Here is a 61,206-nt window from a genome sequence, read left to right as displayed (position 1 = left end):
GGCTGAGAGCTTCCATGCCACGCCGCATTGAGGCAGTAATTGCTGCAAAAGGGGCCCAAACCAAGTACTGAGTACATATGCATGCTTATACTTTTCAGAGGTCCGATATTGTTCTATGGACAATTCTTGTTTTATTGATTGCATGTAATATTCTAATTTTCTGAGATTGTGGATTTGGGGTTTTCATGAGCTGTAAGCCATAATCATCACAATTATGACAAATCACGGCTTGAACTATCTTGCTTTGCATGTAATGAGTTTATCTCATATATTAGTTTCACCTTTTAAGTTGCATTACTGAAATAAATGAACTTTTGCACAATATTCTAATTTTTCACCTGTATATTATCAATCTTTAGTCTTGTCTTAAAATGCTGCTGCAAAACTTTATCCCGTCTTCCTGACATCTTTTGGAATATGTAATATTCTCACAAATCTTGTATTTATTCAGCATAATTTATCAATTTTTGCATCTGTATTGCCCCCAACACAATCCAAAAGATATGATGGAGTGTGCAGCTAGAGAAGCACTGTTGGGGAGATTTCTGTCTTCCTCCCAAAATTTCTACTTTGTCATTAGTTAGTTTTACATCTTGTTTTATACAACTTTCCATCTTCTTTTATCTCCTCTTTTAACTTTACAAGTTTTTTATCCATTCTTTTTTTCAAAAGCAGACAATTTAGCATAAAGTGATTCAGCTATCTTTTTACCCAGTTGCATAAACATTTTCAGAAGCAAATCTGCCCATGCCCTTAATAGAATAGAATAACAGAGTTGGAAGGGACCTTGGAGGTCTTCTAGTCCAACCCCATGCCTAGGCAGGAAACCCTACACCACTTCAGACAAATGGTTATCCAACATCTTTTTAAAAACTTCCAGTGTTGGAGTATTCAGAACTTCTGGAGGCAAGTTGTTCCACTGATTAATTGTTCTAACTGTCAGGAAATTTCTCCTTAGCTCCTTAATTTCTCCTAAATTGCTTCTCTCCTTGATAAGTTTCCACCCATTGCTTCTTATCCTGCCCTCAGGTGCTTTGGAGAATAGCTTGACTCCCTCTTCTTTGTGGCAGCCCCTGAGATATTGGAACACTGCTATCATGTCTCCCCTAGTCCTTCTTTCATTAGACTAGACATACCCAGTTCCTGCAGCCATTCTTCATATGTTTTAGCCTCCAGTCCCCTAATCATTCTTGTTGCTCTTCTCTGCACTCTTTCTAGAACCTCAACATCTTTTTTACATCATGGCGACCAAAACTGAATACTGTATTCCAAGTGTGGCCTTATCAAGGCATAATTCATCTCAAATGGCACTCTATATATACAATCGGTGTCATAATTAGTATCTCTAGTTACAGTCAACATCACAGTCTGGCTCATATTTATCTTTCATTTGTAAAATCCAATTGTCTGCACACTTTAGAGAAAACATCAGTGTCAATTTGTTTGCCTGTTTTAATTCCAATGTGTTCAAAAGCACGTTTGTTTTGTGCTAAGGCACAAAAAATGCAGAAATTACATAAATCGGGAGAGTTTCTTTAAGTCCAGAGAGTATCTGATAGATTTATTTTTCTGGGAGCAGAGGCCCATCTTTTGAGAGGAGAATTTGACCTCAGAAAGGGCAAAAAGGAGTCATGTCTGGAGAGACTGCCAAATTCAAAGCCCTCATAGAATGGAATGGAATGGGGAATGAAGAATGGGGAATAGAATTTGTCTCCAGTGCATAAGTTCTCAATGTAAAGTAACATAAGATACCAATAGAAAAAAGATATTAGAGAAGGATAATAGTAATACAGCCATACTACATGAGTAAATATTCTTTTATATGACAGTGCTGTGGTAATTGGGTATTATGAATACTTTGAATACTATGAGTATGAATACTATGATTCAGAATGGCAAAAATTAATTCATTAGCTGGCAAGGCTTAGTTGCTTCCCAGTAGGATTGGTATGACAAAAACAAATTGGGAGGGAAGGGAAGGGAAGGGTGGAACGATGGTCTATCTCAGGGGTGTCCAACCTTGGCAACTTTAAGACTTGTGGACTTCAACTCCCAGAATTCCTCAGCCAGCTTTGCTGGCTGAGGAATTCTGGGAGTTGAAGTCCACAAGTCTTAAAGTTGCCAAGGTTGGACACCCCTGGTCTATCTGATAATGGAAGAAATGGCAGTTTTTCCTTGGATTCCCTTCCTCCTGCATCTGATAATTCTGGAAGATCTCAAAGAAGAAGCCAGTAGGTGATTTTTTGTGGCCTAACAAGCAGATACAAATAGAACCATTGATTCCGACTGCCCTCTTTTATTCCTAGTGCAAGTACACAAAACACTGGCTAAGCTGAACTCAGCATGTTCCATTCAGAACTTGAATGATAAAGAACTTTAATCCAGTGCATTACTTTCATAAAAAGTGATAAATACCCCTCAGGGTCATAAAAATGTAGCACAGAATAAAATTACAATAAAGAGGATCAATAGTTCTGCCTTTACTTTTCAGTAACTAGGTTAACTAGAGAACCAGAGCTCAAAAACATTACAACTTTTTTGTCACATCATCAGGAAAACTTATAACTAGGCTTAAAACCAATCAGTTTTGTAGCAAATATCAAAACACAGATTCCTATATTACTATTCCACACTGGAAATTTGTAAAGAAAATCATTTTGCCATTTTGGGGGAACAAAAGTCAGAATGACATTTGTACCGTGGATAGAGCTGTTTGTGGATCTTTGGTGAGATGTTGAACAGAACTCTATCACAACCCAGCTTTCATTTCTTGGTGAGTCTCCCTTCATTTGAAGTAATTAAGATTATTCAACATCATCAATATTGAAGTAAATTTCAGATGCCTTCAGTACCAACTTGACCGTTGCCCAGGTAGCAAAATATCTTGGATTAGACCTGCAGATCATTAGCCTTAAACTGCTTGGGAAGAGAAGAAACAGAGAACTCGTGAGGAATTATCTAGTTGGAATCTCATCATTTAATTGCAATTATAGTCATGGTTTCTATTCAGGATTTTTTTGAAAAAAAGATCTTGTACCGAAATAGCTTAATATGGGTTATCTAGATCAGTGGTTCTTAACCCTTTTGAAAGAATTGCCCCCTTGAGCCATTGAGGAAGTTATCATCACCCCCCTCCCCCAACATAACCTCTCAATCACAACACAAGGAAATAATTCTTCAATTTATGCAAACACGTTTTTTGTTTTCTTTAAAATTGTCATCAGGACATATTGATGCAAATTATTTATGTTCAGTCTTTTTCCCATATCTCAACGGTGTGAAAAATTTTGATGCCACCCATCACTTTACTCCCAAACTTCGTGATACATGTATTTCATTATTATCTTATTTATTCAAGACACTTAAATGCAATGGCCACTGAAAACAAAATTCAATTGCAAGAAAATGAAATGCCCGAAAAAAACAGTAACATTTAATGATTTAATTCCAAGTGAATTTTAAGACGCAAAAAGAAATATAAAAAGGGCATAAGAACAGACCGCAATGCAGGAACTAAGAATTTCAAGATGAAAACTCTGAAACTAAATTAAGATTCGAGGAAAATAAAAAATAAAAAAGATTTAAAAAAACTAGCAATTCTATTATCGACAGTATGTGGTTCCTTGTTTGTTATCAAATTTTTACAGAAGGAAAGCAACAAAAATCAGAGCGACAAATTTAATGGATAGAGTGATAGAGGCTGCTGCGCAACACGCATGAAGATGAGCGATGCCTATTCACATATGTACGGCGTTCTGTACTGAAGCTAGCTGGAGGAACATTTTAAAACACAGTTCAATCCACTAATAAAAATGAATCTGGTGTTTTTGTACGACAGATATACAGTGGTTCACTGTACGAAAAAGTCTCAAAAGTGTCCCCAAAACTTCTTGTTCCACTGCCCCCATATTGTCCCCCTTCCATTCCTTCGCTCTCACGTCACCCCTTTTTGTTCCATCACCCCCCTGAAAAACGAAATCGCCCCCTGGTTGGCAATATCGCCCAGGTTAAGAACCACTGATCTAGATGTGAGCTCAGGCAGTACGCTTAAGCCAAAAATGAACCAAAACAAAGACTTAAAATGGAGGCTTGCAAATCGAAGAAAGCAGACTTTATATTTGATCAAAGTTAAAGCTGGGCAAGAAATTCCTAACACATCAAAAGAGACATGGGAGGAAAATTCTACATTTATTTATTTATTATTACTATTCCCTTCAAGTATCTTATATTTATTTGGAAAATAAAGTTTTGCCTTCTTGGTTACTTGGAAATATGCACTGTCAGGGTTCCAGCGATTGCCCTAATTAAACCATGAGCCAAGCTTTAAAAGAATCCAAAAGATTTATTAGGAGCAACATGTCAGCATTGACCCATATGAAGCCAACTCTGACACACTTGATTTATGGTCACCTGTGACCCTGTTTTCCCCCACCCCCTTGGGTGTGTCATAAATCAGATTCTTCAACGAAGCACGTTCATGGGCTAAGTGTCATCAATCAACTTCTCCAGTGAAGATTTTTGTGGGCAGAAGATCTGGTAGCCTAGCTACAATCTTTGTAAGAAAGCATGGAATGTACTTCTGGTTTTAATTTCCATACTGCTCCTTCAGGCTCCCCCCCCCCACACACAACTGCTTATGGCAACTCGAAAAAAAGCTTTACAAATTGACATGCACCTTATAGAAGCTTTGAAATTTAGAATGTGCCTTGATGCCTTGAACAACTAGATAGGCAACTAAAAGTGCAGTAGATAAGACCTCTCTGGGCATGATCACATAGAATACGTATTTCACTTTTGAGACTTTTGCCTGTAATCCAGCTGTCTGGATTAGTCCCTGCAATTTTCTTGGTGAGATTTTTCAGAAGAGGTTTGCTATTGCCTCCTTCCTAGGGTTGAGAAAGTGACTGGCTCAGAGTTATCCAGTTGGCTTTGTGCAAAAGATGGGACTAGAATTCATGCTATCCTGATTTCTAGCCTGATGCCTGAACCACTTCACCAAACTGGCTCTTGTGACTAGCTCAAGGCACTGATATGAGGGTTATGCCTCTCAATGAGTACGCTACCCAAGCCATCTCAAGAAATGGCTATAGTTCAGCCCAGTATCCACAGGGCAATGGCAGAATGTGTGGCTAGAGATGCCTTTTTATTTTTCTGATCTTCCGTCTTCCTCCCTTGCCACCAGATCAGCACTGTTTTCATTGCATATCGTACAATTGGATGTGCACCCAAAAGGTAATAGTTTTATAATATAATTGCACTATTTGCACAATTAAAGTCACTGAGTTGGCGGAAACTGCCTCTGAGGCTGGGATAGATGTTTTAGACTTAAAATGCCCTTTTACATCTATTTCTTGGCAGCCAATGAAAAAAAGCAAATTGACAGAAGGAAACAAAGCTAGTTTTAACATGACTATCACCAGTCTGGGTTTTATGAAAGAGCTTTATGGTTTTTACATTCATTATGGTTTCATTGAATTTTATTACTGTGAACCTGATACAGTTGCTTTGAGTTTGACAATATATGGGAGAAAGGAAAGAAGGTGGGACGGGGTTAAAGGTCTTATATTGAGTTACAATTGGGATTGTCAAAATTTCCCTTACTTTCTGTAAGTCCCATGTTCCAGGATTTAGGAATAAAGTCTTTGTAGTATGAAATTGTGTGCAATTATACTGCAGATTCACCAACTGCAGGATCTGGAAGTCATAGATAGCAAATTAATAAGAATACAGTAAAGTATTCTTATTAATATGCTATCTATGACTTCCAGATCCTGCAGACAGAAATGAAGTTGTTATCACTATGTTTTCCTATTGCCAATATCTGAAGTAAGAAGCTCAGTGTAATGATGCATTGCTCACTTCCTCTTTTGCTACAGGCAGCATCAGGCATTTAGCTACTTTGTTCAGCTCTGATTTTGAAAGTAGACATGCCCTTTTGCCAAGAAATGACATAATGATAAATTTTGAATATATTTGTACATTATTTGCAGTCACAAAAATATCACAGAGCAGAGAAACTATTTCCCTGCAGATGTGCTCACTTGTAAGCTTATTTACAAGTCACAGGTTTGATACATCCATTTATAGAATAGAATAGAATAGAATAGAATAGAATAGAATAGAATAGAATAGAATTCTTTATTGGCCAAATGTGATTGGACACACAAGGAATTTGTCTTGGTGCATATGCTCTCAGTGTACATAAAAGAAAAGATACATTCATCAAGAGTCAAGAATCATAAGGTACAATACTTAATGATAATCATAGGGTACAATAAGCAATCAAATCATACCAGGAAACAGTCAATATAAATTATAAGGATACAAGCAACAAAGTTATAGTCATACAGTCACAAGTGGGAGGGGATGGGTGATAAGGAGCGATGAGAAGATTAACAGTAATAGTTGTGCAAGCAACTACAAGCAACTCAATCTGCCTGCCTGCTTTGCCTGATTTTGAGTAAAAGTTGTTCTTTTTTTAGTAAAAAAATCAATATTTACATAAATATTTGCAATGTTTACATACAAGCCACGCCCAGTCAGTCACATGACCACCAAGCCATACCCACAAATTAGGCCACACCCACAGAGCCCGGTTGTTAAGAAATTGGAATCCCATCCCTGACTATCCCTATTGGCAAAAACAGTCAAGTAGATTGAGTTTATTTAACCTAGACTCATGAAGAGATAATATCCAATTTGGAATCCATAAACTGTGCAAAATAAAAATGGTTAATGTACAAGTAAGAAGCATGATTTGTGTATTCTATAGGTAATTCATATCGTAGGAACTTTTGTTTAAAAAGGCCTTACTTGTTGTCCATCTTGATAGTTGTCTATACTTAATGTCTGCATTGCCATCATGGTTACTGAGATGCTTTGAAGTCAAATCATGTCTTAGTTCAATTTTTTTGCTGCAAAGAAACCAGCCAGTCACATGACCACCAAGCCACGCCCAGTCAGCAAGCCACACCTACCCAGACACATGACCACCAAGCCACACCAACAAATTAGGCCACGCCCACAGAACCGGTTGTTAAGAAATTTGAATCCCACTCCTGAAATACTTAGGGATCATTCATACTCTGGCCAGTGTATCTTTTCACTTTTACCATTGGGCAGAAGGCACAGAAATATAGCCAGCCAGACAAACAGGTTTAAAAACAGCTTCTACCCATGGACTGTCAGACTCCTAAACACAATATAGCACCACAAACAGATTAATATGACAGATTTCACTGGTGGCAGTGTAGTGGTAATATGTATATACCATGATATTTTATTTATTTATTTATTTTTATTTGTCAATTGCTTACAAGATAATAGGTATAAGTAAAAACATAGTTATGAATACATGGATACATATAAGAAAAATAAAAAATATATATAAAAGAAACAGTAGGACAGGGATGGTAGGCACGTTGGTGCGCTTATGCACGCCCCTTACAGACCTCTTAGGAAAGGGGTGAGGTCAATAGTACACAGTCTAAGGTTAAAGTTTTTGGGGTTTGGGGGAAAAAAAACACAGAGTCAGGTAGAGTATTCCAGACACTGATCACTCTGTTGCTAAAATCGTATTTCCTGCAAGCAAGTTTGGTGCGATTAACCTTGAGTTTGTATCTATTGTTTGCTCTAGTGTTGTTATAGTTGAAGCTGAAGTATTCATTGACAGGTAGGACATTGCAATGTATGATTCTATACTTAGATCGGACCGAAGGTGGCATAGTTCTAGGTTTTCTAGGTCTAGAATTTCGAGTCTGGTGGCATAAGGTATTCTGCAACGAGTAAAGGAGTGGAGAACTCTTCTTGTGAAATATTTCTGGACTTTCTCAACTGTGTTAATATCAGATATGTAACGTGGGTTCCAGACTGATGAGTTGTATTCGAGTATAGGTCTAGCAAATGTTTTGTACGCTCTAGTTATTAGTGTAATATTATCAGAGAAAAAGCTATGTAAGATTAGGTTAACAATTCTTAATGCCTTTTTGGCTATGTAGTTACAGTGGGCTCTAGCACTTAGGTCATTTGAGATGAGAATTCCAAGGTCCTTGACAGATTTTGGATCATCAACAAGGTCTTGACTATTCAGCCTGTATTTTATTTTCTGATTTTTTTTGCCAATACGTAGGACAGAGCATTTATTTGTTGAGATTTGAAGTTGCCATTTGTTAGACCATTCTGATACATAGTCGAGGTCTTTTTGAAGGGTAGCAGTATTGTCTGTGGCATTGAATAGCTTTACATCATCAGCGAAGAGAACGCAGTTGCTCTTGATATCACAGAGGTCATTTATGTAGAGTATGAAAAGAGTTGGTCCTAGAACGCTGTCTTGGGGGGACATCACTGTTGACAGGTACAGAATTTGATAGGACCCTCCCAATTTTGACCATTTGTTGTCTGTTTGACAGGAAAGCTTCTATCCAACAATGCAGGTGTCCAGAGATACTATAAGATTTTAGTTTTAGGAGTAGTTTGTCATGTACCACTGAATCAAAGGCTTTACAGAAGTCTATGTAGATTGCGTCTATTGCTTTGCCCTGATTGAATTGTGTAGTCCATATGTTTTTGCAGTGTAAGAGTTGCAGATTACATGATAGTTTTTTTCCTAAAACCAAATTGTTTATTAGAGAGTAGGTTGTTTGTTTCTAAGTGGACGATGATGGATTGGTTAATAATTGATTCCATGTCTTTACAGGTGATGCAGCATAAAGAGATTGGTCTGTAATTTTCAACTAGGCTGGGGTCTCCCTTTTTGAAGATGGGGATGACCGTGGCTTGTGACCATAGTTTTGGCAAAGAGCTGGTCCTGAAAGATTTTTCAAAGATTATGCTTAGAGGTTCGGCTATGGCAATGGGTAGCTTTTTTAAGAAGTAGGCACATATTCCGTCCGGTCCAATAGATATAGATGGTTTTAGATTGCGCAGTGCTTTTTCAACAATGTCTTCTGTAAAATCGACATGTATTAGATCATTGTAGTTGTCTGTGGTTCGACTAGGAAATACTGTGCATGATCCACTCCTATTTACAAATACTGAGCCAAAGAATGTGTTAAAGGTTGGCTTTAATAGTGTCGTCGTTGCAGTCTTTACCATTAGGTCCTTTCAGGGGTGGGATGGACCTTGAGTCTTTTAGTTTGTTGTTTATAAAATTGTAGAAAGCGCGGGTGGAATATAAGATCATGCACCAGAGTAATATACATGTTGCACAGAATATGACGTCCATATGGAAACGTATGACTAGTTTTTTCCTCCTAACTACTTGTACAAGAATTATTATTCATGTTGTCTTGTATTCTTGTATGGACTGCATCAGTCGAGGCTAAATCAATTTCATGGTATACATGATGTACAATGACAATAAAGGCTTTGATCTTGAACTTTGAATTTATGCACCAGAAACAAATTCCTTGGCCAATAAAGAATTATATTCTGTTCTGTTCTGTTCTGCTCTGTTCTACCCCTACCCCTACCTCTTATCTTATCCTATCCTAGATTGGAATGTTGGGGGGGGGGGGGAGTATCCTTTGATATTGTTGCCAAGAAAATCTACATGGAATTAGATTCAATTTGAAGGAGAGGATAGCTTCACTGACACAACCAGAATAATAGAGTTGCAAGGGGACCTTGGAGGTTTTCGAGTCCAATCCCCTGCTCAGGCAAAAAAAAAAAAAAAACATTTCAGATAGATGGTTGTCTAATCTTAAAATCCTCCAGTGTTGGAGCATCGACCTCTTCCAGAGGAAAATCGTTCCACTGATTAATTGTTCTCCTTAATTTCTCCTTAATTCTAGGTTGCTTCTCTCCTTGATTAGTTTTCATCCATTGCTTCTTGTTTTGCCTTCAGGTGCTTTCGAGAGTAGGTTCACTCCCTCTTCTTGTGGCAGCCCCTTAGAAATTAGAACATTGCTATCATGTCACCCCACTAGTTCTTCTTTTCATTCCTGCAACTGTTCTTCATATGTTTTAGCCTCCATACTCCTATTTTTGTGGCTCTTCTCTGCACTTTTTCTACAGCAAGGGTGTCAAACTCGATTTCATTGAGGGCTGCATCAGGGTTAGGTTTGACCTCGGGGGTCTAGGGTGGGTGTGGCCAGCTCGACATCACTCATGTCAGGGGCACTGTGATGGTCTGAGCACTCTGCCAGTGAAAAAAGGCTCCCAAGCTCTGTTTCAGCTGTGATGGCCTCCTGAAATCCTCTGCCAGCAAAAACAGAGGTTGGGGGGGGGGGCTGCACACAGCCCTCCCGAGCTTCATTTACCCTGGCAGAGGCACCACGGCCCGGTCCTTCGCTGTTCCCAGGCATCCCTGCAGACCAGATGTAAGCACCCTGTGGCCCGGATCCGGGTCCCGGGCCTTGTGTTTCACACCTCTATTCTAGAGTCTCAACATCTTTTTATATTGTGGTGACCAAAACTAGATACAATATTCCAAATCTGGTCTTACCAAGGCATTATAAAATGGTACTAACACTTCACATGATCTTTTTTTAATATTTATTTTATTTTTATTACAAACATCTTTTCTTCCATTTGACTACATGTTGTCTGAGTACAAATGTCTTGTGCAATACAATTAGTAGTTACAATCTTATTCATTACATTGGTATTGTTCTTTATTCTTATCTTAATATATGCTTGATATCTCTGTCCCTTCAATCTTTTTCTGGACGTATTTACTTATTTTAAATTATCTACTATATTTCAACATTCTTAATTAATCCATTAATTATGTCTAATTTTCATATCTTTTCTCTAACAATTGATAAAATAATTCCCATACCTTATAATATTAAGTTTTTTCTCTGTCTCTAATTGCAAGTGTTAGTCTATTCATTTCTGCACATTCTAGTATTTTCCTAATAACATTTTCTTCAACAGGGATCTGATCACTTTTCCAATTTTGAGCAAATACAATTCTCACAGTTAGTACATGAATAATCAAATATACATTCTCTTTACTATATGTTTCAGGTAAAATCCCCAACAGGAATCTTTCTGGTTTTAAGTCAACACACTGTTGTATCATCTGTTCCAACCATAACTGTATTTTTGTCCAGTATTTTTTAGCTTCTACACATGTCCACCACATATGGTAGTATGTGCCAGGTGTTTGGTGACATTTCCAACATTTCGCTGATTTGTCTTTAAACATCTTTGCCAACCTCGCTGGTGCATAATGCCATCTATAAAACATCTTATACAAGTACTCTTTATATGCAGTTGACATTGTTACCTTATAGTTTCTATTCCATAGTTTCTGCCAATGATCAAGGGCTATAGACTTCACATGAACTTGATTCTACTCCTCTGTTCATGAAGCCTAGGATTGTGTTGGCTTTTTTGGCAGCTGCAGCACACTGCTAGCTCATATTTAAATGACTGTCCACTAGGATCCAAGATCCTTCTCACAATTACTACTATTGAGCCAGGTATCACATATTCTATAACTGTGCATTTTGTTTTTCTTGCTTAAATGTAGGACCTCACTTTTCTCACCACTGAATTTCATTTTGATAGATAGGACCCAGTATTCAAGTCTGTCAAGGTCCTTCTGTATCTTAAGCCTATTTTCTGGAGTGTTAGCTATTCCTTGTCAGCTTGGTGTCGTCTGCCCTCAGCTTGTAGTTATTTCTCTCATATTTATAGTCACATGTTCATTTTCCACTCACCAAATCACTTTGTAGATGGGTGTGACACAATAATTCTGAACTTCTGGTGACAGTTCCAAAATGGATTACTTTCTTCAGACACACCTATATGCCAAGTGGTTTCTGGCTACATCTGAGAATGTTAAAAAAGGTCAACATTTTGAAAACTGATTGTATTCTTTTCTTTGTATACCATTTGTAGAAAATGGAAATGTGATTATTTGATAGAATATATTTCTAAGATAGAAAAATGTGTTTCCTCACCTCTCAAACTGTAATTTAAGGGACCCCTTTATGAATCTGTGAGAAATTAAATCATCATTTATAAATATATTAATTTATTATGATTGGAATATTAGCAAAATGATTTTAAAAAAAAACCAGATTTTGCAGAATGAGGGTACCATTCATGTGTGAATAGATATATCATGAGTTGTTCCTCACCAAATCTCAGAATTGTCTATAAAAATCCATGCCTTGAACTCTTCCTTTTTATTTGAACCCAATTTAGATAATTTTAACAAAGTGCCACAATTAAACAGATAAATCCATATCACCCTTACAGCAGACTTTTGCCTTTTTGAAAGTGATTGTACTTCAAGTCTGAAAAACAACCTAAAAGAAGCCAGAGGGTCAACTGCCATCTCACGTGTCTTGCTCCAAGGTAATTTATTGGTTTCTGGAATCATAAAGCTTGGATATAAGTAAGCAGAAAAGGCTTTCAGGCAATCATAACAAGCAAGCCGGTGAGAAGGTGAGCATTTCTGCAGTTAATGGCTCATTACATTTCTTTACTCTTTAGCAGAGTTCATAACATATGTGCTGACTTGACATTTATATCTGACTACTGTTTACTGATGAATTTAAAAAGGAGACTTTAAGATAAGCATTTAACATAGGGCAGTAGTTACAGCAATGGCAGATTATTACACTTGAAAAAAAAATCAGTATTTCAAATTATCCGTGAAATTATCTAAAGTTTAATAGAGGCCATCTGTGAAATACCCTTACACTTTCTGCTGATTGACTGTGCAATTCAATCTCTTTGCTTTTCTGTTAACTGTTTATTTTTGAAAAGGTGCTTTATGTAATGTGTTTTTAGGTATGTTTGCTTTAAAAAAATGCCAACTTGATTATATTTTTCTCCCATTAGATATCAATAATATTTTATTTATTTATCCTCTCTGAGATAGCAATTGACTTCACATGAGGAAGTACTATATTAGAAAACTTGCCTTTCTGTCATACTTTTTTCTTGTTGTATTGGGCTAGTTGTGTCTTCTTTGTAAATGCGGTGACCTCCTCCAATACTTCTTTTGGTAAAAGTGATTTCAGCTCTTGGAGTTTGCATTCCACTCTCTTTTTCAAAACCTCCATTGTAAAATTAATTTGTCTTATTCTTTCATTGAGAAGCTGGAGCTGTGCTTTTTGCAGGATATTTTCTGCCCTATGTCCTTTCACTGTTGAACATAGGCGCAGGCTGTTGGGAATGAGTCTGTGTTGTCTGCATCTCAAATTGAAACACAAATGGTTCCTGTAATCTGCAAGTTTTCTTCAATGAAAAAAACAAAGAAAGTCCAGTTGCCATGTAAAAAGCACCTTTGGAACGACTATGACCTGGACAATTGAGGATCTCCATAGATATTGTCTAGGCTTCCTGACTATAAGCTATCAACTCATGAATGAAGACTGAGACTAGATATCAAAGATGCTCGGGTGATCCTACACAGAGCAGAGGGTTGGACTAGATGACCATCAAGGTCACTGCCAACTTTCTATGAGAGAACATGCTCTGATATGGCTAATGAGGGCTGCAGTGGTAGGAGTGCAAAATTAATTACTGTCCCACCAGCTCTGCAGGAGAGTCTGAAATGAGAAACAATTGAGCAATGGAACATGAACTTGTTGATAACAAGTTGTCTGCTGGGAAACAGCAAAATATACTCATAAAAGTTTCATGTGATGGAGAAGAGAATTATGTGTGTAGCTCTGTGCTTTGGTTTGTAGAGCAACAGAAACAATTGAGAAAGCTCTGCATTGAAATGGGTTTTTAAAGATCATACAAACAGGACATGTTACTTCAGTTTATTCTGATCTACTTGCCTAAACTGTAAATGTTCTTGAAGCAGTACTAAGTTACAGTTATAACTATGTCCATTAACATTTATTTCCAAGGAAACAGGCACAGTTTTGTCCTGAATTTTTTTTTATCTTATTCTACATCTAACATGCCAGCTTTCTTGCCACTGATTCACCCAAGCCATATTTGCACTAATGCAAACCTAAGGGACTCATTAACTCTGTGGGACATCAAGGGGCCATCAATTTGTGGACTACACCTTTTGTCAAAAGCCTGGTCAAGCCACAAAAGACATACTGAAAAATAACATGATAAGCAGGCTGGTATTCACTTAAATTTTGAAGTTGTATAACATGGTGAGGATGCTACCACATCAGCAAGTACTACTCCTTGTTATTCCAATCTTGCTCAGAGAGCAACAAAAGTTGAACCAAGTTGACCTCAATAAAGTTCAAAGGAGAGTGGGAAAAATCAAAGGCAACAAAGTTCATTCATATAATAGGGCTGTAAAGATTACCAGTACATTGAGATTTTCTTGGGAATGAATAAAAACAGTCATGCTTTCAGTATATGCATTATATTGCTGTCCATAAATTGGCTACATTCAAATCCCAATACTATTGAAAGCTAAGCTTAACAAAGCAGCTGGTAGTTTCTGAACCCTAGAAGCAACAGTAAAATGAATCTAAACCACATTCATTCTAAAGTCACTTGGGCCCATAGAGTTGCTGAAATGTTACCATACAATGTTATCCCTCTTCTGAGAGGTTGTATCAACGCTGGTGTTATCTACTGTAAATAACGGAATAGTGTGGCCATCTGCTAAGTAGTTTTTACCCAATAAAGTTTTGTCGGTGGTCATAGAAAATCTCCAGACAAAAATGGAAAAAAAAAATCCATTTCATGTGTGTTTAGAAGGGCAAAAGCTATCGTTAGAAAATTCTGGTTTCTTCCTGGACTCTGTGCCTTTAGCTGAAATAGAGTTACCTTGAAAATGTCAGATATAGCAAATCTTTTAGCGAGTAGTATTCATGATGGTTAAATATATGGGGAATGAAAACACCGGAAAGTGTGGGGAAGGTATAAAAAAATTAAAATGCTATCTTGTTATGTTATTTTTGTTCCTGAATCAGTCTTAACTCCTGGAGACTGCCTGGACTAGTTAGTCCCTGATGTTTTCTTGGCAAGATTTCAGAAATGGTTTGTCCTTGTTTCCTTCCTAGGCCTGAGAGAGAGTGACTGGCCCAAGGTTATCTAGATAGCTTTGTGCCTAAAGCAGAAATCATTCCCCAGTTTCTAGCTCACTGCTTTTAAACCCAACACCAAACTGGCCCTTATTTATTAAAACAGACTAATGCCATGTACTTTAAAATATTGTTTTATTTTTTAAAATTGAGCAAAAATAATAGTTCATGAGATTAGTTCATCAAAATCAGTAGCTGAGTAACCAACAGAACGCAGAAGTGTAATTAGAAGCACCTCAGAAAAAAGGGTTTGTTTTTTTTTTTTAAAAAAAAAGAGGATGGGGAGGGGAGGACAGGGGAAAAGGAGAAGGGAGTAAAGCAGAGGTCTCATTCTCGCGGCCTGCAGGCCAATTGAGGCTCACAGGACGATATCCTGTGGCCCCCACCGTGATATGAAAGTATAATATTAGTGTATAATATAAATATAAAGTATAATATAAAGTATAATATAAAGTATATTATGCGGCCCAGCCTCACCCAGACTCTGCCTCCAGTGGCCCCCAGGTAAATTGTGTTTGAGACCCCTGGAGTGGAGGAAGGGAAAGGGGAAATAGAAAAGGAAGGGGAAGGGGAGGAGGAAAGGAAAGGAAAATCAAAAAAATGTGGTCAACTGTATAAGGCATGAAAGCTGCTATTCAAAACCAATCCCACAGTGGAAGTAGTTATAGATATTACATTTCATAGCTGCTCTTACTCAGAAAGCACTGATATTGGGGGAGGGTGGGCCCTCTTCAGAGGATGGGTTTCTTAGGCTCCTTAAAAAAGAGGAAAGTATAGAGTTCCTGTCCACACTTTCCCCAGTATAGATAGTTATCTGGCTAATTTTATATCTTCTTTGGCCCATAGTTTTTTAAGAGTCTTGTCTTTGACACTTTTGGCATTTATTTTAGTATAATAAAAGAAAAAATAAGTGTTTTCTGAAATGGTAAACATCAGTAATAATAGATTATTGGTGATTAGAAAAATATTCAAATAAAACAATGTTTTCTTTTAAATAAATGGTTGCTATTTTCTTGCATAAAATGCAGCTGAAAACAGTTTTAAACTTCAAAATAGGTTTGTATCTTTAAAATAATACATTAACTGGGGAGGTGTTTTCACTTTGCTGAGCGAGTGATTCTTTACAAGATATCAGTGATAATACTATACAATTGTTTGCTTGCACCTTGATCCTGTTGAAGTCATTGTTCAGGAAGTACTTTGAATAGTAACTGAAGATGGAGATCTTTCTTAAATAAACTCTGAACTCAGAATGAAACAAATAATGAAAAATGTGAGATAATTACTTTGAAGACAGCTTGGAATAATCTAATGTTTTACTATTGCTAAAATGTATCACTACAGTATGATTGTGAGAAATATTTCTTCAGCTTCAAGAAAAATTGCCATGGTGCCAGATTGGGGAAGCATACTAGAATTCTGGAAGGACAGGGAGAATTCATAATGAAAATTGTAGCTCTTGAGACTATCGGAGGAAGAAATGGTGGATTGAAGGCAGCCCGGTGAAAAGCAGAGCCATGGCAAAGAATGAAGAGTCAGTGAAATGGACTGACTCTTTGAACTTCTTGAGACAAAGAGAGGATGGGAAATCACCCATGGGTGCTCCAGACAGTTGGTACTCCCAAAGAGGCCGCAAAACTGGTGGGTTTTCAGCACTGAGAGATGAGGGAATAGCCATCTTACTTAAATTGCAGTAGCGCCTTAAAAAGACATTAAGTTCACATAGTTCCTTTTCTAATCACACTTTGAAATTGCTTATTAGCTACTTTTCAATTATTAGAAACCTTTGGATCTACAAATTTGAAAATATGATGTGAGTCTGCCTTCAATTCTTAATGAAAGAAACATCTGACTACAAGCTTAGGAGCTGAATTAAAAAAAAATAAACAAAAAAGGTTGCTTAAGATGTTGGCTTTAGAAAGCTACAAATCCAGATAAATTTGAAATAAAATTTTAGAATTAATTATAAAAAAATCCTTGCTATGAGAAATGCTTTTGTTTTGATTTAAAAACAAAACAAAAAACAAAGTTTTAAAAAGTTAGACAGTAGAGGGGATTAAAGATTTCAAGTAAAGGAGAAGAACATATAAATGTAATGAATGGTTATGGAATGGCACAAAATATTCTAATGCTGCAAATATTGAAGAATACTTTCAAAACGGGAGTCAGAAATTAAACTGACACTGTTGACAGCAATATTTGCCTCTGTGGCTAGATTTTGTATAAAATGTATTGTGGAAGATATGTTACTTGACAAGACAGAGACTGAGTTGAAAGTGGACTTATTTTACAGGCTACAGGTTACAAAGTTGACATGAAAAAAGTTACATTAGACTTATAAAAGAAATTGACTGATATTTTAATAATTAAAAGTTCATACCAACAATAAACCAAGACAATTATAATCTTTCTTACAAAAGAAAGAATATTGAAGAATATTGTGAGAAGGGACAAAGAAATGAAATCTAGTTCTAGATCATGGTTTTAATGGACTAAAGATTAAGATAGTTAGATTGTTAAACAAATATAAAATTGATTTATTTAATCAGATAAACCCTTGATGGTCTTTACATACATATATACATGCATGCATACATACATATATAATTTTTCTTCACTATGTTTTTACTTTTATCTCTTTTCTTTTTTCTAATATTTATTTTCTAATTTTTCTCTTTGCACCTTTTATTCTTTCTTTCTTCTTTTGGATATTTTAGTTCGCATTATCTTGTACTATTCTAATTATAATGTTTAATAAAGTTATTTTTAAAAAAGAAAAATGTAGCTCTCTAGTTATTGTCTCACACAACAGCAAAAAACATGGTTGATAGTAACACTGCAGAGATGATCGTCAAATACCTAGAAAACTCTCAAATGATGTTGATTTCCACAAAGGAAGAGAGGAATGAATTTTTATTTTTATTTTTTTTATTTATTTATTTGATTTGCCAATTGTTTACAAGATAATAAGTATAAGTGTATACATAGTTGTGAATACATGAAATGGGTACATATAAGAAAAATAAAAGAAGAATAAAAAACAATAGGACAGGGACGGTAGGCACGTTGGTGCGCTTATGCACGCCCCCTACAGACCTCTTAGGAAAGGGGTGAGGTCAATAGTAGACAGTCTAAGGTTAAAGTTTTTGGGGTTTGGGGAAGAAACTACAGAGTCGGGTAGAGTATTCCAGACATTGACCACTCTATTGCTGAAGTCGTATTTCCTGCAATCAAGTTTGGTGCGGTTAACTTTGAGTTTGTATCTATTGTGTGCTCTTGTGCTGTTATGGTTGAAGCTGAAGTATTCATTGACAGGTAGGACATTGCAATGTATGATTTTATATACCATGCTTAAATCAGACCGAAGACGGCGTAATTCAAGGTTTTCTAGTTCTAGAATTTCAAGTCTGGTGGGATAAGGTATTCTACAATGAGTAGAGGAGTGGAGAACTCTTCTTGTGAAATATTTCTGGACTTTCTCAATTGTGCTAATATCAGATATGTAATGTGGGTTCCAGACTGATGAACTGTATTCGAGTATTGGTCTAGCAAATGTTTTGTATGCTCTGGTTAGTAGTGTGATATTACCAGAGAAAAAGCTACGTAGGATTAGGTTAACAACTCTTAATGCCTTTTTGGCTATGTAGTTGCAGTGGGCTCTAGCACTTAGATCATTAGAGGTGAGTATTCCAAGGTCCTTTACAGAGCTTGGGTCATCAACAAGATCTTGACTATTCAGCTTGTATTTTATTTTCTGATTTTTTTTGCCAATATGTAAGACAGAGCATTTATTTGTTGATATTTGAAGTTGCCATTTGTTTGACCATTCTGATACATAGTCAAGATCTTTTTGTAGGGTAGCAGTATTGTCTGTGGTATTGAACAGCTTTACATCATCAGCGAAAAGAACGCAATTGCTCTTAATATGATCACAGAGGTCATTTATGTAGAGTATGAAGAGAGTTGGTCCTAGAACACTGCCTTGGGGGACACCACTATTGACAGGTACAGAATTTGATAGGACGCTCCCAATTTTGACCATTTGTTGTCTGTTTGCCAGGAATGCTTCTATCCAGTTATTCAGTTGTCCAGAGATACCATAGGATTTTATTTTTAGGAGTAGTTTGTCGTGTACCACTGAATCAAAGGCTTTACAGAAGTCTATGTAGATTGCGTCTATTGCTTTGCCCTGGTCGAGTTGTGTCGTCCATATGTTTTTGCAGTGTAAGAGTTGCAGATTACAGGATAGTTTTTTTCTGAAACCAAATTGTTTATTGGAGAGTAGGTTGTTTGTCTCTAAGTGGAGGATGATGGATTGGTTAATAATTGATTCCATGACTTTACAGGTGACGCAGCATAAGGAGATTGGTCTGTAATTTTCAACTAGGCTTGGGTCTCCCTTTTTGAAGATGGGGATGACCGTGGCTTGTGACCATAGGTTAGGCAAGGAGCTGGTCCTGAAAGATTTTTTCAAAGATTATGCTTAGAGGTTTGGCTATGGCAGTGGATAGCTTTTTTAAGAAGTAGGCACATATTCCATCCGGTCCAATAGATAGAGATAGTTTTAGATTGCGTAGTGCTTTTTCAACATTGTCTTCTGTAAAATCGATATGTATTAGATCATTGTTGTTATCTGTGGTACGGCTAGGAAATACTGGGCATGGTCCGTTGCTGTTAACAAATACTGAGCCGAAGAATGTGTTAAAGAGGTTGGCTTTAATGGTGTCGTCGTTGCAGTCTTTACCATCAGGTCCTATCAAGGGTGGGATGGACCTTGAGTCTTTTAGTTTGTTGTTTACAAAATTGTAAAAAGCACGGGTGGAATTGGTGCTTAGAAGGTTTTCCTCTTGTTTAATGTGATAATTGGTGCATTCGGTCTTTATCTGGTGGCATAAATTTTTGTATCGGCTTTTGAATTTGGCAACGTGACCAGATTTGTTTTTCCGCCAGAGTGATCTCTTTTGGATTGAAGTTTCCTTATTGTTATGGGTAATCTGCTTTTTGTTTTGTTTTGGGAGTTGTTGTTGGTACATATAGTTTGATGACTCTTTTGACTTCAAGTAAAAATATGTTGTAATGGTCTTCAACAGTATTGCATCCAGTGAATAGAGATTGCCAATCAAGGGATGAGAGATCGTTGTCTATAAGATCATAGTTGCCTTTTGAAGTTACAATTGGGGATTACATCATTGTGGTGATTTTTGTGTGGGCGTATGTTGAGACAAAAGTCAATCATATTGTGGTCACTGCTGGAAAAGGGTTCTTTAGTTTGTATTCCGTAAATTAAATTCAAACTATTGCAGAAGATGAGATCGAGGCAGTTGTTTAGTCTAGTGTTGTTGGTTACTAGTTGTTCCAGTCCCAGATTTGTAATAGCATTGTAGAAGGTTGTGTGTATGATTTCAGTTGTACATTCATTTAGGGTCCAGTCAATATGAGGTAGATTGAAATCACCAAGAAAGATAAAAGGGTATGGGCAGGATGCAGCCCATGTTAGTAATGTATTTAGCTTGTTTACATGTTCGATGTCATAATCAGGTGCTCTGTAACATAGTAAGAATCGAATTGTGATATTTAAGGATAGTTCACAGATGATGGTCTCAGGAAGAGCAAGCTCCTGGGTAACTTGGATATTTTTTAGATGTAAGGACTTTTTATAGAAGATAGCAACACCACCTCCTCTACGAATTTCACGATCTGATCGGTAAACATGATAGTCCCTTACTGTGGTAATGGAGTCAGGGAGAGATGCATTGAGCCATGTTTCACAGACAAATATAATGTCGAATTTAGCCATATTTAGTAGGAGGAAAAATTCAGGTATTTTATTCACGAGGCTTCTTGCATTGAGTAGTTTGCATTTAAGGCCAGTAGTAGTTGGAATTGAGGTAGTTAGGGGCGTGCATGCCTAGTCTTGGGTGATGGTGGATCGGTTGAGGTAGGGTTGTGGTTGAGGGTTAAAGCTGAGTTGCGGGTTGTGTGGCTTACTTTTGATAGCCTATAGGGATGATTGAGATGAATATTCTGTTTTTACCTGCACCAATATCATCATATAACTGACATGCCTTCTTTTAATCTTTGGCTGCCAAAAATAACAATAAAAAATCATCTAGAAAATGCTGTCTGATGCAAAAGATAGTAATACCTTCTATAATACATAAAACACATATATTTAAACATGGTAGATTCTTTCCACTAGGGATGCTTTGTTTTACTGGAGTTCAAATCTTTGTTGAAATGCTTGTTTTTCTATATTTCCTTTTTAGCTTATGATGGCATCTGTTTATACTTCAAATAAAACAATCAGAGTTTGTCCTTTCCTCAATGGAGATGTGGAAAACCCAGGAGCCAAAACCAGTAACACCTGGATTAGTCCCAATTTGCCTAGCAGATGCACTTGGAAACCAGGAAAATCCGTCTCAGAGTCACCTCATCACTATGTGCCTCAGTAAGTAGTAACTTAAAGCAATGCCTGCTTTAAAACTATATCTGAAACAGGAAACAAAGTTATTGTTGGCTCACAGGCAATATGATGTGCTAAGAATCTGCTTTTGAAAGAAGAGAGTTCAGTACCCTAAATTTCCCTGTCTTCTAACACTTTAGAAGATGTATTCTTACATACATTTATATAGTGTATTCCTTCATTTCAGTTTTTATTATAAAAGTAGAAATAAAATAAAATAACCTTAGACGAGAATTCTGAAATGAGAGTTATAGAGAGCTATGACCTGTTCCAGCTTCAGTATAGCTTCAGCATATTCCAGGGAATGTATGCAACTTCCCATATTAAAAATGTTTGGATGAATAGTGCTTCCATTGTTGAAAGCCAAGCTGGTATTTTCAAATAGTACCATTCTCCGATTTTCTCCCATACTAGCAATAAAGCATTTCTTATATAGTGTCTTTGAAAGTAACCATGTATTTTATTTTTCCCATACCATAGAAAGGCATGCCAACCCAATTGCAAATCATGTGTCTCCAGGGTCAATAATCTTATATTCCTCAATACGATCCATTCTTTCATCCACTTTAACACTGCAGCCTGATAATATAATTCCCAATTTGTCAGTCCAAAACCTCCACTCATTCTTTTATCCTATAGCATTTTTAAATTAATTCTTGCTTTTTCCCTTGCCTTATAAATTTTAATATTATTTTAGTTCAAATCCTCAAAATATTTTTTCCAGCTTTATCGGGACTGTTTGAAACAAATACAATAACCTTAGAAATATATTCATTTTAATTGTGGCTATCTGTCCTATTAACAATAATTGCAAACCTTTCCATTTTTCTATCTTAATTATAATTATCTTTAATTGTTACACATCTTGCTGTTAGTTGAATCTCTGAGTACTTTACTTTCTTGGTAATCTGAATATCTAATCTCTTAATTAACTTTTTTTTCTTATCTGTGATGTTCTTCACTAAAATCTTGGTTTTTTTCTGTTTATTTTCAGTTCTGCTACATCTCCATACTCTTCTATTTTTTCCATTAGTTTAGACCCTGTTTCTTGTGGGTCTTCTAAAATAAAAACTAGATTGTCTGCAAATGCCTGTAACTTGTACTCTTTCTTTTTAATTTCCATACCTTTTACCTGCCTATTTTGTTTAATATTTCTATTCAGTACTTCCAAAGTCAATACAAATAGTAATGGCGACAAGGGACATCCTTGTCTTGTACCTTTCTTAATATTAACCTTTTCAGTCATATCTCCATTTACCATTACTTTTGTGGTTTGTTTATGTTATATTGCCTTAATCGTTTTAATAAATCGCTCCCAAAATCCATCTCTTTTAGCTGTGCCAACATAAACTGCCAGTTCACATTGTCTTCTGTGTATCTAAAAAGATCAATGCCATTTGCTTCTCTGGATGTGCTTCATAATACTCCAGTGTATTCAAAATTATTCTTATGTTATCTTTAATTTATCTCTTAGATAGAAAACCATTTTGATCTGAGTGTGTAAACTGGTTTTAAAATCCCTTTAGTCTTTCTGCTATAATTGATGCAAATATTTTATAGTCTGCATTCAATAATTCTATAATTTTTAATCTGTTGCAAGTCTGAGTCTTCTTTTGGTATGAGAGCAATATATGCTTCCATCCAAGAGTTAGGTACTTTCGCCTCCAACAATAAGTCATTAAATACTTCCAACATTACGTTACTTAAAGAATCTTGCATATCTTTATAAGTTCTGCTGATAGTCCATCCGGTCCTAGTAGTTTTGCCATTCTTTTGTCTTTTAATTGCTTCCATTAATTCCATCATTGTTATTCTCTCTCCAAATGTTGCTTTAACTGTTTCTGGTACTGTCAGTAATTCCACTTTTTGTAGGTATTGTTTTATTTTATCTTCTGAAATTGTCTCTTGATCATATAGTTTTTCATAGTATTTTTGGACTATTTTCATTTTATCTTCATTTTGATGGTGAAGTGTCCCTTCACCACTTGGTGAATCAATTTCTTTTCTTTCTCTTTTTTCAATTTATATGCCAGTCATCTTCCTGGCTTGTTTGCATTTTCAAAAAAGTTTTGCTTAATGCTTTTAATTTTTTGCTCTAGTTCTTCTTTATCCATCAAATTCACCTTACATTTTTTAAATTCCATTTTTAATGTTCTTTTTCTGTGGGTCTTTCTGTAGTTCAGTCTCTAGTCTCTTATATTCTTCTAACTTTTTTTGCACTTGTCTCTTTTTTTAATTTCTCTTTCCCACATATGTTATCGTTAATCATCTAATATAGGGGTTGCCAACCTTTTCGACCTCAGGGACCACCACACTCATATTTTTAAATCCCAAGGACCACTAATACGAATTTTTTTAAAAAAGATAATATATTTAATATAAAAAATTTATTTTTTATATTAAATATAAATTTAATATTTAAAAATTTATTTTTATTATACACACACACACACATAAATTCTTATTTAATTATAACAAAATCATAAATGCTTAATCATAACTGTGGGGTAGAGCGAAAGGAAAGGAGGGGCCTCTCTCATTCTTTGGGGGGAAAAGAGGGAGGATTTAAGAAGCCACATGGTGCCTAGAGACTGGGAAGATCTGGATAGGGAGGAACCGGCTCCCCTTCAAATGGCAGGAAAGCAGAGCCCCCCCCATCTGGTCTCCTGTCATCTCAAATCTCCCCCAAGTCAGAGGAAACCTCTCCCTCCTTTGCCTGGTGTGGCTGCCTGGAGTTGGGGAAGGAAAGGAGGGCTGGGCTCCTAATAACCAGGCAACACCCCGGAAGATAGATTAGCACATCTATCTTCGGCCTCCACATAAGAAGAGGACTCCCCGAGGCTAATCTCCAGGTTTCTCCCTCCACTTCCAAGCAGAGAAGCCCCCCCCCCCTGTGTAGAGGCTGAAGGGGGGAAGTGTCCGGGCTCTCACCTGCACAAACAGGCTGGTTATTAGGAGCGCATCTTCCTCAGTGCTCTTTTGGTCTGGGCATTTGGTGTCCCCCCCCTCTCCCCATCCCATACCAAAGGAAAGCCAGCTGGGCTTCTCCTTCCCTCCTACCCTGCCCCCTGCTCCCTTGCCCCCACTCAATCCTACTTTGGGACAGAGGAGAGCGTGCTGGAAACATGTGTTGGCTTTTCCAACACGCCTTTGTCCGGCGCTCGCCCACAATTCTTCATGTTCTTCCAGGCCTGGCTTGCTGAGGGGGAGAGCAACCCTGACATCTCTGCTGCCCCCCCCCGCATGAAAAGAAAGCAAGCAGAAAAAGCTCTCGCTGGGATGAAAGAACAGAGATCGGAAGGCACAGGCAACAAAAAGTGGCACTTTTCAAAGGTGGCAGCTTCTGTCTTCTCTTGCCTGTGCCTTCCTCAATCTCAGCTCTTTCACCCCAGCAAGAACTATGTATTTGCTCGCTTTTCCTGTGCTTTTCCCAGGCAGTGATGGCTGGGGCCGTGGGAGGGGGGCAGCAGAGCAGAGTGCCGAGAGGGACAAGGAAACTGATGCTGATGCCCCATTCTGGACCTCTGAACTGGATGGTGAGCGCAGACTTGCCCACTCCACCCCCTCCCACCACCAGCAGCCAGTACTTTTCCTGCCCTGGGCCATCCCTACAGCCTGTGGCCATCAAGGAAGAGCCCAGGCCAGGAGAGGCAAACTGGAAGGTGCAGGAGTGCCGCACAAATGCAAGTAGCACAGCGCTCCTGCACCTTCCGGCCATCTCCATTGCCGCTTCAGTCTGCCTGTGCCGCCAGCCCCCTCTTGCTGCAACAGCACCATTACCTCGTCCTGGCCAGCGAAGGATGCACTGCTTTTTGCAGGTTTGCGCTCGGCCGAAGGGTGGGAGGCAGTGGGTGGGTGGGCTTTGGGGGGTGCTTTGGGGGACATTTCTCTACGGCCCACCAAAATTTTCTCACAGCCCACCAGTGGCCCACGGCCCACCGGTTGGTGACCACTGCTTTAGTACATTGGTTCTCATTGGAGTCAATAATGCATTTCAGGGTTAATTTGTTTTTTTTTTTCCTTGTACAGGCAAAAAGAACCAAAGATTTTGTCAAACGTCTTAGAGAAAATTGGACACACTCCTCTGATCCGTGTCAATAAGATTTCAAAAGCTTATGGTCTCAAGTGTGAACTTTGTGAGTATTTCTTTGCCAAAGTTGTCTGAAATGTTCTTGAATTTAGGATAGGAATGAAAAGAAAAAGTTTTCATTCCAGTATATAGATTGAGCCGTATGATGGATTTTATAGCTGACACCCACTAAAGTGGCATAATGGGAGTCAAGTTCAAATAATGTTGGGACAGAGTATGGGCAAAACTGGGACGAAAATGAAATGTGAGTCAATTTAACTTAATTGTTTAAATAAGATATATTGATGGTTGTTACTAATGTTTTCTATTTTCTGCCACATTAATAACAATTATTGAGTGAAGATTTTAGAGGGATCTCACATTAGGCACTGTGATCTAACTGACAATAAGAAATACTGAGTGTAGAAGTGAAAAGAGATGATGAATGATGGACAGTTATTAGAAGACAGAACTCTTAAATCCTGGTGTATATTAGAACTCCAATGTGTGGAATATATAATAAGAATATATACATGACATGTAGAACCTTAATACTTCTGCAAATTCTTCATTGGTTATTGGCTAGTAATTCTATTGCCTAATTTTGTCCTTTCTAAGAAGCATTCATTTTCTCTGGTAACTCATTAATTAGAAATATCTCTTTTATATAATTTACATAGTAAATCTATGTAATTTGGAACCAAACTGCATTATGCAGGTCAGCCCCAATTCAATTGCCTGATAAATTGATTTTTTACTCAGAGGGGTCTAAAAGGGACAAGATGTTTAATACTTTCTTCCTATTATTTCTTTCCTACTTCAATGCTATTGTCTTATGGAGAAAACAAAATAATATTTTTCACAGAAAGAAATCAACACCCCAGTTTATCAGACACCCACACATACACATTAAAGCTGCAATGAAGTCTGCAAATAGTCTGACAATGCAAAATGGAACTCTTTATTTTCATTGGACATTTGTTTTTAATCCTGAAGTTGATCAGAAACAGCTTCTCTTTAAACCCTCATTAAGGAATAACAACAACAATAACAAAGTTTGCCCTCTTGTTTTTGGCCAAACGACTCGGATAATAAGGTGCAGATATAATCTAAAATTTGGCATTAGATAAAACAATTTAACAGACAAAATAAATAGATAAATATAACATTTGAAATTAAAACATAATGATGTGTTAGTCACAAACTTGTTTTTTATAGCTGTAGTTAAAAATTTGGCTGGTGCCACTGTAATTTTGGAATTTTGTCTGCAAGTAGAATTTTAACATATTGAGAAACATCTGTTCCTGGTCTGATTGCACTCTCTAGCCAAGCCCTGTCTAATAATAGATAGGTTAATCATATGGTCCTTGGCTCAGAAAATTGAATACACTTCTGTCTTTCAAGCACAGGATCGCCCAGAGGAGAAATATATGAAGATTAGCCAATGCAGATGGCTAATTCTTTTTCCCTAAAAAAACCACTGGTCTTTTAAAAATTAAAGCAAGATCTTAAGGAGGAGTCAAACAAGCAAGAACAGTGTGTTGAGATGGAAGAGGGGGAAAGCTATTCACTTATAATCCCAAATCAAGCATTGCATAAATATTCTTCTTTATTTTCTGAGTGCTATTTAAGGCTCATTTGTTACCTCTGATACTTTTTTTCTCTGTGTGAGCTTGGTTATCATGTGTTTGGTAGTTTGCCACAGAGTCTCCTCAATTATTAGCACATTTATCTATCTTGGGATCTGCTAATCACATTATGATCTGTGGAGTTTTTGGAGTTCTCTGAGTTTGGTTGTTTGCTAGCAGACATTTTGTTACATGATTAGATAGTATTATCAATGCTGGTGAGCATGGGGTTTGCTCCCTTTTATATATAGTAGCTTGCCCTGGGGGTGTAGTCCCCCCCCCTTGGTAGCTTGCAGATTAGGATATTGTGAGGGTCGAGGTTCATCCTCCAAGCTTGTATTGTTTCCTGTTTGATTGTTTGTCTGATGTTAATCCATGCTTATCTGGGTTTTTGGCTGCTGGAAAGGGTGTTTTCTGATATCTTTTTTCTTTTCTTGGTTTTTAAAAAATTCTCTCTTTTGAATGGTGTATAATTGTGATTTATCTCTATGTGAGTATTGATGGCTGATTTGTCTGAATGCCAAGATTCCAGGTTTTTCCTAGCATTTTGGGATTTAACTTGGTCTAGGATGTTCATAGTTCCCCAGTTCAAAGTATGTTGAGTCTGTGCATGTATTGTGAGATTTTTAGCAGAGGATAAGGAAACCTATTTCCCAGTAAACACCAATCTAATATAAAAACTGCACAACCTGATGGACCCACCCACTTAAGCCAAGACCAATGTGCTGAATATCTAATATACAAAATACTGAAATATAATATCAGTAGTATGAATAGTTAAAAGTGATTATGTTTCTATCTTTAAAATCATTTCCTCAATATTAGAATTGTTTTGGGGGAATTTTGGCAAGAATAACAGAGATTTTAACTCCAAATTAAAATGTGTTCTTGTTCTGAAATTCTAGTGGCCAAGTGTGAATACTTCAGTGCTGGAGGGAGTGTAAAAGATCGAATCACTTTAAGGATGATAGAGGATGCAGAAAAAGCTGGTATCATAAAACCAGGAGATACACTCATTGAACCTACATCAGGAAATACAGGTATAAAACATGAATAAGATAGAATAGTTTTTTTAAAACTAACCTCAGTGTCAAAAAAAGATTCGTATCCATTCCACAGTTTGGCATTTTTCATATATTTAGGATTCATAATATTGCTTGGAAGTTTTGGGACTTACAGTGCTAACATATCTAAAGTGCCCAAAGGCTGAGGAGCTGATTTAGATAAAATGCAACAGCTTACATCTAAGCAAAACACCACTCACGTATCATCACAAAATCTCCAGAACCGTAAAGCCTACAAACTTGAAATTTGGCACGTATGTTCCTCTTGCTTCTAGGTGCTCACTAAGAAAGGATTTTTCAAAATGACTATCAGAGCATTAGTATTTCCTATTTTATTATTAACATGCTCTGATCAGTGGTGGGATTCAAAAAATTTTACTACCGGTTCTGTGGGTGTGGCTTGGTGGGTGTGGCAGGGGAAGGATACTGTAAAATCTCCAGTCAGAGGTGGTATTTGCCTGTTCTCCGAACTATTCAAAATTTCCACTACCGGTTCTCCAGAACTGGTCAGAACCTGCTGAATACCACCTCTGGCTCTGATGCTAAGGAGTTTTACTCCTCCTCCCCACCTGAAAAGAAATCTGTTCCAAATACAAAACAAAAGCAGAGGAGAGGAGTTTCAGTTTCAATTTCACAGCAGCAAGCAGTTTTAGTACAGAACAATTGAGCTAAGCCACGCCCAGGCTCCTTGCTGTCTCCTTCTTTTTTTTTAAACAAATTTTATTAATTTTAAAGACAAACAAATCATCATTAACCATTACATACTTGAACCTTTTTCCATTATAAATTTTATAAGTCAAATAAAACCTTATTTTATACAATATAATTCTATTTTAAACCATTTCCATATGAGCATACAAATACCTCTTATCCAGTTTCTCTTTACTTCTCTTTACTGTTATTCAATTTCACTATTATTATTTCATCTATTTCTTTCTGACTTGGTTACCAGTATTCTCATTCTATATTTCTGCAAGGTTTTATTAATTCTCCCAAAAACATAAACACACAACACACAAACATATAAAAAATCTTTTAGGAAAGTAACTTGGCCCCAGGTACCTCTCTCTACATGGACTTCAATTATATTCATGCTCATCTTACATGTCATTACCTATTTTATTTACCATTCTATGTCTTCTATATTAGCTTCTCCACACATTTCACTCTTCTTAATTCTATCTTATTTAATCCATCTTAATTTGAGTCATTATATTTGTATCTTTTGTCCATTCTTTATTATCCCTTTGTCTTATTCCTTATAATAATAATAAAAAAAGAGTTTCTCCTGAAATCACTAATCAGAGTATGATGCCTTTCTATCTTCCCCCTAAATTAATTAGATTAACATTTAAAATAACACCTAATACCCAATCTGATTCTGCTTGGTACATTCTGTCTACTAATTTTTTTTTTAATAAAAGAAAAATAATAAATCCAAAATGATTAAATACATAGTTAAATAATAGATCTAAATATTGAATCTTATAACATTCCCATTGCCTTTTCCAAAGACAAATGCTACAATAATAATTTTATAATAACATCAATACCATAGTCATATTAAACTCTTTAATTAAAACTCAATATTCTAAACATTCCCTTTAATATTTTATTAAATTTTAAAATCAATCATTACTAAACATTTCAACATTTTAATCTCTTATTAACTCTTAAACCATTCTAATTTTCTATTTCTAATACAAATGCTACAATACCATCTTATGTACCTTGCAAAATCTTTTTTAAAGAAATTATACTTTACCCTTTGTCCCTAAAAAAGATTCCTCTTTTCCCATCTGATTTCAAAACTTTGTGGCTTTTCTCCACCTTTTCCCTTTCTTTCTTCTCCCACCAGACCTTTCTACCCCCCTTCTCCTAGCCTCTGCCTTACTGGCTTCCCTTCTCTGTTGTGTTCCTTTTTTCTTTTGTTTACTATCATTATATTGATTTTGCACCTTATTTTTCTCTTTCTTGAGTGTTTTTTTAAATCTTAAGTCCTTCATTTTCCTTCCTTTCTTTCTTCCTTCTTTCTTAGTTAAATTTTGAAATTCATTAAAGATGGCTTCTTCTTCTTCTTCTTCTTCTTCTTCTTCTTCTTCTGCTGCCTCCATCTGTTGTAGTGTTTGTTGATAGGTAGCAAGCGCCATTTCTAAAAAAGGAAGGCTTCTTTTACACCATCTTTGCCATCTTTTTTTGTTTGCTCATATTCTTTTCTTAGTTCCTCAACAGAAAAAGCCATTATAAATCTTTTCTTTTCTTTTCCCCCCCCTCTTTCTTCTTGCAACAACCAAGATATTTCAAAAAATAGAACAATCCCAAAGTCATCAATCAATCCAAGCCAAGACAAAGTTCTCACTTTCTCTTCCTGGGGTAGTATCAATCAAAAAAAGAAAGTCCAAATCTGTATCTTAAAGCCTTATTGCAATACATTTCAGTCTTCAGATCCTTAAGGCATCTCCTCCAACAAAATCTTAACATATAAATATATTTTTTGTCCTCTCCCTTCCCACTTATCACATAAAGCCAGTTTTTACCTGAAAAAGACAGGTTTCTCAGTATCCACTTGTTGATTCCGTAGGGAAGGAGAGTAAACTTTCCTTTCAGCACCTCAAAATTGCCCCTTGTTTTCTCTTCTGGAAAGTATCATTCAACAAGCCATAATTTCCAGGAATTATGTTAAATATGTCTTAGAGTCCTGGGTCAACCAAGAAAAACTTTCACTTTCAAAGGCTTTCTCCTCTTCCTCCTGCGCATTCTTGCCCAGCTGCCGGCTTCTTTGTGGCGGCCATTACGGACCGCCGCTGCACCGTCTTGGGAAAAGGGGGTTCTGCTGGCCGGGGAGGGGGTCTGCAACACCCCCAAACCCCTCTCCGGATCCCCCCTATCTTCAGCCGCCCTTGCAGGGCAGCCTTAGCTCCAAACCCGTCCGGATCGGAGCACCAGAAATGGCTAGCACAGCAGGGATCGCGCAGTATCGTGAATCCCTGCCGCTCGCGAAGCCGACAAACCGGAAGTCCCTTGCTGTCCCCTTCTTGTTCACACAGCAAATACTGTTTCAGTTTCCAAACAGCCCTCAACTCTCTCACACACTGACAGGACGCTAGCCAGATGAATACCGATGGATGCTGGTAGGCAGAATTCCTCCCCCCACTCTTATTTTCCTCCTCCAAAACTAAGCCCGACCACATAGTTTTGTAGCAAAGCACGGGTATCGAGCTAATATGTACATATATACTTATTGCACAGTTCCCTTTTAGGGAAAGTTAACATGATGGAAAGTGCAGAAAAAAGTAATACTGTTCACTATATATTTCCACATAGACTAGTGTCTAAACTTCTGGACCTTTGACTTTCTTATTCAATCTGCCTTTGGATTATGGATTTCCTGTTTGGCCACTCACAGAGGGTCAAACTAGCTAATCATACCTCTTCAGCCCTGGTACACCACAGAGTTGCGTGTTGAATCCATTACTCTATACTCTTTATGTGCATGACTGCATTTCCACTCACACTAGTAATACTATTACTAAACTTGCAGATTATTACTAAACAACAGTGGTGGGACTAATCTCCAGGGGGGATGAGTCTGCTTACCAAGATGAGGTGGACCGGTTGCTTTTGTGGTGTGGAGACAATAACTTGGTCTTCAACACCAGTAAGACCAAGGAGCTTATAGTGGACTATAGAAGGAACAGCCCTTGCTTCTCAATGGAGACCGAGTGGAACAAGTGGCCAGTTTTAAGTTTCTAGGTGTTACCATAAAAGAGGACCCAATCAGTGGTGGGATTCAACATTTTTTATGACCGGTTCTGTGGGCATGGCTTGGTGGGCATGACTTGGTGGGCATGGCAGGGGAAGGATACTATAAAATCTCCATTCCCACCCCAGTCCAGGGGAAGGGTACTGCAAAATCCCATTCCCTCCCCACCCCACGAACCTGCTTTCCAGCTCTGTTCTCCTGTGCAGGGCAACAAAAGAAGAACCAGCCGATCAGCTGGGACTCGGGAGACAGAGAAGAGCTGGGAGCGGGGCCAGTCAGAGGTGGTATTTGCCGGTTCTCCAAACTACTCAAAAATTCCGCTATCGGTTCTCCAGAAGTGGTCAGAACTTGCTGAATACCACCTCTGGACCTGACCTGGAGTGCTCACATTACAGCACTGGTCAAAAGGGCCTAGCAGAAATTATACTACCTGAGACTTCTCAGAAAACAACTGAATGAAAAACTGCTGGTGACCTTTTACCACTGCACCATAGAGAGTATCTTAACTTACTATACCTATGTATGGTTTGCCAATTGCATAGTAGCAGATAGGACAGCATTCCAGAGGGTTAATGTCATTGCCTAGAAGATCATTGGTTGCCCTCTCTCCTCTTTGGAAGACCTTTATGGCTCCTGCTGCCTTAAGAAAGTTCAAAACATCCTCAAAGATCCATCTTATCCTGGGCACTTTTTTTTTGAACTATTACCATCATGGCAGACGTACAGGGTAATAAATACAAGGACAAAATAGGCTGAAAAAAAGCTTCTATCCCAGGGCAGTAACTCTATTGAATTCTACTGTATAGTGCAATATTAAAGCAATATCAGGGGTTTTCAAGTCAATGTATAGAATGTGAAGGATGTGTGTTTGTGTTTATTTTCATAGTCATAATGTACACTGAAGATGGTATTTGATTTTGGTGTACAAGGTGCAATGACAATAAAGTAAACTAAACTATAAATTTCCATAATTTTCTATCACTGAAACCATCCAAACACCAATTCATACACTTCCTTTTTTTCCCTTTGAACTTTTTGAGAATCTCATTAGCTTCAGTCAGCCATGACTTTTCCTGTCTTTCTTTTATTCTTGACCTGATCACTCTTCCTTCATATATTTTATTTTGTAATTTGATCCTTATTCATTCTTTCTATAAAGTGCTGCTTCAATGCACTTTTCTTGTACTGGTTACTTTCTCTTGTATTTGGGCCACATTTTTCATTACCCATTCCTTCTTAATCTTCAGTATTTCTTCTTGCTTTGCCACACATTTTTAAATAATCACATGGAGTTTTAATTAACTGGTAGCTATAATTTCTACTTGCCTTATTTCTTATTCTTTTCACCACCAGGAATTGGACTGGCTCTCGTAGCTGCAATAAAGGGTTATCGCTGTGTCATTGTCATGCCAGAGAAAATGAGCATGGAAAAGGTGAGAAAACTTGATGGCTCAGCAAAAACATAAACATAGTTTAGTCATTTTTCTTTTCTTCACTTTCCTCCCATTAGCACAATGCCAGTCTCCTGGGCAACTGAGTTCATGAAGTGGGGATAATCTGTTAACCTCACAGAACACAGAATTTTCATGATTCTTCTTGTGGGAAGCTACAACAATTATATAAGAGCAATTTATTTTCTTTATTTCCATGGGGAGTGAGGACAGATGAAGGGGGTTGAGGGCTCTGGGATGTATTGTAGCTCAAAGAAGTTAGATCATACCTGGTTGATGAACTTTGCCCTGGAAATGAGCATTGATTGGCTTATGGTGTTAACTGAATGTTTTCAGAATTCCAAAGACAGCAAATGTAAAGGTCACAGGTTGACTTCAGATTGCTTTGTCAGAGATTAGGGAATGGAAATAATGTGGTTTGGAAATACCTATAGTTGGGGATCATTTGTATAGCTGATAAGAATCCATAAATGAATGACTAGAGGTAAGTAATAGTTTGATAGGAATCATGAGATTTGTCTTAAAACATGTAAAAGGTATCTGATTAGAAACAGTGACAATAAACTATAAGGTCTTAATTTTATGAATGTGCTTAGTTTTGTCCCAACTTTTGTGAAAGAAGAATTGTCAACTTAGTTATGCACATGCCTGGCATATATATCAGACAACCTTTTGTGCTCCTCAGAGCTCACAATTTTACACTATCAGCAATGTAATGTGCATATTAATGGTTTTGTTTTTTTTAAATCAATCATGGAAGCAAAATTACAGTATGTACATATCTTTTTTTGTGGACAGATCTACAACTGTTTTGCTGTACACTCTTCTCTGGGAAATATCCCACCAAGTCTAGTGAGTCTTAATTCAGATCAGATAAACAATAAGCCAGCAAAAATATTAATTTTCTGATTTTTAATGGCCACAGCTAAACCAGTCGTATTATTAAGTGATACTGTGTGTTCTACTTGTTTTTCATTTGCTTTTTAAAAAATTTTTCTGAGCCATCTGGAGTCAGTTGGATTTGGATAGTATCAAATTTGAAAAAATAAATATTTTGTAAGAGGGACTATTTTATTTATTTATATAAAGCATTTATATATGAATCTCAATTTATATTAACTAATAGAGTGCAGATAATTAATTTAATTTTCTGGTTTCTACATCATCCTTCCAGGTAGATATTCTGAGAGCACTTGGGGCTGAAATAGTAAGAACTCCCTGCACCAAGTTTGATGATCCAGAATCCAATGTTCGTGTTGCTTGGAAACTGAAAAATGAAAATCCAAATTCACATATTTTAGATCAGGTACGGATTCCTACTTTAGAATTGATCAATATATTCTGAATTATTTTCCATCCAGTTGCTTTACTCAACCTGGGATGCAAAACTATCTGTATAGTATTAATTTGAAAAAAGCTAACCTTCTCCAGAGGTCTTATGAAAGGAAGGGAAAAGGGACATAAGAGATTCTGAGCATAAAATTAGGGCAGAAGTTCTGCAAACTTTCTAACCTTCAGCACCAAACAGACCTGCAGGGCCCCCAACCCTAAGTACACAAACATTGATTTCTAATTACCTTTTTCCGTCTGGAGGGAAGGAGGCATGGAGGAAAGCAATAGTTCTCCAGTCTCCTCTCCAGCATCTGAGTGGTTTAAAACAGGGGTTTCCAATATCAGCATGGCTAGCTGAGGAATTCTGGGCATTGAAGTTCACAAATCTTAAAGTTGCCAAGGTTGGAGAGCTTTGCTTTAAAGAAATGTCTACTGCATGGCCAACTTACTTATCCTGTGCCATGTGCTGCCAACATAGAAAAGTGTATCTATTAAGGAGGAAGAGAAGGATCTTTCATGCTGTGTGAGCAAACCATTTAGATATTCTCCATCAGATTACTAGGAAGCATATTTACCCCAAAGTTCATAAAATTTACTAAATGTATATACAGATTAAACACAAGTTCCTATATTATACCTGCTTATCATAAAGTAGAGAGAGTTTTAAGAAGTAAAAGAACAAGAAGATGAAACAATTATTTAAACTGAAACTTTTTAATGATAATGAGTTTGGAAAGAAAGCTGCAATTGATTATGCGCTGGTAGGTGACCATTTCAGGAAAAAAAAGAACCAGGTGGCATGCTGGTTTCTTGGCTTGAGTTGATAGGGTGGGCAATGTTGTTTTTTGGTCTGCATCCAGAGAACTATTTTAGGTATTTTATTACACCTATGTAGCAGGTAATAAATATTAAAATAGACCATCATTACTCTAGCTAATGCCTGCTGAGTCTCAGTCACATTATTTTCAAAGGCAACATTGGATGTAACACATTGTATTTCTCACTGTATTTCACTAGAGCTTGGGTAAACTGTTCAATATATTCTCAGTCACAACAATACTTCATAGATAAATATTTATTTATAAAGAAAGAATACTTGCATAATGACAATGCTTCTCTGTTACGATACTTTTAGAGGGATATGACGTAATACACATGTACCATCTACAAACCTACAATTGATTCCACCCATTTGAGCATTATATGTTTTTCTTTTGTATCTGTTTCTTTCCCATAATAGTATCGAAATCCAAGTAACCCATTGGCACACTATGATACCACAGCTGAAGAACTCTTGGAGCAGTGTGATGGTATGATTAATAATCCTTTGATAATGTGCACATTTCCTTTAAATAAAATGAAAACATATTCTACTCAATTTATTAGAAAACTTGATTGTGAGTTGCCATTTCTCACTTCTGATTTCCCCCCAAAAAACTATGAGTACCAAACACATTTTTTCCATAAGGAATATGCAGTGACTTACAAGGCAGACAACGTCAACAAGTTCTAGGTTGTGCATTGAGTATCAAATAAATGATGAATACCGGGACAAATGTTTTGTGTCAGAATGAGTTGAGTACCATATTTAATGAGTTTCAAAGCAGTTGAGTACCAAAGTACCACAGCATAATTATCTTTGGCAATAACATGAAAGTGATGTTATTGTATTCTTATATTCTTCTGTGATATTGCTATAGCTTGTTGTTCTTGTTCGATTCCCAGTCTGGCTTTTAGTCCAGGATTCTGGTGACCCTTTATCTTAGTATTAACCAAATTTATTTATTTATTTTTCAAATTTATATAGTTGTCCATCTCACAAAATAAACTACTCTGGGTGGCAGAAATATTGTCACACTTTTCAAGATCAGCAAAAGACAGCCAAGTGCTGCTACCTGCTGGATATAAAAAATAGATACAGATTATTAAAAATAGATGTAAGTGAAAATTGGAGTAAATCACATACAGCTAATAATGGTTAAATGATTGAATTTATATATTAGTGTGAACTCTTACAATATAGTTACATACTTTTTATTTGATTGTTTTATTTTTCTTAAATTCAGGAAAAATTGATATGTTTGTGGCTGGAGCTGGCACAGGTGGTACTATCACAGGTGTTGCTAGAAAGTTGAAGGAGAAATGCCCTGCATGCAAAGTACGTGGATCTGGCTTAGCTATTTCGACCTGGATCAACTATTTGGTTCCTTAAGAGTTAGTCTCCAACCTGGCCTTGGGAGCTGCTGCTATTTTTGAAGTTCTGGTGGTGCATTTTCTGGGATATTTCTGGGAATGATAACAGTGGTTAGCTTCCTAATGGCTGTCATGTGCCAAGTGGGCCATCACTAACATAGGGAGGCTTTGTCAAGGTGCAACCTTCTGACAAGCAAGTCAGTGGGGAAGCCAGAGACACTTAACAACCGTGTTACAAACATAACTGCATTGATTCATTTTACGGCAAGATGTCAGGGCTTCAACAAATCCCCCTCATTCAAAGCAAAAGTCTCTAGCCGCATCTCAGAAAAAGTAAATTGGTTTATTAAAAATTGCCATGTTGGTGCGTGGCTGGGTGCAGCCGGTACTAAATGACATCATACATTTCCCCCTTGACCCTGGTCTTTCCCCCACCCCCTGGATGTGACTTCTCCAATGGGGGACATCCATCTCCAAGAGTCATCCATCATGCTCTCCAATAACCTTCTTATGCTCCGACAACTTTGGGCTGCTGAGTTGATATCTTGGCATTTCAAGAATGCCTTGTTTTCCCGCACTCCCTTTTTCTGGCAGCTAAAAAGACCAAAGGGGTATCTTTTTAGTTGACACAAGAAAGGTTGTAAAATGGGGCAAATTCACTGAACAACTATCTTGCTTAGCAGCAAAAAGATTTCAGCTCAGTTGTGATCGTAAATTGAGGACTATAGGCTCCATTAGACTCCAGTGATTTGCCTCCGATGAAAGTTATCCCTGTAAAAACTCCCTTGACTTCTTACCACTTGTACATTATAATAAAAAACAATTGACTGAAGAAATGAATGGCATTAAACAGTTTATCTTCCTTCATAGATTGTTGGAGTGGATCCCGAAGGCTCCATTGTTGCTTTGCCCAGCTCATTAAATACAATATCAGCCAACGATACAACAATGGAAGTGGAAGGGATTGGTCATGATTTTATTCCAACTGTCCTTGATAGATCCGTAAGTCCCAATGTGACAAATGTCACCAGACATAGGAATGAAATGTGTGATGCTAAGAATAAGCAGTTTCAGGATCCACATAGGATTCATTTAAAATCATTTACTGATGTTGATATATTTATACATCTACATATCTATATTAAATATATAAATATACTGTATATCCTCATATATAATATATATATATATATATATATGGATCTTTGTTATCAGGATCTTTGGAGTATCTGACACGTTGATGAAGTCTCATTCATCATCTTCAGGCTTGTGTCTTGGCTTTGTGCTTTAGAGTAATTATCGGAGTAATTTGGAGTCATTATCTGAAGCACAAAGCCCAACTGATGATGATCTCAACGTCCCACAATTCCAACAGATTAAACCGAAAACCTCAGAATATATATATATATATATATATATATATATATATATATATATATATATATATATATATATATATATATATATATATATATATATATATATATATATATATATATATATATAGTGAAGTATTTTCTCAGTTGTTCTTTTAAAGTTGTCATCGTTTCAGCAGAATCTCATCTGCCATCATCAGGCTTCTGTATTGTGTCCGTCTGTGAGTCAGACTTTTCAGTGGTTTCAGATTTGAATTTGGGGAGCCTATTGCTGTGCCAGAATGGTTTTTCTTCATCCTGATTGGTTGGGAGTCTTGGTCTGTGTTTATTGGTCTCGGAGTTTGCTGTGTTCTGCTTGATTGGTGTCTCTAATATCTTCTGTCTGTTTTTGGCTCTTTTTGTATCTTGATTGGCTGGCAGCATTGTGTTGCTTTAATGGAGGCCTTTAGTGCAGCTTGGCTTCGGGTAAATGGACGGCTATCATTAGTTAGGAAGCTGGGTTTCATCTGGGTGCCTGGTTGGGATGTGTTGGCCTCCATTAAAGCAACACAATGCTGCCAGCCAATCAAGATACAAAAGAGCCAAAAAACAGACAGCAAGATATTAGAGACACCAATCAAGCAGAACACAGCAAACTCCGAGGCACAGACCAAACTCCCAACCAATCAGGATGAAGAAAAACCATTCTGGCACAGCAATAGGCTGCCCCAAATTCAAATCTGAAACCACTGTAAAAGTCTGACTCACAGACGGATCTAATGAAAGCCTGATGATGGCAGATGAATTCTGGCTGAAACGATGAATTGCATGCGAACGAACATGGCTAGTTGAACATGGGTTACAACAACTATAATAACCAAGATACCCAAACTTGAATATATATATATATATATATATATATATATATACCTATATATATATATATATATATATATATATATATATATGTGTGTGTGTGTGTGTGTGTGTGTGTGTGTGTGTGTGTGTGTGTATATTTATATGTATGGTATTCAGCTTTGTTTGGGTATTTTCCCACGTCATTATAGTTGTGCTTTTAAAGTTGTAGCAACATTTCGGCAGAATCTCATCTGCCATCATCAGGCTTCTGTATTGTGTTCGTCTGTGAGTCAGACTTTCATAGCCGTTTTGCTGTATATATATGTATATGTATATGTATATGTATATGTATATGTATATGTATATGTATATATTCCTTCCCTTATTTAGCTCTGTTCTGTTCCAACGATCAAGTCATTAAACGAAATGGTTGCTAAGCAAACAGGTGACTGACATTCTGTGAAGATCACTTTTCCCTTCCATCTCATTTGGATAAAGTTCTCTCATATAGCTATACCAGTGTTACTTTCACTCCAGCATATGTTGTTGTGAGGCACACATTGATTGGGAAATATTTTTTTTTTAAAAGAGTTATTATTGGAATATTTGCAAATGGATACTAATTGAGGTAGTCACTAAATGGGGGTGGGTGTACATTCATTCATTGTTTTGGAAACTGCTAATTCAACCAAAATATATATGTATTTGAAGATGATGATGAAGAAGACGGTGGTGATGGTGGTGGTGATACAAAATACATTATATGCCTTGCCTTATTTAGACCAAAATTGAAACATGTATATATTAAGAAAATTGTTCAGATGGACAATTTAAAAAATTATAAATATGTGGAAATGAAATAAAATAAACATAAGGTTGACCTCCTTTTTGTATATGTCCCACATGCCTATGGGATGCATTCATCTTGTCATTCCAAGAGTTTCCCAGCACCAACTATATAGGGAGAGTCAAGGAATTATGGTCCAAATCCTAAACCAGGCAAAAACCTCATGTCAGCTGTAACCCCCCAAAAAAGAAAATTCACCTTCTGAAACATCCTGTCACTTGTCTTTTACTATGCAACCCTCTATGATGCATTTGTTGCTAAAGTGGGTGAAAAAGATTTGCCCGTCATTATTGAAAATGACTGAAATCCATTTTTTTCTTTGTATTCTTGGTAGGTAATAGATCAATGGTGCAAAAGCAATGATAAAGAATCCTTCCTTATGGCTCGTAGATTAATTAAAGAGGAGGGCTTGCTTTGCGGTAAGTATTGCACAGTGATAAACATCAGAAAAATTACTTAGCTCCTAAGCATAAAAGTAAACCAAAATTTAAAACTACAAGGATCGCATAGTTCTTATATTGATGGAATAATTGTGTAGGTATTAATTATTTATTTGCAGTGGCAGGGGAGAGTGGGATACAATGCATACCAGACAATAATGGAGATGTCCAGGCCCAGAACCATGTAGGATTTTATAGTTACAACCCAAACTTTGGACCTCATCTGCCAGGCAATGCAGCTCCCATAATAGCGATGGTGTGTGTGAGCAAAATGAATGTGTCCAGCACTGCTGCATGTTGTATCAGTGGAAATTTTTGAATGATTACTGGCATGTTGAATGATATGGAAAAATTCCGCCATGAGGTGATAAAGGCATGAGTGACATGACAAAGCCTTTTCTTTAGAAATGGATGCCACTGGCATACAAGATGTAGTTGTGCCTCTTAAAACCTTGAACTCTTATTTCATATTATAGAGTAGGCTTATATATTAAATGTTTTGCATCTCAGGAGGTCTGTCCTCTCCATCTGTGTACCATAAAGAAAAATAATTTAGACATTATATTAAAAAGGAGTGAATTCTGACCAGGCTAACTCCTTAACTTAACTCAGCTGTGATGGTACAGTGGTTAGAATGTAGTATTGCAGGCTAACTCTGTTCACTGCCAGCAGTTCAATCCTGAACAGCTCAAAGTTGTCTCAGTCTTCCATCGTTCTGAAGTTAGTAAAATGAGGACCCAGATTGTTGGGGGCAATAAGCTGACTCTGTAAACTGCTTAGAGAGGGCTGGAAAGCACTATGAAGCGGTATATAAGTGCTATTGCTATTAACTTATAGTAAAGCCCATTGTTTTTACAAACTTTTGATCAAAGTAGCTACTAGATATGAAAACTGTTTATTATTTTCTTATTCAGGGGAGTTTTTAAATGGAATCACATCTAATCCAAAATAGAGTCCCACAAAATTAGGACAGGCAATCTGCTTATATCTATGGCTAGGAAGGAGATTTAGCATCCACAAATCTCCATTGCTGGATTCTTAGATTAATATAAAAATATCATGACAGAATACAAAAAGTCCTTACTCGGTACAGTACCACTCACCATGCCCTTTTGCTGTAAAAACGTGGATAAACAGGCAAGACTGCATTTATTGAATTCAGTTTACTGATGTAAAATCAAGATTGCTTTGACAAGGTTCTAAAGGCTTCAAAAGAAGTACGTTTGGTTTGTTGCAATACTGCAAGCATCAGAATGAGTAAGCATCAAGAGTAATATTTTTGGGAAGACCTTTACAAGACCCAAGTTCACATTCCTTTATTCTCTTTATGTTCAATGTTTTGCTTTTCCTTTTCCTTGTTGAGTAATGTGTGTATCATCTGGCTTCTATAATAGGAGGCAGTGCAGGCAGTGCGATGTCTGCAGCTGTGAAAGCTGCCAAGCAACTAAAAGAAGGTCAACGCTGTGTTGTCCTCTTACCTGACTCTGTGAGAAACTACATGTAAGAGAATGGCTTTTCATTTCTTTATGACGCATTCATTTGAATATGAAAGGGATCGTGTTGATTCAACTGATCCCCCTCCCTTGCTGAATTCTACTCTCTTCCTGAAACTTCACACTTCTGAGAAAGGGATTGAATCCTTTCTTTCCTTTCTTCAAATTGCCCTATGACCTATACATGGATTTCCCCTTTCTCTTTGTATGTAGAAGCATGAAAGGATCTAACTGCACAGAACAGTGTTTGTTCAAGTCAAATGCATTAAATCCAAAAGTGCTTTCTTGCTAGGAGTAAAAATAAAATAATACATAAAACAAGTAACTCTCTCCTGCCTTTTCATCACATCCCTAATTAGCTGACTGTTGCTATTTATTTATTTATATATTTATATTACATGTATTACATTTGTTTATTTATTTATTTATTTTTATTTATTTATTTTGATTTGTCAATTGCTTACAAGATAATAGGTATAAGTATATACATAGTTATGAATACATGGAATGGGTACATATAAGAAAAAGGAAAGAAACAATAGGACAGGGACGGTAGCCACATTGGTGCACTTATGCACGCCCCTTACAGACCTCTTAGGAAAGGGGTGAGGTCAATAGTAGACAGTCTAAGGTTAAAGTTTTTGGGGTTTGGGGAAGAAACTACAGAGTCGGGTAGAGTATTCCAGACATTGACCACTCTGTTGCTAAAGTTGTATTTCCTGCAAGCAAGTTTGGTGTAATTAACCTTGAGTTTGTATCTATTGTGTGCTCTTGTGTTGTTATGGTTTAAGCTGAAGTATTCATTGACAGGTAAGTCATTGCAATGTATGATTTTATATACCATACTTAGATCAGACTGAAGACGGCATAATTCAAAGTTTTCTAGGTCTAGAATTTCAAGTCTGGTAGCATAAGTATTCTACAACGAGTAGAGGAGTGGAGAACTCTTCTTGTGAAATATTTCTGGACTTTCTCAACTGTGCTAATATCAGATACATAATGTGGGTTCCAGACTGATGAGCTGTATTCAAGTATAGGTCTAGCAAATGTTTTGTATGCTCTAGTTAGTAGTGTGATAATATCAGAGAAAAAGCTATGTAGGATTAGGTTAACAACTCTTAATGCTCTTTTGGCTATGTAGTTACAGTGGGCTCTAGCACTTAGATCATTAGAGATGAGTTTTCCAAGGTCCTTTACAGAGCTTGGATCATCAACAAGGTCTTGACTATTCAGCTTGTATTTTATTTTCTGATTTTTTTGCCAATATGTATTTATTTATTTGTTGAGATTTGAAGTTGCCATTTGTTTGACCATTCTGATACATAGTCAAGATCTTTGTGAAGGGTAGCAGTATTGTCTGTGGTATTGAACAGCTTTACATCGTCAGCAAAGAGAACGCAGTTGCTCTTAATATGATCACAGAAGCCATTTATGTAGAGTATGAAGAGAGTTGGTCCTAGAACACTGCCTTGGGGGACACCACTGTTGACAGGTACAGAATTTGATAGGACGCTCCCAATTTTGACCATTTGTTGTCTGTTTGACAGGAATGCTTCTATCCAGTTATGCAGTTGTCCAGAGATACCATAAGATTTTAGTTTTAGGAGTAGTTTGTCATGTACCACTGAATCTTTATTTATTTATTTATTTACATCTATCTATCTATCTATCTATCTATCTATCATCTATCTATCTATCTCTATCGGCTGTCCATCTTACCACAGGGTAACCCTGGGCGGCTTACAATATCAAAGTTAAAGTTGCTTAACAGTAAGGCCAGCTTTTGTTTTATACAAGTTTTCAACTGTATCACCAACTTCTGAATAAATCCATTCCACAGTTGCCTCCAAAAGTGCATTATATCTTGTTCCCTCCCTCAATCCATCAATAACTAATTTGCTGGTTGTAACCCAACTTTAAATATTATTGTAGTTTAAAGATTTAAAATGTAGTAATAGATGCAGCAGTATCAGCAAGGAAGCATCAAGATAACAAATGTGGTGTTAAATACAAGCTGATGCCCCTTGGTAGCAGTGTTGACATCACACACATGTACGAAAGGAGCAAGGCTTAGATTATGATGCCTGGTTCCGGTTTTGATCTCCTGAATTAGGACCTCAAAATTTAACACAATGCCTTCATTTTTCCCCATTGTTTCCAGGTCTAAGTTTTTGAATGACAAATGGATGGCCCAGAATGGATTTCTAAAAGATGTTCAGGAACATTATCCTTGGTAAGATGACCTGTACTTGACCTGTTTTGATACTTCACCTGTTTTCCCACCACCATCATCCAATATAGGGCTGTATGAAATGGCTTTTATTCGCAACACAGTGGAAATCCGATTGACCTTCCCAGTTCTTCATGCTCATTCTGTGCCAATAAGGAAATGGCATCTACCAGCAGAATGACTCCATTAAATATAATCCTTAGAGAAAAATTAAACTGAAAAGGAAGAAATCAGATAGGGATATTTCAACTGAGTGTTGTATTTTTAAAAGTTCCCTTCTCTATTGAAACCAGTTACACAGAGAGGTGCTAAGCATTCCTTCATGGGATGTGTTTACAGAGAGGCTAGACAGCAGCCTGTCAAATATACTTTAATATATGTATTTGCACAGAGCAGATTTGATGTCTTAAATGTCCCCTTCCAAATTTCTTTTTGGTACCTGTAATGCTTCTAAGAATGGGAATCAGTTAAATACAGTTAATTTATGAGGACTCCTTCCAGTTTGGGCATTGTTTATGAAACTTGTTGCCATTATTTAGAAAAAGTGGCATCTAGGCTACATGGATAATTGTGATCTTCTACTATTTGCATTGCGATTCCTGGTTTTGGTGTGTGACTTGCCTTGTATATTTGTAGTAAACTATGTGGGTTTATATATGTGTTTTAATTAACAATAGTTACAATGCTGAATGTTTTATATTACTTCTTATAAAGAGGCACACTTTGAAAAGAAAAACAGGAATTAAATGGCATGCTAAGAACAAATCTTTCATCTCTTTTCTAAATGAATTAAATAAACCCCTTATATCTATCTCACTCTTCTTTCATTTAAGCTGTGTACATAGAACAATCATCAAGGAAAACCAGAACAGATTCTGACTGCAGAGCAGTAACAATATATACTATTTTTTTCCTCTGACAGGTGGTGGAGTATTAAAGTCCAGAAGCTAAATCTTGCTGCTCCTCTGATTCTTCTCTCAGATGTGAACTGTCAAAAAGCAGTTGAAATCCTGCAAGAAAAGTCATGCAATCAAGCACCAGTTGTTGCTGAATCAGGGTAGCTTTCTTTTTAGGGTGGGCATGGACAACTGATTTTGGGAGGGGTGATCCTTCATTTTTCCAAGGGTCCATTTTAAAAGTTCTTTTAGAACTTTATGGAGCAAAATAACCATTACATCCTGAAGAAGCTCAGTGTAATCGTTTAACAACTTCTGGGGAAGCAAAGGTAAAAGAAAAGTAGCACCAAATGCCAATAGCACAATGTTTTGGATGGGGGGAGGTTTACAACTGAGGGCTAGGAGTTATCCACTTCTGCCTTGTTTTAGCAGTCACTTCCCTTCAAGATAATATTTCATAATATTTTATGCCTAAAGCAGTAAAGGGTTGTCCATTATTCCCTTAATTAAGAGGATCCTTAAATGGATCCTTAAACTAAGAATGCTAGACTCAATATGGACTCCGTCCCTGTGCATGGAGAATTTTGTAAGATTCCACTTTGTCTCCTTCCATGTCTGAATGTAAAAAAAATGTTTGTTTTCTTGAAGCGTCATCTTGGGAATTGTAACTATTACCAACATCCTCTCCTCAATCCTGGCAGGAGTAACACAGTTCTCGGACCCAATTATAAAAGTTACTTATCAACAATTTTCAAAGGTATTTATCTTTACGTCGTTGAAAAATTCATAACGCATCAATGATTGCATCATCCATAAAAGTGTCTAATGAACAGGACAAGGAAGAGGCAGAAATTATAGATACAGTTTGAAAGCCAAAGAGGTTATGTGAGAGAAAGGGCTTTACCTCATAAGTAATGTGATATATCACTAAGTCCTTGCAAAAAATTGAGTCAGTTTGTGGCCTTCATCTTGTGTTTATGGTGTCTTGCTTACCAAATGCATTAACCTCAGGATTTGTATGCTAGTCAGGTTGGTGACTGATCAATGTCTGATGTATATCTTGGCCAGTATATCCCAGTAGTCTATTAACTAAAGAAAGGGTCATAAGCTCTTTCTTCTCACATGTTCAAGCCACACCTCTGGTTTATATACTGCAGCAGGTTACCTGAACTCACCATTTTTAAAATAGGTGATGATGCAGATGTTTGTACCTGTAGTTGTTAAATTCTATCACTTTACAGAAAAAAAATGGTTTTGGTGTTCAAGTATTATTAACTTAAGAGTGAACCATAATTACAAAATATTACTGTAAATTTCAAGTGAAGGCAAGGCCAAGGGGAAAGGAAGGGGGTGTCCCACCTATTAAATAAAGGCACTTCTCACATATCAGTAGGAAGACAAAGATACAGCTCTTTTCTTGAGCTTTCTCAAAATAATGTATTCTCTGGATGCAAAAAAAAAAAAAAAAGACTTTCACACATGTTATTCCTTGATGGATTTTTAAGTTAGTTGATAGTGACATGAAAGAATTATGAATATAGAGTACAGTACACACAGTTTTAAAAATGCTTTTATTAACTGAACACAAAAAGAGCAAGCAAAAAATACATAGTTATGAAGAAAGAAAGAAAACTCTAAAGTATAAAGCCTGGTTGAGTAAGCATGTTGAAGTACCTGAGTTTAGGAACACAGAGAACACACTTAGGAGTATGTAGGATGTAAATTAGATTTCAAGATACGATGTTCCCTTGGTTTTTAGAATTTCATCACCAGAGCTTCATATAAATTGGGTTCTCCATGCCGTAATCCTATTTGCACCATTTCCCTCCTTTCTCAGGAAACTAGGGAAATATTAGGTGTTGCTACTGCAGCAAAATGACTCTGAATAAGCACAGATTCCCTATGTAAGATTTAGTTTATAACAGAACAATATGGGGGAGAAATTTGGAATGGTGAACTTGATCTTGGGCTCCTACTAACCATTTGATTCACTTGATTATTTTGGGATGCACAGATTAATCTGAATGATACCCTGGGAAAGCTTTCACATGTCCTGGAAAATGAACAATTTGCTGTTATAGTGCATGAAGTGGAGCAATGTAAGTACCAAAGGAGGGCGTTTATATGGCATTGAGGATTTTCAGTCAGTATTCTGGGTTCATTCTCATACCACCCTCACTTCAGCATGAACATGCCCCAGTCACCATTTTTATATGATGTGTCTTTATGATGTTGACCTTGTATCACCCCCAGGCCATATCTGAGGCACTTTAAGATTGTCTTTAGCTCCTTCATGCTTGAATTATTGTTTTCTTTCTTCTCTTAACACACTTTGGGCTATGAGTATGATCTAGCATATTTCACTGCTGATGTGGCAAACAATATAGTCAAATATGGGATCTCCTTGGTATCAAATGGCCTTTTTATGCTATGCAAGCATTCACTCTTCAGACATGCACTCAGATTCTAGAATAGCCCTTCATTGTTACTTTGGATTGCAAGAAAGACTCCTGGCTTTCCTCTGCATATTGACCTGTGCTTTCTGAAGTCCCTGTCTTGTCTTATGTGGACTCTTTATGTGCACAGGTTTAATGCTTTTGTGGGGGAGGGGAGGAGAGTCATCTGGATTTTCACAGCCCAGATATTTAGCCCTATGATAATTGTTGTAATGGTCACTTTAAGAGCAAAGTCTGTCCCTAATGGTCAATGATCTGGAGATGAGGGAAGAAATTGAACCTTCCATTCCAAACATTTTGTGTTCCTTGATGCACAAAAAGATATGATAAGCTCCAGGCTTCTTCCTCCCCTCCCTATCTGGCAGGAAAGAGGGTGAGGTTTGAGGGACTACATAGAATAAATGAGACATGTTCATCTGTATGTTTTAAGTCAGAAGTTAGTCTTAAATTAAGAGTATACCATTGACTGCTTTCTTTCATTCTTATTTGGAAATACATTCCTCTTTCTTTTTCAGACAATGCAAAGGGGTCCTCCTTGATGAAACAGATGGTATTTGGTGTGGCCACAGCTGTTGATCTGCTCAGCTTTATCACACCAAAGAACAAACCTCAAGATCTAAATGCATCACTCACATCTGTTTATGAAAGCACTTTTCCAGAATCAGGAAAAAATAGCTATGATGTTTAACTTAATGATTTACAATATGGCAGGGGTATCTGCAGGGGTGGTCAAAAAAGTTAAGATGGTAGCTGTGATGGGGTGACACACATAAACTCCAAGAGGAGTTTCAATCACCCCATCATGGCTGCCATCTTGATTTGTTTACTGTATCTTGCTGACACCCTTTCAATACAGGATGTTTTTTATATATAAATGTGCCTAGTAGTTCTTGGTCTACTTGATGTCCCTCTGAATAACAATTTTGCCAATAATGTGAGATTAAGATGATCTGAGAATAATTTTTAACAAGATGTTATTCTGAGACATTTTAAAGATAAGATTCTTGGACATAACATAATAGTAAATGAATCTCCCAAAGAGGTATTGCTGTTCTGATTTCTTTTGACATTCTCGTTTGTATGTTAACTTTGATTGATAAATGCCTTTCAAAATCTTGTTGCAGAAGAATAAAGTAAAAGTATCTGAATAAGTAAAAGTACCTGAATGACACCCAGAACATTGACAAAGAAGGGGCCTGAAGTACTGGCAGTAAGGTGAAGATGTGTCAGATTTTTTTTTTGCTTCAGAGGAAAAAATATCTTACCTATATGGAGTGACTACAGGTCGTATCTGTTAATACTGACCAAAGCAACTTTACTCTTTCACATTTTTAGTAAGAAAGGTTTCTAGAGTCAAAATATAAATATAGTACTTCTGCCATTAACTTTTCTATTTAAATTTTCATTTTGATCACTGAAAACAAATCATTGCATGTAGAATACAAGTAGTCCTTGACTTATGACCACAACTGAGCTCAAATTTTCTGTTGCTAAGCAAGTCAGTTGTCAAGTGATTCTCCCCCCCTCGCCATTTTATGATCTTCCTTGCCTCTGTTGTTAGGTAAATCACTGCAATTTTAAATGGTTGTTAAGTGGATCTGACTTCCCCTTTGCTTGTCAGCGGGTCACAAAAGCTGATCACATGACCCCAGGACACTACAACTGTCATAAATACAGGTCACTGCTAAGCATCTGAATATTGGCCATGGGGGATGCTGCAACAGTTGTGTGAAAATGATTCCAAGTTACATTTTTATTGCTGTTGTAATGGTCTTCAAACAGCCATTAAACAAGAGGTTGGAAGTTAAAACTAGCTGTAGTGCAAGCCTATTTAACCCTACATAATTTTATGAAAAGAAGACAGGAGTTAAAAAAAAGAAGAGAGCCTTGCCTGAAACAAACATAGAAGACAGGTGGAAATATCACAACTTTTGTGAAAGATCACCACTGAATTTTTTTTTTTTTAATGTTGCATTCTGTGTGAGGCTAGCTCTCAAAAACTTGTTACTCCCTGGATTTGAATGTAATGCTAACTGCAGAAGCTATTAAACACATAGAAATGGACAGAGAGATCACTCTACTCAAAATATCTTGTATATATGACTTGCCTAGTAGCTCCTGTCAGGAACTGGGTCCATTTCTTCAGCCATATTTCAATGATTTGCAATTGAATAAAGAAAACATATTAAAACAAGGGAAAAGCATATTCTTTATGGTGAGAGATAACATACAGCTAACATCTGGGATTTGGGAACAATTGTTGTTGTACATAATCATTAAACTACCCAAAAAAGAAACAGACAAAAGAAAAACTGCAGCATATGCATAATGCAAATTTAAAAGGGTCACATTTGCACTGCAATGTAGTGATGTACAATTCATCATTCTTCCCACCTATGTAACATGTAATGTAATGTTATAATATATTAATTTCATAATGAGTACTTTCCCCCTTCAGAATAAAATATCGTTTTAATTTTAATTTATTTTAATTTCTGCATTTTCTGTATTTTAATACTACAGAAATTCTTTAGGAGTTAGGAACTCCACAGTATTATTTATATTTTAATCACTTAGCAATTATTTATCTGCATATTACAAAAGGTTTCCTAAAGTACCGTGTTTCTCCAACAATACGGCCTCCACCAATAGGAAGGCCCAGCATGATTTCTAGGCATGAGGTGAAATTAAGCCCCGCCCCCAAAATTTAGGCCTATTACAACCATGCATTTCCCTGCCATTTCTCACATCGTTCATTAGAACTACACGAGGTGAAGAGAAATGGGGGGGAAGGGTGGGGGAGATGGGGAGAAAACTTGCCTTTAGGAGTGCCCTGCAGGTAGCCTAGGCTAGAATACCCTGATAGCCGATAGAAGCTCCCTGAAGGCAGAGTCCCCAGCCGCTTCAGGGCGTGGCATGGCTGCCCGTGTCCCCTCACCTTTAGGCAGTCTCTTTCGGGCGATGGAAGCTCCCCAAGTGCAGTCAACAGCCACTTCGATTGGCCAGTAGAAGTGGCCTTGGGGCGAGCACACAAACACACTCCCCTCACCGCGAGGCCGCTTCTATCGGCAGATGAAAGCTCCCTTGAAGGCAGAGTCCCCAGCCGCTTCAGGGCGTGGCATGGCTGCCCATGTCCCCTCACCTTTAGGCAGTCTCTTTCGGGTGATGAAAGCTCCCCAAGTGCAGTCAACAGCCACTTCGATCGGCTGGTAGAAGCGGCCTCGCGGCGAGGGGAGTGTGTGTGCGCGCTCGCCCCGAGGCCGCTTTCAAGCTGACAATATCAAGTACACTGAAGTCAAGAAAAAAATTAGAGGTGAATACATCAAGAGAGTGAAAAAGATCTTAAAGTCCAAACTCAATGGAGAAAATACCATCAAGGCAATCAACACCTGGGCAATACCAGTCATTAGATACACAGCTGGAATAGTGAACTGGACTCAAACAGAATTAAAAGCAATGGCTAGGAAGACCAGAAAAATAATGACAATGAATCATGCCTTTCATCCTCACAGCAACATTGACAGACTCTACCTACCAAGGCAAATAGGTGGGCGTGGAATGTTGGGAGTACATCAGATAGTTGAAGAAGAAAAAAGGGCTTTGGAAGAATATCTGAAGGACAATGAAGAAGAAGCACTGAAGTTAATACGCCAGGAAGGCTTGCTGACTATCAGAGAGACCAAACTGGCCTACAAGAAAGACCAAATGAAGAACAGAATGGAGGCATGGGAAGACAAAGCACTACATGGCTATTACATTAAAAAAAATAGCAGGGAAAGCAGATAATAACAAGACCTGGAATGGCTAAGAGCAGGACAGTTAAAGAAAGAAACTGAGGGATTAATTCTGGCTATGCAAGACCAAGCCTTAGGACAAATGTATACAAAGCCAGAATTGAAAAGACAGGAACAGACGGTAAGTGCTGCCTATGCAAAGAAGCTGAAGAAACAGTGGACCACCTGGTAGGCTACTGCAAGAAGATTGCACAAACTGACTACAAGCAGTGGCATGATAAAGTAGCAACAATGGTACATTGGAAGATCTGCAAGAAATATCATTTGCCTGTAAGCAAGAACTAGTGGGACCATAAAATAGAAAAAGTCATAGAAAATGAAAAAGTTAAATTGCTTTGGGACTTCAGAATCCAGAAAGACAGGCACCTGACACATAACACCCCAGACGTAACAGTTGTCCATAAGAAAGACAAAAAAGTCTGGATAGTGGATGTGGCAGCAGAAGAGAAGAGAAAGAACTGGAGAAGATAACAAAATATAAAGACCTACAAACAGAACGATTATGGCAAAGGCAAGCAAGGGTAGTACCAATAATAATAGGTGCCTTGGGTGCAATCCCAAAACAACTGAAGCACCACTTGAACACCATAGGCATTGACAAATTTGTCAACTGCAGAAGGCAGCTTTACTTTGAACAGCTTCCATCTTGCGGCGATATCTGTAACACCATCAAACATCCAGATTTGCCTATCCCAGGTCCTTGGTAAGGACTCAATAGGTAGACAAAAATGCCAAACCCAGTCTGAACATCTGGCTGACTGTGTGAACAGCAACAACAACAACAACAACAACAATAATAATAATATTGCAATCAAAGCCAGAATAGAAAAATCTGATGATGACCCCAAATGCAGACTCTGCAAAGAAGTGTACAAAACCATCTGAGCTGTTGCAAGACAATCACTCAGACTGGCTACAAACAACATCACAACACAGTCGCTGAGATGGTCCATTGGAACTTGTGTCTCAACTACCATCTGCCAGTAGCAAAGGACTGGTGGGATCATAAGTCTGAAAAAGTGGTCGAATATGAGCATGCAAAACTACTGTGGGACTTCCGAATACAGACTGACAAAGTTCTGGAACACAATACCCTGGATATCACGATTGTGGAGAAGAAAAAAATGTGGATCATCGACATTGCCATACCTGGTGATAGCACAATCGACGAGAAACAACTTGAAAAAGTCACCAGATATCAGGACTTGAGAATCGAACTGCAGAGACTCTGGCATCAACCAGTTCAGGTGATTCCAGTGGTACTTGGCACATTGGTGCTGTGCCTAAAAACAATTGGCGCTGACAAGATCACCATCGGTCAGCTGCAGAAGGCCACCTTACTGGGATCTGCTCGCATAATCCGCCAATATATCACGCAGTCCTAAACACTTGGGAAGTGTTCGATTAGTGATTTGTGATACGAAACCCAGCATAGTCATCTCGTTTGCTATGTACACTGTTGTTTTTTGTTTAATAATAATAATAATAATAATAATAATAATAATAATAATAATAATAATAATAATAATAATAATAATAATAATAATAATAATAATAAATTCTTGCAGCCCAAGAACAAGCCATCAGAACGAATGTAATCAAAGCCAGAACAGAAAAATCTGATGATGACCCCAAATGCAGACTCTGCAAAGAAGCGGATGAAACCACTGATCATATACTGAGCTGTTGCAAGACAATAGCTCAGACTGGCTACAAACAACGTCACAACAGAGTTGCTCAGATGGTCCATTGGAACTTGTGTCACAACTACCATCTGCCTGTAGCAAAGAACTGGTGGGATCATAAGTCTGAAAAAGTGGTCAAAAATGAGCATGCAAAACTACTGTGGGACTTCCGAATACAGACTGACTAAGTTCTGGAACACAATACCCCGCATATCACGATTGTGGAGAAGAAAAAAGTGTGGATCATCTACATTGCCATACCTGGTGATAGCACAATCGACGAGAAACAACTTGAAAAAGTCACCAGATATCAGGACTTGAGAATCGAACTGCAGACACTCTGGCATCAACCAGTGCAGGTGGTTCCAGTGGTACTTGGCACACTGGGTGCTGTGCCTAAAGACCTGGGCAAGCACTTAAAAACAATTGGCGCTGACAAAATCACCATTGGTCAGCTGCAGAAGGTCACCTTACTGGGATCTGCTCACATAATCCACCGATACATCACGCAGTCCTAAACACTTGGGAAGTGTTCGACTAGTGATTTATGATACGAAACCCAGCATGGTTATCTCGTCTGCTGCGTATACTGTCATTTTTGTATATAATAATAATAATAATAATAATAATAATAATAATAATAATAATAATAATAATAATAATAATAATAATAATAATAATAATAATGATGTCCTTACAAGGCTAGAAACACAATTTTCAAAATGTGTTCAAAATGTGATAAATAAAATAAAATAAATCATGAATAAATTTCTTTCTTTTAAAATGGCTTGAAGATAAATTCATCCAGCAAACGTAGGTTCTGAACGTTTTCCAATCTTGAAGAAACAATAAAAAGTAAATCTCCAAAATGATTAGAATGATGAGTTTTGGTTGAACCATGAGTCCATAAAATATGTATTTATACGTTAGAGCACAATGGAAGCCTCAATTCCCAACTGATCACAAACAGCTACAAAAATATCAATTTCTGATGTATATTCACAAAAATCAGCTGTCCAGAGTACATATGGGCAATCTCAGATCTTTCTTTTTTTCAGAGAAAATTCTGGCAATCTGGATCTCACATCCAGCTGCCTTTTTTACCCTAATGCCCTGGCAATCTACTGTGATGGGGAAAATGTGGGGATTAATTCTTCTTTCTTTCATCAAGAGGTCTCAGCCATAGATTTATTAACAAACTCATATTGTTGCACTTAGTATTGAACAATGTTGCATCTAACTAGACTGCATAGCTAGACAATATAAGCCTCCTTTCGCTCCACATATGTCACAAGAGTGGGACAACATTTGCAGCCAGTAGAGACAAGACAGAAATCAGGAGCTGTAATTCCAGCATGTTTGGAGGATTGTTTCAGTCTGTAAAAACTGAAAATGTAGGGAAGAAGGATGTGCTGGTGTTAGACATTTAGATCTACTTTAAACTTAATCTGTAAAAAACAGAAGAAAAAGCACAGAATTTCTTACTGCAAGATGTCGTGGTGGTTGTAAAGTTGAACAGCTTTAAAAAAGGAAAGGAACAAATCCATGTGTATCAAAACTATTGGATAGTAGTTATAATACAGGTGGTCCTCCATCTGATTTTATGATATTTTTGCATAAATCATGAAGCTAATATTGTGATTATTAAGAGAATGAATGTATTTCTATGAACATTTTTGCTGGAAACTAACCAGAACAGCTGGAAACCGCAAAAAATGTCAAAAAACTCAGTCATGTCACTGCAGAACACTGCAACCAAGCCCCCAAAATATTGTCATTTGACCATGGGGATATGTGCAACCATCAGAATTCTGATACCAGGTCATAAGTGGCTTTTGGAGAGGCTGTTGTACCTTCAAATTGTCACTAAGAGACAGGTTGTAAGTCAAGGCCCTTTGACAACTAGTGATAAGTAAGAAGATACTATCAAAGTCATATTCTATTTGTAAGTTTCCTAGAAATGTCTGGTTGATCTCCATAGCAGAACACTGGAGTAAATTGGCTTTTGTCTTAATCCACCACAGTTCCCTTTTCCTTAAATGAAGAAATTAGTGTTACTGCACCATGATTTTGGCATTTTGTTTCTTTTACCCCAGTGTGCACTCAGTGTGATATCTAGCTTTAAAGACTGCTTAAGATCTATCTCAGAGATCTTTGTTTGTTGTGTGCCTTTTCTTGTTCAATTAGAATTTATCCTTGTTTTTTTAAAGAGTAGTTGAGAGAGATGGCAACTGTGCCATGGGAATGATACTGAGGCTTTCTTTCATGTGTAGCAAATACAAGAAAGAGCAGCTGTTCTAATCTTAAACAAAGCATAGGAAATGAATTGAGAACTCAAATCTAGCTTTAACTCCATGCAGTGTTTGTTACAAGAAAGATGAATTCAACAAGGGCAAACCATGATAAATGTCAAATCAACTTTGGCCCTAGTTATATGACAGACTCTCAGTGCTTCCTCATTCATGCAGCATTTTGTGATTATCTTCCTTCTGACTACAGTAGGGAAGCATAAAATAAAGCCCTAGGCGTTTAGCTGTTAACATCTAAGCTAGTTTGGCAGGTCTGCTTGCATTTTTGTCAACATTAAGAGACTATAATACTTTTCTCATTAGTAATGTTTTGAGTAGGAACTATATCTTCTTGTGAAAGCAGAAAGAAGTTTTGGTATAATGATGAGTTCCACTGACTAGGGGCATCCGTGGATAGGGAGGTAAAAAAAATGTTGAAACAGTTACCACAACTACATAAGCAAAACTCTGTCCTTTTGACAGGCTTTCAGGCTTTGCACAGCCAGAACTGACAGCTTCTCTGTTTTCATCTCAACCCTTGGATGTCCTTTATTTCAGTTCTAATGTTCTCTATGTTCTCTGGTTAGCAAGTGAGCCAGATGTTGCTCCTTAAAGCCTGATGTAGGACAAGGCACGACAGGGCTAGCATTATAGCAACATATGTCTACTAATGAAAAAACACCTTGTCTACAAATTGAGCAAAATTACAAAGTCCATTTGCTGTGACCTCAAATACACTACAGAACCATAATAAATTGGCTCAGCTATCAAACCCAATGAACTTGGAAATCAGGCAAGTCTGAAGATGATGCAAAGCCTTCATGTTGAAATGCCACAGAATTTTAAATTTCTTGCAGTGGAGGGTTGAGATTAATACAGGCTTACAGTCTCAAGCTATATAAATGACAGCAGAAATCAGTTAGGAATGTTATAAAATAAACTAATATGTATTCACTTAGAAAGTTTAAACACTAATATATGGATTCAGAAAAGTTTTAAAGAGGGAAAAGTAAACTCTTTGAATATTATTTGTGAGAAATCCTGGAGAATTGACAATAAACCAGAAGGCTGAAGAACAGTAATTACTGACTTCCTTATCAAAAAGAATGAAAAGGAGGGTCCAGTTGGTCTAACATCTGTGCCTAAGAAGACTGTCAAATGATCGATCTGTAGCCACTTTGTGAAGTATGTAGTAAATACCAGAAATCAGCATGAAATGAATATATGAAACACTTAGTGTATTTAAGTATGTGTGTAGGTGTGGGGGGGTATGTACTGTGGCTGTGTATACACACATAAAAACAGAGAGACCACAGTGTATGTGTTTGTGTAACACACACACACACACACACACAGTGAGAGTGAGTGGGGGGGGGGAGAGAAAGAGAGAGAGAGAAAAACCACTTTGTAATTCTTTTACAATCATTTTAGCTGCATCTACCACAAATACCACCATCTGTTATCTGGGTTCTGAGAACCATGGCTTAACACGGTTTATCAAAACCCTCATTGGCTGGGATCACACAATTTACTAAACCATAAACCACAGTATATGTATTACTCTTGTAGATCAGCATGCACTTGGATCTCATTGAAGAAGCTGCAGTTATGAATGGGTTGCATGGATGTGAAAATTCAATAGGGTACACAGATTGTTTAGAACAGTGGTTCCCAAAGTGGGATGCCTTAGGAGGGCGCTAAGAGGCAAGGGGGCCAGCAGGGGGTGCTGGCCCCCTGCTGGCCAGGATCCATTGGACCAGATCTCCACCCTAAAAATTACTTTTCCCCAATGTACTACAGTGCTAATTCTGAAGAAGGTAAAACCAAAATGTACTGGTAAATTACAAGAACACACACACACACACACACACACACACACACACTCCCTTCTAATCCTGCTGGAGCAGATGATTGGACTAGAATAGATATCTCATTATTTTTCTCCTCCCTCCCTCCCTCCCTCCTTCTTTATTTCTTTTTCTTTCTGTCCCTTCCTTCCATTCCCCCTCTTTCTTTGTCCCTTTTTCTTTCTTTCCCTTTTCTCTTTCTTTTTTTCCTTCTCTCTTTCTCTTTCTCTCTCTTTTCTTTCTCTCTCTTTCCCTCTCTCAGGCTCACCCCACTGACTTGCTTGGGTAGGACCCTGCAGTGCAGTGGGCTCAATGGGGTGGACCTGCAGGGCCGGCACCTAGAACGTGGCAGTGTTGTCATGTTTGAAAAGGAAAGCAAAGCCAGAGGTCGGTAATTTTTGCTGCAAAGAATCACAAAAGCTTCTGGGTTATGCACAAGAAGGGACACACATGTCAATGCAATTCAGCAACATAAAATAAAGAAATACAAATAAAACAAATCAACAAGAATCGGCAAAGCATCTCTGATTAGATTCTATTCACTACTAGAATCTAATCAGAGATGCTTTGCTGATTCTAGTCCAATGACCTGCTCCAGCAGGGTTAGAAGGGAGTGTGTGTATGTGTATGCATGGCTGTCAAAACTCCAAAAACAGGTCAAGTATCTCTGGGGAGGCCAGTCATAAATTAGAACACTTGCTAAACAACTGGCCATTAAGTGAGGACCACTTGTTTGCCAGTCACCTGGCCACGCCCACCCAGTTACATGACCACCAAACCACACCTACCCAGTCATGTGACCAGCAAGCCATGCCCAGCCAGCAAGCCACGCCAGCCAGTCACATGACCAGCAAGCCACGCCCACCCAGTCATGTGACCAGCAAGCCACACCCTCAAATTAGGCCTCGCCCACAGAAATTTGACTTCCACCCCTGGGTGGGGGGCACCGAGGATGAGTTTGTAGCACCAAGGGGGCGGTGGACTGAAAAAGTTTGGGAACCACTGGTTTAGAACAACTAGAACAACAGCCTTCCATACAACTCTCATTCCCCCAGATCACCACAGCAACAAAGTATGATTAGATTGCAGGTCCAAGAGGTGTTAAGATACTAATTATTTAAATGGGGTTGACAAGGTACATCACTGTTCGTTTTCCTTGCACACCCTCCCCAATCATTGTTTACGGTTAAATGTTTAAAAAGGACATATTTCAGGAAATGGACTTCTGCATCTTAACAGTTTTAGATACTTCAAAACTGTTGTATCAGTCACTGCTACCTACTTATATGCAATGCAGGCAAGCTGCACAGTCAAAATGGATTACTTCATTCTGATCTTTTAGCTCCCCCGGGAGCTCATTTTAGAAGCTTCACTTTCTGGGTATCCATATAAATATAGATCTTTCTAGCTGGACTCAGGAAGAAAACGGCTGTGGAACAAAGTCTGCTGCACAAATTACCTGAAGCTTACCAAGGTAATGTTAGTTTTCCTAGCACAATTAAGGATTTGGCTGTATGAATTTTCCATTATCATTCTAAAAGAAAAATGAGAAATGCCAATGATGAATATTATGAATACTTTTTTTTCTTTTCTTTCTATTTACAAGCTAGAAAAAGGTTGAGGAAAGTACTATGTTGATGGTTCCACCCTCCTTTCTGTGCAGTATAAAAACATCATTCTAAATCACATGAGAACTGTTGAGTTGAAGGCTGTATAAAAATGCTTCAAATAAATCGAATGATTTTGTGCAGGAAGTACAAGCTGAATGGGCATGTTGTGATTTAGTCTCTTATTTGGGAGACTGAAGGAACATGTGATCGACATTCCAATTGTGCTTGCTCTCCCCTCTACTTCTTGGCTGTATACATTTACATGGGAATGTATCCTATTTAGATAATTTAATTTTACTTCTGAGTAAACATCAGATTATATAATTAAGACTTAAATGCAACCTACTATGTAAGTGATCTTGACATCAGTGGGAGAAAATGCTATATAAAGTAATTAAATTCTTTCAGAGTAGATTCAACAATAGTATACTGTACATATTAAAATCTTAATAAACGGTATCTTTTTGTTTTGATATAGAATGATCAATCTTGAATTCACCTTTTGCCTTCTGGTGGGCTGCTGCTTTTTCCAAAACATCAACTGTAGGCATATAAAACCAGACTGTTCTGCTGTAAGCTGCCTAGCCTGTCCTAAACATTACAAAGCTGTGACTGTCAAACATGAATGCTGTCCTTGTTGCATCCCCTCAATGTTTGTGTCCTGCCTTTCTGGTGGATGAATGTCTTAATGAAGGCTATAAAGATTCTTCTCTTGGAACAATCTGTGCATACTGATTTTGGTACCAGGATGTGTACATGTAAATCACTTCAGAACATCGTATGTCATTCAATTTGCCCCCAAATTCCTTCAGAATGCAAGCATATAAAAAGACCTTTGGATGGTTGTCCATACTGTGCTTGAACCACAGGAAATTGTGATGAAATACTTGCTGATAATATTACAGAAAAATGTAAGATTTGTAAGTGTCCACCAGAAGGTAGAAAATTGCGGTACATTTTCAAATGTTAGGTAAACATTGGAGCACAGTAAATACAAGCTCAGAATATTTAGACATATGGAGATTCATGTACTGAAGTAATAAACTTGATCTCTTGAAAACTGCCGTGTTTTGTGTAAGTCTTCTGTTACCCTTTAAATATATTGGATTTCAATTTCCATAATCCTTCCCTTGTCATAATCAGAGTAATATATTCCAGGGTACCATGCTAGGAAGACTCCTCTTCACTATAGTCAGCATTTTTTTTCTACATAGCTGGAAAAACTAAAAGATCTTTCTTTATTAGCATTTCTAAGTGAACCCAACTCTAATAATAAAAAGACCAGCTTGCACAATGATGCATGGTCCAGATTTTGTCCAGATGGCTGTTGGATAGTGCTCGCAGCACAGAAAGCAGCATAAGTCTGCATAAAATGGTCCAGTGACCATTATGGTGACAGAGAATAAAACGGGGATTTATAGAATATATTCCAATAAAACTGCATCTTCACCTAAAAAAACTTCATCTAAGGCTTAGAGGATCATGTGAGAAATATTAGAAAAACATAGGATCAGTGATTATAAGTGCAAGTTTTCAATTCAGCTAGCAGGAAAATCTGTTAGGAAACCCTACCTCAGCCTTTTTCTAGATACCATGCTGTATTCTCCACAAGTTCAAGATGGGAGTGTCACTTTACTGAGCACAGAACAGGAAGATATTAGACTCAGTTTAATATTAGATTTGTTATTTCTCTGCAGGACAAAAATTGGTGTATTAAAATATGTAGAGAAAGGAATATCATTGTACATTGAAAAATAAATTAGGAATTAGTATATTATGTATATTATGATTTTAATCAGTCTGATGAAACAATTCTAGGACTAAGCCAAACCCACCCAAACTCTGTTATACCTTATTATAAAGTATCCAGTATGAGTACAAACTGAAAGCAATTGTAACTTATGAGGGAAAAAGTTTTTTTAAAGTTTTTGTATCAAGTGCAGCCAACATGTTGATGCTAATTTGTGTTTTTATTGTATAAAAGGATTCCAGGGATACATTTCTAGTTGCTTAATTCACCATTTTCTCACATTGAAAACAATACTGAAATTCCAATGAGATCTGAGATCTCAAATTCTCGTCCTTTTGAAAAAGCCAATTGATAGCATTTTTGTTTATAAAATGTGTGTGTGTGTGTGTGTGTGTGCTTACACTCACACAACACATATAGGGTAGCTATTTTGCATAATTTCTTTTTCTTCGAGAGTAGTGGCATATGGTGCTATTTAGATACAAGAAAAAGTTTTTGAAATAAAGATAACAAACCTATTTTATTTCCTGAAATACTGACAGGGTAGCCTGAAAACCTGACTACAATTTGAACATGTTGTCAACATAAAAATTGGCTCTGTAATAAATGACATCATCTTACCCCTTCTCTATATTACCATATAATGATTTAGATTTAAGTAATATTCAACAAAAAGGGTGAGACTTTTCAAGGCCTCCATTTCCTGCAAATTGGTCCTAACT

At 37.3% G+C, this 61,206-nt stretch overlaps 1 protein-coding gene and 1 pseudogene across 2 annotated transcripts; both read left to right on the top strand.

Annotated features, from left to right (window-relative positions):
- The first annotated feature begins 21,241 nt into the window (after window positions 1–21,241).
- LOC113416218 (cystathionine beta-synthase-like) lies at window positions 21,242–49,701 on the top strand. Of its 2 annotated transcripts, none has more exons than XM_026673972.2 (15): window positions 21,242–21,420; window positions 25,465–25,571; window positions 28,038–28,172; window positions 33,313–33,392; window positions 34,585–34,716; window positions 35,983–36,052; window positions 36,809–36,900; window positions 37,806–37,937; window positions 40,330–40,414; window positions 41,830–41,935; window positions 44,090–44,161; window positions 45,081–45,215; window positions 45,703–45,811; window positions 47,069–47,153; window positions 48,026–49,701. In XM_026673972.2, exons 1-15 carry the CDS (start codon window positions 21,242–21,244, stop codon window positions 48,196–48,198), a joined length of 1,692 nt encoding a protein of 563 aa, XP_026529757.1. In that variant the 3' UTR covers window positions 48,199–49,701. The 2 variants fall into 2 exon arrangements, with proteins under 2 accessions (XP_026529757.1, XP_087823681.1); XM_087967555.1 differs by lacking the exon at window positions 21,242–21,420 and adding an exon at window positions 24,715–24,971.
- Window positions 49,702–50,912: 1,211 nt separating this feature from the next.
- Window positions 50,913–53,564, top strand: LOC148130485 (uncharacterized; annotated as a pseudogene).
- The last annotated feature ends 7,642 nt before the right edge of the window (window positions 53,565–61,206 follow it).

This window comes from Notechis scutatus, chromosome 5 (genome assembly GCF_049901735.1).
Source record: "Notechis scutatus isolate UNSWTSFEM ecotype Mainland chromosome 5, rNotScu1.2, whole genome shotgun sequence".
NCBI lineage: Eukaryota > Metazoa > Chordata > Lepidosauria > Squamata > Elapidae > Notechis > Notechis scutatus.
This window is presented reverse-complemented; position numbering and strand designations above follow the sequence as displayed.

Excerpts from the sequence above, each read along its gene's own strand:
- LOC113416218 (XM_026673972.2), top strand. The coding sequence starts at position 21,242 with ATGATGGCATCTGTTTATACTTCAAATAAAACAATCAGAGTTTGTCCT. Across the intron at positions 41,936-44,089 it reads GACTCTGTGAGAAACTACAT|GTCTAAGTTTTTGAATGACA; the intron begins GTAAGAGAATGG and ends CATTGTTTCCAG. Across the intron at positions 44,162-45,080 it reads GTTCAGGAACATTATCCTTG|GTGGTGGAGTATTAAAGTCC; the intron begins GTAAGATGACCT and ends TTCCTCTGACAG.